Source organism: Ammodytes marinus (genome assembly GCF_949987685.1).
Source record: "Ammodytes marinus genome assembly, chromosome: 13".
Lineage (NCBI taxonomy): Eukaryota > Metazoa > Chordata > Actinopteri > Uranoscopiformes > Ammodytidae > Ammodytes > Ammodytes marinus.
Window position 1 is genome coordinate 22,633,825 of NC_137217.1, and position 70,806 is coordinate 22,704,630.

The 70,806-nt window shown below is 43.4% G+C and overlaps 2 protein-coding genes across 4 annotated transcripts in view; both read left to right on the forward strand.

Annotated features, from left to right (window-relative positions):
• Positions 1-4,057: 4,057 nt before the first annotated feature.
• On the forward strand, positions 4,058-46,806 carry erfl3 (Ets2 repressor factor like 3). The gene is made up of 5 exons (XM_080038954.1): positions 4,058-4,651; positions 34,686-34,920; positions 43,803-43,918; positions 44,113-45,251; positions 45,503-46,806. Exons 1-5 carry the CDS (start codon positions 4,630-4,632, stop codon positions 46,226-46,228), a joined length of 2,238 nt encoding a protein of 745 aa, XP_079895080.1. The 5' UTR covers positions 4,058-4,629; the 3' UTR covers positions 46,229-46,806.
• Positions 46,807-61,968: 15,162 nt separating this feature from the next.
• Positions 61,969-70,806, forward strand: part of cicb (capicua transcriptional repressor b) — a 38,885-nt gene continuing 30,047 nt past the window's right edge. For 2 of the 3 annotated variants that reach the window (XM_080039370.1, XM_080039372.1), the window contains exons 1-2: positions 61,969-62,124; positions 68,573-70,806. The exon at positions 68,573-70,806 is cut by the window's right edge and continues 1,618 nt beyond it. In XM_080039370.1, the coding sequence (XP_079895496.1) occupies positions 68,695-70,806 (2,112 nt within the window). In that variant the 5' untranslated portion in view covers positions 61,969-62,124; positions 68,573-68,694. Of the gene's footprint in view, positions 62,125-64,017; positions 64,060-68,572 lie in introns of those variants that run through there. The other variant, XM_080039371.1, reaches the window with a different exon arrangement.

The window sequence follows — 70,806 nt, forward strand, 5'->3', positions numbered from 1 at the left end:
TTTAAGAAAGTATTTTGACCTTCTTGGGCCTACACTAACTTATGTATCAGTTGTGAATGTTTGGCACAGATCTCAGTCGTATCATCCCTCCTTACGTGGTATGACACATCCCTTAGCATGCTTTAGATAAAGAGTGGAAGAATATTGGGGGTGGGTAAGGCTTTTCATCTATAGGGAAGATATACCCGCACCCACCCAACTGCGAGCATTCACGTACGAACAAACACTGCAATGACAAAATCTCCGCTCTCCCTTTCATTCTCTCCGTCTTTCTCTGCGGAGCGTCTGTCTGTCACTCCGATTAGGAACGGACAGAGTCACATAAAGCTCAGAGGGGATGAAAAAGGGCGGGATGGGAGATAGAGGGAGTTACAGATGATGTGGAACCAATAGGACAAGGCCCTTCTGTGATACACTCTGTGTCAAACGCATCATCACTTTCACTCGCCAAGTTCCATTCCGGATCGAAAGAAAACATGAAATGTGAAAAGTCTACTGCAGATATGAGACATTTACCTTTACCTTACATCAAATACCATCAGAACATTCTAATTATGTGTTTCTAAATGTTTCAATTGATTCTGTTTAAAGAAATATATATAAATTGGGGGGCATTTTACACCTGTATTATAATTTATATAAGGAGTATGACATGGCATGTCAGGGGAATTGGGGAAATGGAAAAATAACATTCTATATGATTTTTATATATCTATATACAATTAGCACACAAAGATATTCAGAAATGTAAAGTAAAAACAACTGATTGTTCTCATTGGGTTTGAAAGAAATATCATTATATGCCAAGCAACCAGTAGCTACCGATAAATAACATGAAATATTTCCACATATTCAATTAAGGAGTCTCAATCAACCTTGAGTTTGTAGCACAAAATACCCAAGGAGAGAAAGTGAGCCATGAGTGTGAAGGAGGCATGGAGAGGTGGCAGAGGATGGAGCGTGCAGAGGAACAGAGGAGGTGTGAGAGAGAGGGAGGGAGGGTGGACGGACGTATGGATGGATGCGTGGAAAAAGACGACAGGACTGCAAAGGGCGGCAAAGTATAGAATGAATGGGGGAGAGAAAACATTGGAGGTGGACAAACATTAGGAGTGTGTGAGGAGGAGGGAAGAGGAGGACATGGGTGGGAGAGAGGGAGGGTGTTGAGAGAAGCACTGTGTGTTTATCAGTGTTCAGAATGTTCTGTGCTGTAGATTTGTCTGTAAATGTCATCTCCTGCGCTTGAGTAACAATAGAGAGTGCTCAGTCACGCACAAGTCACAGACTGCCGCTCGCAAACACACACTCTCTCTCACAAACGCACACACACATGTAAATACACACAGACATATCAAAGCGGAGAAGCTATTTGTCCACCCCTGCACTTGATCGCCAAATCACTTCTCTCGTCTTCCTTTTGATTTCCTCTCTCATCTTTCCCTCTGCGTGAAGAGCCCGTGGGACGCTGAAGGGCTCTTCACCTCCACCAGAAACACAGACCGTCAGAGAATGGGAAAATGATAGATGATGTGTGGAGGATACATGCTGAAACAGAGGGCAACACCATCAGCGACAGCAGCAAACCGAGAAACAGGGGGAATAATGCGACCCTTTTGTTCCTTTCTTATTGCCCCATTGTCAGCCTGTGTGAGAAAATGCCACGCAACTACGTCCAGTGTTTTTTTCCACTCTGAAGAAGAGGACACAGGATAACAGTTTCCTGAATGTAAAGGTTTAGCATCCAATTTAGCTGCCCTTTTTTTTCCTCCCCATTTTGGTCCAGTTTCTTATCAGGCGAAACAGAGTGGGTTTCCTGAGCCCGTGAAAGAATGGCCAGTAAAAGGGAGGAGAAATCCTGTTTGTAAAGTACACCACAGGGACGTTGCTGCTGTCAGGGGGACTTTGTTTACTTTTTCTTTTCTTTTTTTTTTTACTACTGCTGTCTTATCGTGTTGACAAGGCATGGCAGTGGTGGTGTGTATCGCTGATGTGACAACAACACATGAGTGCACCAATTCTGAAAAATTGCATAAAAACAAAGTCTCCATCCTGTTCACCAGGTGCCAAGGCAAAAAGAGGAGATGCACTTCACCTCCCGTGTATGACGCCTCACCCATGTCCTGTGCTCTTATCGATAACACATGACGGCTTTGTATCAGTGGCACGTGAGAAAGCAGTAGGTCAGCGTGTTCGGGGAGGGGGGGTTACAGGAAACAAATCTGGGCATGACACCATGTCCTAACAGTCAAACAAAGCATGCTGAACATCCGATCAAGTGAGAGCCTTTCGTATGACGTGTGTCTGTGCTCTGAAGCAGTAATTGGACATAAATGCATACATATGCTAGAATACATGCTAATGCACACTCTGGCTCATTGGACTTGTGTGTGTGTGTGTGTGTGTGTGTGTGTGTGTTTGTGTGTTTGATTGTGAGTAAAGGGACGGATACGGTTGGCTGCACCATGAAAAAAAGAGGAAAAGGGTGTTTGTGTTACATTAGAGACTGGCAACAGAACAGGATGCAGGTTCACATTCAAATTAACCACAAGGTTGTGTTTTTTACATTTTATGAGAAATAATATTTTTTTCAACATTGCTTTGATAATATGTATAAGGACTATGTATTTCAGTAGAAATTAAAATAATGGTTAAATGGTTGTGGGTGCAGTTATGCTACTTCACATTAAAATGTAGCTTTTTGCACTTTTACAGAGGTCATGCTTTAGATTACAGCCAGCAAATATTTCTGAATATGGAGGTACCATGTATTACACAATGTTGCAATGGCACACTTACCTATAACTTGCTGACAAGGAATGAAATAACGGGAATAAGGGGGTATTTGTGTTTCTAGACGATCTAGAAATAATGATAGTTGATGAGATATCTCATCAGATACTGTATAGCCTAATCAATTGCTGTGAAATTTGGTAGCCTATAATAATGGTGACTATAGGATGAAACCTAATGATTTTGTTTCCCCCCTGACTTTTGCTCTATAGCACAAGCAGTAGGCTAAGTCAAGTTTTTATCTTGTCCAGTGAAATGACCCAACACATAGGCCTACTGGATGGAGTGTGACAAAATTTGATAGGCTACAGGTATGTATGGTCCCCAGAGGAAAAATTGCAACACATCTGTTATTCGTCTGACTCCATCACTCACTCCCATGAGGTAAACTTTTCAATTTGAAATACTTTGGTTTTTTGGCCTAGGCAAGCCTACCTGAAAAGTCACCCACTTCACTTGTTTCATTTGGGACGATTGAGTTGTAGCCTACACAACGAGGCTTGTTCATTTACAGGTAGGGCCTACATGGAGACACTTTTCTCTTGTGAGCAGATAGATGTGAAAACAGCTTTCTAGTGTCATTTTACAAGGAACATTTTTTTTTTAGTGGAGCTGAATTCAAAATAGGTTACATATAGGCTATGCAGAACTTCTGTGTTCAATAGCTAGCAGTAGGCTATACGTTTTCTTATCTGTAAATGAACTGAGCATGCTCTCTATCACATGGCGACAGAAACATTTAGCACAATGTTATAGGGCTTACCTGACAGGCGGCTGAATTGATGACGTAATAGGCTACTAACAACAATAATAATAATAGCCTAATAATATATTTAATTTATATATAGGCCTACTGCCTTTGAATGTCCTGTTTTCATTGTTAATCAATCACTGACGCTTTCATGTTCAATAGGACAATTACATAAGTGTAATTATCCTCCTATGTAAGAGCCTGTTAGAGTAGTAACCCCTGATTTACGTAAATGGTCACGGCGAGCTTGCCCTCTCGAATCGTAGGACTCGGATATGATGTAAGCACGGCAGCAGCGCGCTTTGTCGGTCTCCAAGACAACGCCGCGTGCTGCAGTGACGCCAGCCCAAGCCCCATGCCCCCGGCTCGTGGTGAGAGGGCGTGACTCGCCACTTTAGCCCCCCCCTCTCCCGTCAGTGTGGGCGGGCCCCGCGCGGAAGAGAGCGAGCGAAACACGACACCCCGAGGAATGAGAGAGGCACGGGGGGAGGAGAGACTAGTGCTGAATGGTGTGAGAGTGAGTGGAGGACTTGAAAAAAGTCTGTAAAGAAAGAGAGGTCCTTCTCTGTCGTTAATTTCTGTCAAAGAAGTAACAAAGCTTTGCGGCGAAGAGATGTCAAACAGCTACGAAGATGCGGTTGAGCCGGAGTAAACAGCTACCGGACAGTTAGCGAGAGAACTTGTGAAAAGAGAGAGAAAAGCCAGAGTCGGGACGGTTGTCCGTTTTCCGACACATTTTAAAGCTTCTAGTCTTGGCACGAGAGGCGAGGAGCAGCAGCAGCGAGGTTTTGGCCGCTCGTCTTTGAGGAAACTGAGTCCTTCGCTTGGTGTGCTCGGTGGACGGGGAAACGGACCGAGAGACGGAGGCGGCTCGAGAAGCACAAGCTGCTGAAGCAACAAAAGTTTGCTGTGTATCTTCACCTAGTTTTCCAGATTGGGAACTAGAGGGGGGAGGAAGAGAGCGAGAGAGAGGCCGAGAGACTTGACTTTTTCCTTTCCACGAGCAACTTTGTGGAATTCATCCTGTACGGCAAACTTTAGCCGATTGCTGTCTTTGCCAAGTTTGCTTTGTCTGTAAAGCAGGGAAAATGAAAACACCTGGAGATTCCGGTAAGTTTGCGTAACTCCTGCTTTGATTTTTTTTATCCACCATTGTCTTTCTTGTTTACTTGCCGCGGTTGTTGTCGGCAAGGCACTACTGATTAATGAAACAACAGACCGATAGTTAGGCTATCTACATCCGTTTCCATTCGGAACACACGATGAAAACCTGTTGATTGTTGGTTGATCGGCAGTACTGCACTAGCCCGTGGTTTAGCGAGATACCGGTGTAAAATCTACTGCAGGTTTAGTAGCCTACTGTACTCCGGATCAAGAGGAAGTGGTTGAACTAAGCTACTGTACAGTTGTTACAGCGACATCCTCTTTGTCACCGTGACAACCTAATTTCACTATCCAGCACATTTCAGAGAACAGTCTGAAAATCCTAGAAGCACAGTGTGAGCGTGTTGTTTTACTGACTGGGTGAGAAAGAGAGATGTGGACCTGTTGGTAAGTTACTTTGGGTCCCTTCTCCTCCTGCTGCTGGTGGTGGTGGTGTTGAGGTGATTGGATCTAACTAGATATGCACACGAGGCAAGCTGATATTAACTCCGTAACTGTGCATACATTTGTCAGGTACTTGGCCTGTCAGCGTATTGGAGTGAGAGAGCAGGGGGGATTTCCAGTTGTCAGCTGAGGCTTGTATGTGTGTCATTTTGTGTAATTCCTGAAATGCTTGCATAAGTTTGTTCTTGCTCCCTTCACTGGAAGCCAAGGCAACATAAAGGAGGAAGTGGAAGTACTTTTTGTGCCAACTATTCAGTTTATTTTTTCATAGTTTCATAGCACATACCAAGTTGATAGCATCTGAAAGTATACAACTATAGTTTATTGTCTATGGCCCTAAATGTAAAAACTAAAACTACACATATTTTATTAGTTGTTTTCCTGCTGCAACAATGTGATGACTTCCTAAGCAGTTACTGGTAAGCATATTTGGCATAGTGCCGGCCGGTAGTGTGTGTTTGTGTCTGTGTGTGACTGACAAACTATGTGGGACCCCTTTTCCACTTGGGACGGTCCCCTCCCCTCCCCCACCACCCGTCCTCTCCTGACTCCCACTGCTGCACCCGGCCTCAGCCACTCAACCCTCCACATTCCTACACACACACACACACACACACACACACACACACTCCCTGCCTCAGCCCCAAGGAGGCTGCTACCATGACATCACACCACATCCCACCACAAGTAGCCCTTTTATTACAAGGAAACCTGTGTTTGTGTGGCAGCTAGCAGATAGCTTAAGCCCTTCTGGGAAGGTAGTAAAGATTGATTGTGCTCCGGGTTATGGGTTTGATGTATGCCGTTGGCGTGTGTGTTTGTGTAGAAGGTTGGCTGTGTTTGTCATCTGTTTAAAAAGGGTAAAGAACATTAGCTGGTCCTGCTATTGTGTGGTTGGTGTGAAGTGCGTGCCACTATGCAACCAGTCCTTTTGACTTTGTTGATTGAGCCTCTAAGTATTATTTTGAATCGTGATTCCTGTTTTTCTATTAAATTATTTTGTGTTTACATGAAAGTTGATTTGAACCACAAAGTTTTTGCATTTGATAATGATTAGGGCGTTACCAAAACATTTCTGGTTACTCTCTAGGTTAATAGTTTGATCCTCAAGAAGTCAGAAAATAGTGAGACATGCCCCTCACAAGTTATTTGACCCCAGGGTGACAGTCTAGAGATATTCAGTCTAAAATTAAATTAAACAATAACATTTAATCAGAAGTTAGAAGGACAACATGCAACACACATTTTATGCCTCGAAAATAACTTTAATTCTTAATCATTCATAAACATTTAAAATGTTGATTATTTATTGATCAGCTAATACATTCATTCATTTCAGCTCGACTTATTTCAAATGTACAGAGGCTGAGCAAGTACCTTCTTGTAAGTTTCACGCACTTGTCAGTTATCAAAATTGAATTTGATTAACTAACTGACCAATCATTTAAGCACTAAACATAGCAACTGTGTCTCATTATCTTAACAACAAATCTGATCATATAACTTTACACTTTAAAATAGTTGAATAATGGAACTGGTTAATCTGTGTTGTTATCTGTCTGATCTCCTGCTGCTGTCGCTGTGTAGCAATCAGGAGCCTCCTCTTAGATCAAATAACATTGAATGATCACATTTAGCGAATGCAGGAGGATATGCCTGGGTATGTGTGGGATAAAAAATGTAATCATCCCCAACCTAATATGTTTGGTGATGTAGGATTACGTCCCATACGGCAAGCTGCTGCCTCTGTGGAGCTTACCTCCTTCCTTTCTCTCCAACACCGGACACTTCCCTTTGCACTCCTGTTTTCCACACAGTCACTTCATTAGCCTGAATAGATGATACGATTTCCGCGGAGATAGGAGAATTGACATGATGACGCAGGAAATGGCGAGGCCCATAGCTGCATCTGCTATTGCTTGCAGATCGGTGTTGGGAGAGAGTAGTCAATTTTATTTTATTTTTCTTCATTTTAATTTTTTTCATCACACCTGATTTACTGGTCTTTGTGTGTGTTTTGATTTAGTCTGTGGAGGTATTCTACAGGTTGCATGATTCGTTATCATCAGTCAACGTGTCCCCTGTATGAAGTATCTTGTCTGCACTTACGCTGTCACACATCCACTTTCTGTGCACCTCAAAGGCTGTGCTAATGATTGATTAGGCTCTGGTCATAAGGACCTACTCACAGTCACGCACAATAATAACTTGCCCACTGCATTATTTGTTCCTCCTCAAGGGTACAGTGTGTAGACATTTTTGGCATCTTTCAGAGCAAACATGGTAGAAATCATGGAACACAATATTTATATAATGGCTTAAGTATAAAAGTGTTTTTTTATTACCTTTTTAGAATGAGCCTTATATATCTGTAAAGAGCGGGCCGCGCCACTATGTTGCACAGAACGGACAAACTTAACGGCCTTAGCGTTTCTGAAGTGGGTGTACGCCGGATATGCACCTGTTGGAAGGTGAAGAAGAAGTAATATGGGATAAATTCCTAAATACATCTTCATCTCATCACTTGATATTGTGGTAAGTCTTGAGGCAGTGGTGGATGGTGCCATCTTAAGTAACTAGCTTCTTGTCCTTGAAGGCCTTTGTAGCTTCTGGAGCATTGTAATCTTGAATCTCACACCATAGCCAATAAATACTCTTATATTGCACAATGATACCTTTTTAATATGTTAAAAGGTACACACACACACACACACACACTTTGCCCTTTGTTTTTCAGGCATTTCCCTCCATCCTTCCCCAATGCTTACAATTTTTCTTCTGCCACCTCTGTCATTCTTTTTATTCCTCTCTAACGGGATAAGGACTGGTGTGTGTCTTTGTGTGAAGGAATGGCATAGTAGGACCCCTGGCCCTGGAGTGGCCATTGTGTGTGTGTGTGGAGTAAGGGACAATGGTGGGAGTGGGGCAATCACCGGGGCTGATTGTGTGTGGACTTGTGGGGCCAGAGACCTCTCATTGTACTCATAATGGTGCGGAGTAGCTCATAGTTTGATGGTGCTTTTGGCAACTGAAGAGACTGCACTTCTGCATGTGTGTTAAACGTGTGTGTGTGTGTGTGTGTGTAACTGCAGATGTCACAACGTTCTACTTTTTATCAGTCATTTAACTATGTAGTTTAATTATGATTGTTTTGTGATGCTTGCTACTTGCCCACAATGACTGACATACGGGAACCTTTTTACCATTTACATGTATTCTAGACACACACACACACACACACACACACACACACACACACACACACACTCACACACACACACACACACAGTCATGCCTTATGATGTGGCAGGGTAGGAGACAAAAGGGTAGCTTTTGAGCAAGGATTTGAGAAGAATATTTCATCTTTTCCATGTGTGTGTATGTGCTCGCAATTGCAAGCATATGCTTTTCAATCTCAACACACAACCACTGTGATGATAAGCACAGTGATTAGCCTTATCAGTGAAAACTCCCTCGCAGTGCTGACCACAGCAAAACCACTAGCTCCCATTATCCCACTACAGTTTTACAGCCTGCTTTATGGGACAGAGCCCCGCTGTGATCGGGCTCAGCCAACATCAAGGCCTGAAACAGATGATGCCCCTTAAAAAAACTGGTTATCTTCCAACTGAAAAATAATCCACTGTTCACACCAGCATTAAAGCTGGTCTGGGTGGGCGCCCTTAGCTCAGTTGGTAGGGCGTCCCCCCCATGGGCCTCGGCCAGCAGCGGACCCGGGTTCGATTCCAGCCCCCTCTCTGCCACATTTTAACTCTGTCTCTACTCACTATCAATAAAGCATAAAAATGCCAATTTTACAGATTGATTTTATAACAGACAGATTGAGAATGATCAGTGCAGAGGCAGCGTGGCGTGGCCCACTTTTCCTTGTCACAACAGTCCTTCAAAACAGTTGAGTGATGGATGCCTGTTTTGCTAAGTTGACAAATGACTTCTGGTAGAGGGGGTGCCTTCAGTTGTGGAAATGTCTGTATTTAGCCAGGAATGTGACCAAAGGGAACAATGCGCTCAGCCAGTCGACACTAATGGACCTCCACCAGTCCCGTGTGCCGCCCTTGACTAGGGACACCACAACCAACAAGGCAGCGTTACCCTTGACGGCCCGGATGCTTCTGACCGTTGTCCAGCTCTCCTGGCGGCCTGTACACCCACTCCCCCCCTCTCATCCTGCCCCCTGAGAAAAACACATTAACCTAAGTTCCATAGATTATCAGCCTCCCGCAACCTGTTTGATCTGCTGCATGATTGCGATGATTCGGCCCCTAAAGAGCGCCATTTAAAATTCACTTTTTACCCAGATAACACAGCTGTGGAACTAAATGTGTCCTCGGGCCATTGTTGTGTGTCTGCGATGTGAGTTGAGCCTAGTTTTACCGCTTTGCCATTGGATGTAGCCCACAGCATGACCCCACATCAACAGTATTGGTTATTGGTCAGGGATGGTAATGAGTCTGGATGGGATGGACTGTTGTTGACTGATTACTCTAACACTTTCAGGAACACATGTGTGAGTGTCACATATATAAACACACACACACACTGCTGCTGCTTTTTATTGGAATTCTTGGACCTCCCACATTCCTGCTTAGAAGGTTAATAGTTGCCGGCTGTGTTGCATTACACATGAGGGGGAAACACAACAGCTACTATCTCTGCAAGCCTTTTCTGAACACGCTCACTCAGTGACTTGCAAAGGCATGCATGCATTCATATGCGGGCATATTATTTTTTATAACCTCCTCAGGACGATGTGAATAAACTGACTGGAGAATGTAAACAAAATAATACCCAATTACCAATTATTCTAGGAGTCTGATATGAAAAGTTACAGCACACATACCCCATCATGCACACACATACTGAAGGTCTTTTTTTTTCAAACGGGTATCAAAATTCATGTTGAGAATGCGGGTAGGGTGTGTTGGTGTGCATGGATTGACCTGCGCTGTTCTGCAGCTGTTTGTGTTTGCGCATGCATGTGCATTGTAATGTAATACGGGGAGTTTACAGAGTCACATTGTTGTAGAGGTCACTACTAGAGAGTGAGGTGCAGAATGGCATGTTATTGTTAAAGAATATCAAGTGTGTTTAATACGAAGGAGACACTTTCTTTGGATGGGCTGCAGCAGATTACTTTTTACTACAAAAAAAAATTGTGTACGTCACTGCTGGTGGGTGTATTTGTAACAGCTACTTGGTGGAAGATGGCGCCATTGAAACTGATCTGAGTCTGACTGAAAACACACACACACACACACACACACACACACGATCAGTTAAATCTGTTCCTCTTATCCTTCAGATATGAGGTTTTGTTTTGGATCCTCACGACACAATGACCTGTCCTTTAAGGTTAGAGCCCGGAGTGTCTGTGCTGATGCCGATGCATCCAACGGTGGCTGTTTAGGCCTTTTAGCCCGAGTGGTTTTGTAATGTATACTCCTAATCTTTTTTAGATTAACCCCAATAGCACTGGCCATGCTGAGTGAATCTTTACTGGAGGGATCAGCACACAGAGTGATTGCTAATTGCTAATTCCAGGCTGGATGAGAACTACAGATCTTCTATGTTGTGCACTGTGAATCAAAATTAGCTGACAACTTCTTGAACTTTCAAATGGCCTATCGCATCCTGCCAACCTTACAGTATGTGTAAGGTTATTGTCTTTAGCGAGTCACTGTATTCAATTGTTAGTCAGAGCTTGGGTTGAATGGTTAATTGTCTTTAGTAATCCATGTGTTATTCATGTAAAGTTCATATAGCTTGTCGGCGGCTCGGTGCATTTGGGCATGTGGACGTGGATGGGACGGCTTATTGGTGTTTGTAAAGGATAAAACAAAAGCCATAAATAAAAATTACTTCAGATTTTAAGAAGTAATAGACAACTCTTCATTTAATAAACGCAATAAACGTTTGTCAGATGATTTTCTTTGTGTTCTTTGCAGATACACACTTTAACAGCAGTCCTGAAGGGGAGCGTGCAACTATGTCATATTCTCTCTTTTTTTTTCATTGTAAAAAATAAACGTCTATGCAGTAATTTGAGCTTCATTACGTTGTGCTTGTGTTTGTCTGTTAAGTGTGATTGTGCTGTCGGTCTGCTGTGCCAGGCCTCTTGATTCATGGGGGCTGCAAGTGGAGCTCCTAACCCCTCTCTAACCCCTTAAGTCCAGTGCCGTCAGCAGACACTCCCAGCAGAAAGGCAGCAGTGTTTGAATAGTTCCTCTGGCTATTTTTATCTGGGAATCTGCCTCTGTGCTGGACCCAGGGAACAGGGGGGGTGGAGGGCAAATATCTAATCTAATTTCGGATGATGGGAAGTCACCAAACGGACTTCTGTGCCACACTTGTGCGTATCGTGTCGATATTTTGTTGCGAGTGTGTGACTGGCTGTCGGGGTATTGAAAGGCTGTCTGGCGCCGAGTTAAACTTTCTCTCTTCTCTTGTCACCCTCCTCCTTTTTCTCCCCCTCTCTCTCTCTTTCTCTCTCTCTCCCTTCCCCCATTCCTCCCTTTCCTTCCCTGCACCCCATGTAAGGAATGCAAGATCACGTTTGGGGCTTTTTCTTTTCAACCCGTCTTTCGCCTGCCTGCCTGCCTGTCTGCCTGTCTGTCTTTCTTTATCTTGTTTCCCTTTCTCCCTCCGTGTTCAGACCTGTTCTCTTATAAGTACGTCAGCAATGCTCATTTTGAACTTTGAGCCAAACTCACCGCAACCTTTTGTAGTACGTGCGCCAGAAAAGTTATGTGCTTTTGAAAAAGGCGGGGCTTTAGGTGGGAATGCCATGTCAGAGGTGTTCAGAACGTGTTTATGTGGAAACAAAGTGTTCCAAACTTGAGAGAGATTGATCCAGTTTGTCTTTTATAGGCTTTTTGTTAACGTACACACTTCAATGTTAAGTTAACACTTCATTAATTAAGCCAGCTGTCTCCTTCAACTGAGCACTCGTATTGTGCAAAATAGGCAGCTGGAATGTTTGCAAGTGTGTGTACATTTGGCACACGATTGCTTGCCAAATGGCCGTTCTTGTCCGGTAGGGTAAGCAGTAGCAAGCTTGTCTGTGTGTATGTGTGTGCGTGTTGGGAGGGATGGCGATAAGTGGAAAGAGGACATCCTCTGCCTTCTGTCAGCTGTGGTAGCTGCTTGATCTAATTTCATCTTCCTGGACAACCCCAACATGTAAGCATCACGTGTGAGCTTTTTATACTCCAGATTTAGGAACACCACCTCGCGGCCTCTTCCTAAATTAGTCCAAAGGGTTTTGCTAATCCGCCTCTTGCTGGAAAACAAAGGGCTCTTCGCTGAACTCGTGACTTTTAAACCGTCTTGTGTTGTGTTTATATAGGCGAGAGAGGTAATAGTGTTCTCCTTTGGACTGTTGTGTGTTTGTGTGCGCACAAAGATGATGCGCATGTCCCTGTTGGGGGAGTGAAACCTTTTTAAGCATCGATTGACCCTCCCATCCCTCCATCCTCTCCTCCCCTCTCACCATCATTTATGTGTCACCAATCCATGGGCGTATACCCCAGTGGCAGCTCCTCTTCCATTAGCCTCCTCCTCTCCCCCCCTCTCTCCTGCTCCATGTCACCCTACACTGTCCCTCGTTCTTTCACTGGACACCCTGATTTACCAGCCACCATGACTCGACGTTCGGATACAGTGTGGTCTTCTGCTAACACGGCTCAAATAGCATAGAGACACGTCAGTCACTGTCAAAATGTATAAGCAGCAGAATAGATGGTGTGTGTTATGTTAGCCTTCCTGAGTTGACCTGAAAACTTAAAATATCAGATCGATAGACCGACTTCTAAGACAATTAAGCGCAGTATCAAGTGCAAGTCGTAGCAGTTTGAACATATGTCCACACACACACACACACACACACACACACACACACATACATACACATACACGGCCCAAAGGCTCCTTCCAAGTTGTGTGGTAATGGGCAGAATAAAGTGCCGGGTGGATTGCACTCACGGCAGGACAAACATCTGACTCTATTTTGGTCCACTGGCCATCGTCCTCTTAAATGTTCACAAGGCTTCCTTCCTCCGGGCACTGGCTTTTTTTTTCTTGGCTCTCCAGGTGTGTGTGTCTCTGTGTGTGTTCCTCTGCTTGTGTATCTCTGTGTGTATGCCGGACTGAGAGAAAGTGAATAATGCATTGGATCATTGGAATGGTATTTATAGGAAAGCAGAGTGATTAAAGTTTAATGACAAAGCCGGCCATCAGTGCTGCACATCATATAGCATATCCTCCCTTTCCAAGCATTGCACATGCACGCACAGAAAACACTCTTAACTCGTCACGGTTCGTCTGCAGTTTGTTAATAAGTGAGTGTGTCAGCCAGTTTTATGACCCGTACCACTCTCCACACTTTTAGTGCCGTGACCCAAACATATCCACATATCCTACTTTTTATTTTATTTTTTTGTCATCTCACTCAGGGGCGCTCTGAAATGGACTGTTTTGACTCAGACCCATCAATGCAGGAGATACATATTACTCTTCACTTTGTTTACATTTATTTGATATAGTTGTTGTGTGCACCTCTTCATCTAAAGGGTTCACAGCTGCTTTTTTCTTTTTCCTTTACAACACTATCCCCTGCAAAAACTGATCCACCACATTCTTTTACAACAAAACGTTACACACCGCACTGTGCAAAAAACCTTCAATTATATATTACTTTACGCTGACATGACTGACGACGAATTAAGAGAAAAGCTTTAAATGTGCACATCCCTGGTTCATGAGTGCAGGGTTTAGCAGCTTGCCCAGCCCCCGCTGTCTGTGTACATGTGTCCTGTGTGTGTGTGTGTGTGTGCGCCAGTGCCTCCGTACAGTAGCGCTGCCCTCGGTCACAATCATTTTATCCGTGTCCATTTTTAGCATCAGATGTGGCCCAGTGAAATTACGTAACCAGGCAGTTGCATGTGGGTGGGCGAACACACACGCACACATATAGGCCTACTGTACACACACGCACACACATTATTGTTTTAGGGGATTACATCTTTGATAAAGAGAACAGTGAGCTACATCCCCTGACCAGTCACAGGGTGAGAGGGATTTACAATGTATAAAGGAAAGGGGGGAAATATAACATACTAAAAAGGAACAAGCAGAAGTATGCTGGCGGAAGAGAAAACGGACCTAAACTGTCATAGGGATTGGTAATGGACAGCGAGGATCTTTTAGTCATGGCAAATGAAATTCAAGCAAGGTCTTCCTCATACCACTGATTTAAAGCTAATCTAGATGAGGGTGTTGTGACTTCAAAGGTTACAGTGCACATCCTAAATAAATAGTACCATCTGGCATCTATACACATTTGATTATAGAGATGGCTACATCTCTGCAATAGAGGAATTGTTCATTTTTTTTAAAGATATTTTTAGGCATTTTTCATGCTTTATTTGACAGTATGAAGAGACAGAGGTGGAATTGGGCAGAGTGGGGTCTAGTGACATGCAGAGAACGACCGTGGGCAGGAATCGAACCCGGGTCTGATGCTGGGCCCGGCCCGGGGGGGGGGGGGGGACGCCCTACCAACTGAGCTAAGGGCGCCCCCAGGAATTGTTCATTTAATCTAAAATATTTCACTTATATATATTTTTTCTCCAACATTTTCTGCTTTTTAACTGTCAGCATGTGATAAATTAAACATGTTACCTGGGAAACAGGGTAAAATATAAGTGCGTTTTTTCCTGCTAAGAGATGTCAATCACACACACGCACACAGACACACCCACCATCACATACACACACATAATATCATACACAGCTTTCTCTCCAGCTCAGTGGCCCCAAGCTAGTATCCTCACCGTTTGAGTGTGGGTGTTGTGTTAGTAGGGTTATTGTGTTCGTCTGGCCCAAGTATTAGCTGGGATCTCTGCTCTCTCCCTTAGGTTAGTTGTGAGAGAAGGCAGAGTGTAGAGGTGTGTGTGTGGGAATGTGGGAATGTGGGAACCGTGTGTGTGACTCATTGATGTGTAAACTTCTTTCTGTGTAAGACAGGGGTGGGCAACACGTTTTTGTCACCATCGTACATTGAATCTGCGATGGTCCACTTTTAATTATTACAATTAGTTATTAAAGATTTTAGTCAGAGCAGCAAGAAATTGCACTATTTCCAGTGTGCCTAGAGGTAACTTAGAATTGCCTAAATTAAATATATCAACAGGTCAGTCAATTGCCAAATAATGCACACTGCCAGGTTTTGGTGGATGTTTAAAAAAAAACTGCTGGAAGTGTTGTTTACTTTACAACTATGTCTTGCTACAGTTTCTGCCTGAATTTGACTATGATAACTCAGGTAAGCTTTTAAAAAGTGTGTCTAGCTGGTTGTGTATGTGTGTGTCATCAAACTGGTATTGTGGAGGTGAACTGTAAGCCAGTGCAGCTGTCACGTCATGGGGAACCCCCGTGCTACCTTACACCCTGGACCATGGATGATCTGAGCCCTTTTTGAATCAGCGCTCAGGACAATACCTTGCAAGTACTCTGTGTGTATGATAGGTGTGTTTGTGTCTTTGTGCGTGAAATGTAACTGAGAGGTCTCGCCATTGTATGTTCATTACACATGTACCCACGTACCAACCCACACTCACACAAAGCACACACACACACACCACACATTGTGTGAGTTAGCTCCTCCTGTTATGAGTTCCACCAAGCGGAGGTAATCGTGTGTGTGTACACTCAGCCCTTACATAACACCATCCAAGCAGTGTACTGACGGAGGGGAGAAAGTTCATTTCTCCCTTTGTCTTTTATCTCTGTGAACTCACTTCCTTCCCCATTGCTCATTCATTTCTTTTCTTTCACTTGTTTCCCTCTTTTTTCTGTTTGTCTCTCTTAACACCTGTTATTTTTTGTGTTTTCTTGCATGATTTGCCACCGGCGATATTTAAAAACCAGCTAACTATTTGGTGAGGAAAGTCCCAATCAACAGCGTATTATATTTAGAGCTGCAACGATTAATCGATGAATCGATTATTAAAATAATCGCCAACTATTTTGATAATCGATTAATCGTCTTGAGTAATTTTTGAATAAAAAATTTCCAAATTCTCTGATTTCATCTTCTCAAATGTGAATATTTTCTGGTTTCTTTAATCCCGTTATGACAGTAAACTGAAATATCCGTGTGGCTATAACAATACATTTGAGGACATCAACATGGGCTTTGGAAAATTGATCAACATTTTTCACCATTTTCTGACATTTTACGGACCAAAACACTAATCGATTAATAATCGATTAATCGAGAAAATAATCGACAGATTAATCGATTATCAGAATAATCGTTAGTTGCAGCCCTAATTATATTATAAATTATATATAAAGTGTTGTAACATACAAACCTAAGTAAAGTTGATGTCCTTGTCAACGCCAGTAGAGTAAAGGAAAATTGTGCTGTTTAATTATGAAAATGGTCATATCACATCTTGTAAAGGAGTAGGGCATTTTGTCGCACGTGAATTAGTGATTTAAGGTGAACTTGTTAGCTTTTATCTTCCTGTCTTCTTGTCCAAGCCCCTGTCCTTTGTCTTTTACTGTCTCTCAGCCCCCCTTGTTATCGTCTACCTTTTGACTTATCGATAAAGGTGAAAAGATTGCCCATTATTGGACACTGTATACCATGGAGCTTTGAGGTTCATTACAAACAGCAGAGCCTTAACCCATCATTGTACGCTGTACTCAAGAGTAAACTGGCCTTCTCTTTTTATGAGACGACTTAGTCATTGGTATGTTTTTATTTACAAGGCGATCTTATGTAAACTCCCTTGTTATTTGTCATCGTATATGTCCAGAAAATGTGTCCCCCATGCGTTAAGGTCTCAGGACATCGTGCTCATGTCTGTCCCTCAAGCTCGTACAGAGCTGGGTAAAACAGCTTTTCAGTGTTTTGCGCCGTCGGCATGGAATAACCTGCAGAAGCAGCTTAAGTTTCAGCACCTAGTAACTCTGAACGAATTTAAGGCTGTTGTTCAGAGTTTGAAGTTGGACTCCATCGGAAATTGTGAATGTTTTTAGTTTAGAATCTTATTTTTTTTTATGTTTTACAACTGCTCTTAATATCGAACTTGTATTTTGTAATGTGTTTTATGTGTAACTGTGTTCTGCTGTACATCTTGGCCAGGTCTCTCTTGTAAAAGAGATTTTAATCTCAATGAGACTAACCTGGTTAAATAAAGGATAAATAAAAAATAAATAAATAATTATTAAAGTTATACAACTTGTTTAATTAGCACTAGCTAGAAACCCACTATCTTGCATACATTGACAGAGTATTTTACAAACACCCCCACTTGGCACAGCCTGTTGCACGTAAATGCACTCATCACTTCAGTGAACATATACAGTTAAGCAATTCAAGCATATTGCAGACTATTGCAGGCCAGTAACACATAACACAGAGATTGACCTTAAATCGCTAAAGTCTGGTTTCATGTGTGGCTGGACCAAGGATGTGAGAGAGTGAAGACGAAACTGGTCTTTAGCTGTGTGTGTGTGTGTGTGTGTGTGTGTGTGTGTGTGTGTGTGTGTGTGTGTGTGTGTGTGTGTGTGTGTGTGTGTGTGTGTGTGTGTGTGTGTGTGTGTGTGTGTGTGTGTGTGTGTGTGTGTGTGTGTGTGTGTGTGTGTGTGTGTGTGTGTGTGTGTGTGTGTGTGTAGGTGGCTGACAGTACTAGTGTTTACAGAAGGCTGCAATGGAGCTTGGGTCATTTTGCTGCAAGGCCTCCTGTCACACACTCCTTCTCTCCCCTTGCCCTTCATCTCTGCATGTTGCTCTTCTCTCAAGTTACATCACCATCAGCCTTTCTCTCTCTCTTCCTCCATCTCTCTCTCTCTCTCTCTCTCTGGCTCTTGCATAACGTCCAGCTTTATTTGCTCCAGCTGAGGATTCTAATCTTTCCCACGAGGCAAGAGCAAAGCAGAAGAGGAGCAAAGAGGAGCCGGGCCGACCTTTCTAACCTGTCCGCGTGTGCATTGCCTAGTTAACTCAATCACTTCACCAATTAATGAGATCTGGAGCAGGGCTTTGTTTACAAGCACCACCAATGCAGCGTGTGTGTGTGTGTGTGTGTGTGTGTGTGTGTGTGTGGTTGTAAAGATGGTTTTCATCATTTATGCAGTCAGTCAGTCAGTCAGTCATGTCAAGTGTGAGTTTGTTCTGGTGTGTGTCCCACTCCCTGCTGCAGTGTTGTAGGTGCATGCTATCGTCTCTCTGTGTGTCTGTCTCTCTGTCTCTGTCTCTCTCTCTCTTGGAAGCCCAATGCTAACTGGGGGATAAGCAGTGATTATCTACCTAGCCTGCAGTGGGACACACATTAGGCATTACACACACATATTTATGCACACTTGGGAAGACCATCATGATGTGCACATTCCTCCTTGCACTGACTTGGCTGGCACCAGTCCAAAAAGAAATGGTGTTACCGTAATACATGCAAATTGGCTTGTGGTGTGTGTGTGTGATGCCACCGCAAGTGTTAATTGAAGCAGATTTCCCATCTCTGATTTCCCCCAATCTCTCACATAGACAGAGGCACAAATACAGTATGCTGCTAGCTGTCTGGTGGCGACGTCTGTGCGAGGTGCGCGTTATGTAAGGCTGGTCAGCAGTACTTAATCAGCTTAAGAAGACATGCTTAACAAGCTGACCAAGTGGGGTAAGGGCTGGAGGAGGAGATGGGGGCAGTGATGAGGCCAAGGGCTGCAGGACCAAGGGCACAGGAACAGAACAGTAGGGGAAGAAGAGAAAGTGGTGACAGGCGGTGACACGGCATGTGTCTCTTGTCCCTGTTTACGACGGGATAAACACACAAACACATAAACACGCTGTGTTCTGCCCTCTGTGTCCCCCCTCACAGCCCATTGTGACGCACAGTAATGATTGCCAGGATCCTGTGTGTGTGTGTGTGTGTGTGTGTGTGTGTGTGTGTGTGTGTGTGTGTGTGTGTGTGTGTGTGTGTGTGTGTGTGTGTGTGTGTGTGTGTGTGTGTGTGTGTGTGTGTGTGTGTGTGTGTGTGTGTGTGTGTGTGTGTGTGTGTGTGTGTGTGTGTGTGTGTGTGTGTGTGTGTGTTTCTGGACACGTCACCCCACGCCAGTGAACACAATATGGGTCTTTGTTTGGGACTCTTTTTACAGCGGTCACATGTAGCCTTCCGCAGAAGTATACCGGCATACACCTGATTCTTTTCTCTTTTTCTTCTCCTTTTCTTTTACACAATCTGTGTTCAAAATGACAATATGGCGAATGTGAAATGTACTGACTCAGCCAGCATGTGTAATCACTGTACCGCCTTTCTTGCCGGTCTTATGTACTGGGGGAAAAAAACGATCCAGTTACATAGGCTAATAACCATGCTTTCACAGCAAGCATCACACAAATTTCATCCGCATTTTTGTAACTCTTATTATAAGATTTGGTTTCATGTTTTCTCCCTCTTTCTCGCGTTTCAGAGCACAACTGATTCCCATTTTGTGGACTTGTGTTAATAAAGGAGAGCATTGTTTCTAAGCATTTTGTGTGTGCTTTTCAGGGGAAAATTGAGCTTAATTATAATGTTTAGTTTGTTTCGAATTTATCTTTACTTTTGATGGCAGTTTGTTGCTTTAGTGGTTCACCACTGTCAAGTAAATTCACTTTTAATCTAAACAATTGTATTTTATTTTATTCTAGTTTTGACAGTGACCTTGTCTTGATTGTATTTCCTTTTCAGCACTCCACTACCACTCATTTTCTTTTTCTTCTTCTTCTTCTTCTTCTTCTTCTTCTTCTTCTTCTTCTTCTTCTGTCTCCCGTTGACCTTTTCCCTCCTTCCTTTCTCTGTCCTCTAAGTCCCAAACGTGCATACACAAACCTCTTAAAGAATGACTAACACATGTGGACAGAGCTTTTTCCTTCATCTAAAATTAGCTGAGATAGAAGAATGGCAGGAAAGCACACACAGGGTTGGACGCACAAAGTGGAGGGTGGAGGGGGGGGGTTTGATAGAGAAATAGACTAGAAGTGGAGGAAGGAATAGGTTGATGGGAATAAGCAAAGAAGTGTGTATTTTTGGTGCTGTTCACACACATGTTGCTGACGCACAGGAACCACTGAGGGCACACAGTCTGACGCCGGAGACTTTAAGTGTATTTCTTTGAGATACATAAAGTGTGTGAGTATTGTCGCTGTTGTGTGTGGGCCAGTGTGAGATAAACTTAACATGTTAAAGAACAGCAGAGGTGATCAAAGATGTTACTTGTTTGTCAGTGCTGTCCTTTGTTGGAACTTGGACCGATTGTTTCACCATTATAATTGACTGAACACAGTTTTGTAGAGTTTAATTATGTCAGTTGAGTGCCATAACTGTTGCAACACCAGCAGTTATCCTTTAGTTTTTTTTAATCCTTTATTACCAAGTGGAATATTGAATAAGTATCTGATGAAAAATTCTCATTTAAAGCAGTCCCAATTTTGATAGATTCTGCTTGGCCAAAGACCTGCTTTCTCAGTAAACAGCCAATCAAATCTACAAGCTTCAGTTTCTCTCACCGTAACCATGATGCAATGCTGCTGTGAAATTTTCAATCCCTAATATTTGTAATGGCCCTATATGGTCTATTAGTACCTTTTAAAGCAAGCTGTTGTACACAGCTCCAACGCTGCTCTCCCCTAAGCACCAGAAAGGTGTTAAGGACAACAGTGCTGGTTGGCAAGCTGCCGATGTCCCCAGTTCACTCACCATCACCCAAGGGTCCGTTCAGAATACCAGTCCACCAGCCCTCTGCCTCACCCTCAAGAAAGCTTTACCTCTCCCCTGGTGATCACATACTGTACAACAAGGTAGTGCATGTGTATGTGTTGGATGGGAGCATGTTAACTTGGTCAACAACAAAACTGATACTTTGATGTTGTTTTTTAAGCGTATACACGCACTGTTAATGTGTGTGTTTGTACTGTACTACTACTCATTGTAAATGCCTTGTCAATGCAAGCCTTCACCAGCACAGAAGCAGAGAAAAACATGATTCCCCAGGGCCAGTCCCCTATTCCACTCTCACCTCTGCACTGAACAACAGCACACAGCGCTCATAACAAGAGGTGCACACACCCACAGTACATCCAGAGGTGTCCCAATTTAGCTTTTGAGTGTCTTCGGTGTCTTTGTCAAAGCTCCAACAACAACAGTAACAATAAAATGCATGCAAAGGCAGGATGAGTTGCCAGGAAATCATTTGGACTAATTATAGCTTTTGGTAGCCATTTATCATACAGTCGTGAAAGGAAGCTAGATAGGTATTGACAGCTCAAATGTTCATTAACAGTTTGGACTCAAGCTACAAATGGCTCTTTTTATCTATTTGTTAATACAATTGAAAACAAAGGAAGCACAGTATGCAGGGCTGTGGTACTCATCATTAATGTGCAATTGCCATGTAATACAGGCAGGTAGTACAATAATGATGTGAGACTCTACGCTAGGGACCTGCCTTTAGATTGACCTGATTCCTGATTGACAGTAGCATTGAGCATGTAGCAAGCCATCTCAGGGTTTAACAATAATCTGACTGGGATTTCAGGGTACTAATATGTCCATAATTACATCCTCCTGCAGGAATTGCGTTTCAGTTGGATACTTTGCTAGCAGTTAGTAAACAGAGAACAAAATGACTCGTTCACACATAATCATCCTGATGTCTGATGATAACAGTTTTACCTCAAGGAATGACTTAAAGCAGAAACATCTTTAGTTTAGAAAAATATTGTGGTATGATATTTCTGCCATGTAGCACAGCTCTGATCAGAAGAACTCCTTTCTAAACTAAGATGTCTGGTGTAAAGATCAGGTGTCTGGCTGCTTTAGTTTGCCATCACGCATCCTGAATGTTAATCCTCTGTGGAATGCGTCGGCTGCAGACGATACACAGCCGACCTCCGTGTGTGTGTGTGTGTGTGTGCGCTTATGACTCAGTTCGTCCTTCGCTTTGTTTCATAACATTGTTTATTTCATAATGTTGTTGTTGTTGTTGGAAGAGAGGGATGGAGGAAACAGGCACAATAGAAGTGCTTGCCCCTGAAAGACAGCAAGGCCTTTGCTGGGTCTTTTGACTAGCAGCGTCTTATCCCCTTCAAACTGCATTTAACACAGGCCTTTGCTGCCAGCTTGTTGCAGGGCCGGCAGGCTGGTTTACACTGGAGCCTTGTTTGCTTTGAGCAGCCCCTGCTTTTCGAGAGGGTGGAAAAGTTCTGTCTTGTTCCCAGCCAAGGCTAGTGGGCACACACACACACACACACACACACACACACACACACACACACACTGTGAACCTCTGTCTCCTGACGACTACCTGTTGCTGGCAGATTCAGCCTCCCACTCCTTTCTCTCTGTGTCTCCCCATCGCTCGCTCTCTTGCTCCTGCCCCACTCTTTCCCTTTCCTAATACTTTGTCTGTTTGAGTCCGTGTTCCAAACATGAAAGGATTAATTGCCATTTATGCTTTATTTTTTTTGTTCTGTTCTTTTCTGCGGGGTTATTTTTAGGCATTAAGTGTCTGGTTGCTAGGAGACAGTGTAAGAGAGGTAGCGACAGAGAGAGAGAAAAGGCAGGAGAATGGAGGAGAGTTTACGTTGTGAAGGCTGAATTAAAAACACATTCATGCACTGAGTCAGCACTGACACACACTGACACCCAGGGTGTTTTAGTCTGTAGCTGTTATTATGGACTTGTTTTTCTGGTTCGCTGTATCTTTTCTGCAGGTTGGAGCTCAGTGTGTGTCATTTTATTTGTGGAAATTCTGGCTCCTCTTCAATAACTACCAGTACTGTCACATGCACTGCACACCTGTCTGTATGTGTGAAAAAAGAATCAACACACACAAAAACACGCCGATAGTTGTGCACATGGTCTGAGTATGCTGATTTGTTTGAAAGACAGTCTATGTAGTAGTGCAACAGGTGTGCGTCACTTTTTTTCTGTTGTCATTCTGAATTTGTTTTTACAATCAAAGCAACATCTGAGTAAAAATTATTATTATTTCTTGGAGTCCTAGAGTTGTCTGAGCAATATATGTTTATGTTTTTTATTGTGTTGGTTTTGATTCAAGACAGATTTTAAGTTTATAAGAAATGACACACACACACACACACACACACACACACACACACACACACACACACACACACACACACACACACACACACACACACACACACACACACGCACACACACACACACACACACACACACACACACACACAGACAGACACACAGGAAGCAGATCTGTTGTTGTGGTGCATAACAGTTGCTAACATCCTGTCCCGCTCTAGTGGCACATTCCAGGAAACCACCTCCCAAAAGTGCCACCTATCTCTGAGACACACACACACACCTACAGATATACGAATCGATCATGCCTCATCTAATTTACTCCTATGCAAAGTCCCCCTTTGACCCATTGCCCTTACAAACACACAGTATGTCCAGCTGCATATTATGTGTCAGTCACAGCCACTGCTTCATGATCACACACTCTGTGCTCGCTTCCTGCTCACAAGCAACGTGGGCCAAAATTCTCATGTTGAGATATTATGGGTTCATAGTTAACAAGTCCAAATTAATCATATGTTTCTAAAAGTTACGTTAAAAACATTGACTCACCAAATTCTGGGCCCCTATACAAAAAGTCCTGATCGGCCCCCTGAAAAGCGGTCTTACAATACACATGGCTCTCTGAGCCAGACAACCCCACAATATTTCATCTGATGAATGACCAAATCATTACTTTTACCGGTGTTTCCCCCATAATATGTCTTAGTCAAGGTGGTCACTGGCCAGGGTCACAGGAGGCGCGGCGCTCGGCGAAAATTTTGGGGGTATTTTGCTCAAAGATGCCAATGCGCACTATAGAAATAAACAACTGTTTATTTGAATACAGTTGTGCAATTTTGTTTGCTATGTGCAGGTATAATTTTACAGACAGTACAAAACACAAATAAAGAAAGTATTGTTTTGGTGCAATAATATGCAGACACACTAAATACAAATAATAGACCATACACTTGTGTAGGCACATCAAGTGCAAATTCAACTTTTTAAAGTTCCTTTATGGATGGGGGGCTGTGATTATTGTGGACAATAGGCCTACTGTGATGCGATAGCCTATAATTCATTAATGGTTATTATTAGCCTACTTACTTGATTTCTTTTTAAATACAGGTCGTTTTGGAACATGTCTTTCCCAATTTAAAACATAAAAATAAAGCAGCATTGAAAATTCAGAAAATAAATCTTGTTGGCCTACACTAGCATGCTGTTCTACAAATAACTCAATAGTTGAAATAATAAATACAATGTGTTTTCCCCTTAAAATGTCTAAATGCATTTCAAAGACAGTAACAGTGTGGCACTTCTTTAAACTTACTGAAACTTGCAGGGGCCATCACTCTCATGTATTCATCAGACTTTTCTTTGCGCTGTCTGAGCTGATAGATAGGTTGTGTTGCCACAGTGATGTGGAGTCTTAAACTGTCCTAGCTTTGCCAGCACTTATTTCTGTACTGCTAAATATCCCCATAGAAACATCGCTGCGTTTATTTTCGCCACCAGTTCAATTCAATGTTGGCTTGCTCCTGCTTACTCTCCCGCACACATGCCTTAGTCATGCGCAGGCCCCTGATCTCCTTGCAAGGGTCAGGGGCCTATCACGAGCCAGTCAATTATTTATTTTTTTGGAATGGCATTGTTCAGGGCCTTCGAAGATCGGGGACCCACATTTAGCTTGTTAAAAAAAAATAATAATAAATAAATTATGGGCCCCCCTCTACCTTGGGCCCCCCCACGACTGTATCACTTTTCCCCCCAGTCCGTCGGCCCTGCTCAGTGGGACAAAGATAATGGGGCTTCAGCTAACAGTTATTCTTGATCGGATCACTACGATTTTTTCATTTCATCAATCTCATGTTTGTCTAACTCACGTCAGAAAATAGTAAAATATGGCCATTACAATTTACAATATTATTTAACTGTATTCAGATCCTGAAATTGTCAAAGGTGGAACATAGCATATATTTGGCATTTTTAGTTGACATTATTCTAAACTGCGTGAATAACTAACCTTTTCATCTCTAAAAGGTGAACTTGACCTGTGCTTGTTTTGAGAGTCATTTTATGTTTTATGAAGATCATGTCTATATCGCTATCCCTTTTTGCGCTCCTACACAGAGGTGAGCTAACAGTTAAATACACTCTTACAGGCAGTAGTGAGTGTGTAGGCAGTACGTTGTTGAACCAGAGGTTAAGTGTCATCTGGCAGCTCTCTGCCAAGCTGTTGGCTGGAGAAGTACATTAACACCAGCCTGCGAGGTGGGGCGACAGGGTGAAAGAGAAGAGAGGCGCCTGTGGCCTCTAACATGACTGTGTTAGGCTTTAACAGCTTTTCCCTAAAAACTGACTTTGAAGGAAATGATTAGCCTATCATGGGAATATTACACAAGAGAGACACTTGTCTAACCATAACCATTTAAAGCCATGTTATTTTTTACTGAAGAGTTTTTTTTTAAGAACCACAGAGAGATCCCTGATGCGTAACGTTATCTTTTCTATCCTAATGACTCCAAAGCAGTGAGGGGGCTGTAACACAGATTAATATTTTGGCAAAAGAGTTAACAATGGTATCAGACCAGCACTCAATAGTTTAGGTGTCAGAAACATTATTGGCGCTGAGTAAAGTCAGGTCTTTACTCAGTGTGCATATGAGGCATGCATGCTGGCGTGCGTGCATGTGTGTAGCTGTTTGCATGTGTGTCTAAGGAGAGAAAGGCTAATGTCCTGGGAGCAGCGCATCACTTTGGTGAGAGTAAATATATCAAACAGCGCCCTGAGAGCAAAAAGGCTCTTCTCTCTCTGGCTGACACAATATTATTCTGCTGTTCTTAACACACTCTGGGGAATGGGTACACACACAAACATGTACAATGTCCCACCAGGATTGTTTAGGAGTCGGATTACACAGCAGGGAAGTCCAGTTGTCCAGCCCACCTGAGAGCGCATCAGGTGCAGTGCCTCTGGGCTTTACGTGGTGTGTTTGTTCGTTTGACAGTGCGGCGTGTTATTGTTCACATGGTGCTCGTCCGGCATGCACTTGTGACTTGCCACTGAATACCCTTTTAGTCCTACAGTTCCCTTGTGAAAATACTGTGTGCGCCTGCGTGCCTTCTTAGAGCTCCCAGATGAAGAACCGCTGTTGTGTGTGTCTATGTTGCTAGTTAGTTACATGGGCTCTACAGTGTATCAAATTGTCCAACGTGGTAACACCATAGATAGTACTATATATAAAATGGATGTAGCATCCGGGCTGACCTCAGTTATTTCAACTGCATCCAATCGTCCTGGCCTATGCGCATCGGTATCTTGTCAGATTATTATTTTTATTTTTTAAGATATTTTTTGGGCATTTTTATGCTTTATTGATAGTGTAGAGACAGAGTTGAAATGGGAGAGAGAGGGGAGTGACATGCAGAGAACGACCGCGGGCTGGAATCGAACCCGGGTCCGCTGCTGGCCGAGGCCCATGGGGGGGACGCCCTACCAACTGAGCTAAGGGCGCCCCATCTTGTCAGATTTTTACTCTGCCTCATTTCCTCTTACCAAAAAAGGGCATTTATATGACGTCGGGGGGAGGGAGATACGCTCATCTTCTAGCTGACGTATAACTCTGAGGTGAAGTGAGGGCCAGCGGGCAGCTAGCTGTCACTCAAGAGGCTGCAACCCTAATTATTCATACATTTTAACCTCCAATAGAAAAAAACTAGCGTAATCCAAAACAATTCACCCCCCTCAGTGTTGTAATGTAGATATGACCTAAACATATAGACTAGAATGGTGTTTTGGACCAGGCGACCCCTCACAGGTCATCAAATATGTATTAAGTTAGCTCTGCCTTGGGAACTTCTTAAATATTTTTTTGAATACTTTCTTTCGTTCTGCATGTTTTAGGAATATTTTACATTAAATTCTGTAAACCTTATTGCAAGTTGATCTTCGAAATGTACTGCAATAAATGCTTGTGCAGTTTTTCTATGAACAATATTTTAATCCCAGTAGGATTATAAAGTCACCTGTAATGTATTTGCTTAAATATGCAAATCAACTTGGGCGGCCCTAAAAAGGATAACGTTATCAGTTTGTCTTCTTGACAAAATGCTTGGTCAGTTAATGAACCACGTGGGGGCTTAAGAGTTTCTGCTTCCAAAGTCATCCCCCAAAACACACTTCAAAGCCTTCCCTCTCGACTAATGGACAATTGAAGCATACTGCGACTCAACAAGACGCTTACAGTCTAGCGGTCCAGCATCTCAACTAGATGTGGAGGGCTTCAGGATAGGAGCTTGTTCTGGAAGAGAGGATCCCTATGGATGTGACCCCCCTTCCCCTTCTTCCCCCCTCTTCCCGCTCCTCCACTACAATTTCCTGGAAAAGACATCTCGTTCGTCACTGCAAAGAAGACGAGCTGTTGTACAATGCCGAGCCGAGGGAGGGAGAGACTAAATCGTTGGCCTGACGTCATGTCCTTTGCGTTCTCTGTCCCACTTGTTCCCTCTTTGCCGCCTCCTCTTCCTCCTTGAGCACTTCTGTACTTTCCTTCTTCTCCTCATCCATGTTGTGTGTTCTCTCGCTCTCTCGCTCTCTCACTGTTGAACAATAACCACTGTGTGCGCAAGTGTGTTTGTGTGTGTGTGGCGCTATTTTTGGCCCCTCCAAGGCCACAAAGCACTCTCCTCTCTCTCGCTCGTTCTCTCTTGTTTCTCTCTCTCTCTTTCTCCGCTTCTCCCTTCTACAGCTATATGGCAGGCAAAGAGTAAGAGCTTATAGAAAATGTAAACAGTGGTGACCTCTAAGAATAGCTGAGTGGCCTGCGAGGCTGACAAGTTTTTTCGTGTTATGTGTGTTTAACCCCCCTGGCACTCAGGTGAGGCAGGGGGCAAGAACGCTCTCCTCTCATCGAAGACCTCGCAACAAACATAACCATTCCTCCATCTGGATTACTCACAACAACCCCACATGTTTTCCAAGCCATTAAGATGTTACAATAAAAAATACAATAATCAAAAACACGTGTAATTCAGTTTAACAACTTTATATTTATCATCATCTAGCATCATCATCAAGCTCTGCAGAATTTTAAAGGGGGCAGGTGTGAACTAAAATGGAACCACAGTCAACGGTTATTCTTCTTATTAAAACCGGATTCCACTGTTTCTTCTTGAGTAGACATGAGCTGTGGGGAAAAAGGAACAGGCAGTCACACGCAGATCATTTTTTTTTCTCTGGCATTTTAGTTAGAAAATAGAGTTTTTAGTCAACAAGCTTGCTACACAAATTGCAAAAACGAAGACAGGTGCTGGTAGTTAGAGCTAAATAGATAAGTGGATCAACAGAAGATATAATCTAAATAAAAATAAATAAAAATCATCCAATTGAGAAAATTATCAGCACTTTCTCAATAATAAAAAAAAAATATTTTTAGTTGCAGCATTTCTTGAACTTCTTGAATGCAACAACTATTAGACTTTAGCTGATTGATAAGGCCATTCACGGAGCTTATAATATTATTAAAATACCTCAAAGGGTCAAAAATCAACGTTAAAGATACATATTTGTGGTAAAAGCTCCCCCTTTTTTCCCCTTCTCTTATCACCAAATTTCTAACTATCTGTTTCACTCTACCATGTCCCTTTCTTTCTCTTTCTGTCTCTCTCTCTCTCTCTTTTCTAGTCTTCCTCAAGTATTGGCCTAATGAATTTTTAATGGACTTGGTGGGAACAGTCCAGACACTTTGGGACTCAGGCGTATGGGCTCTGATTACCCTCCTCCTCATCCTGCGGAGCCCACCCTCCTCTTTTTCTCTGCCTCCTTTCACTCCAACTTTTCTGTCTCACCCTCCAATTCTTTTATTATCACTCCATCCCTCCCCTCCACCTCCTGGTCTTGTGTTTCTGTGAGCTTGGGGCAGTTTCACTTATCCGAGCAGCTGTGACAAAGACATGGCCGTGTATCCCGTATGCGCTATGGGCAAATGACTGACTGTCTCTCAATTGTTGTGCTTTTACAGACTGTCTTTAGTCGACAGTGACCTCACCCACACACAACATAAAGCTGAGGTGGTTTTAAGTTGTGCGGTGCTAGCCAACTGCCGCTAATGGCCGTTTAGAGGCACTGGCCCCGTATAAAAAAAAAATAAAAAAAAAAAACCTGACTCTGCATCTTCAATGTTAGTTTGGCGCAGGCCTGTCAGTTGATTTGCTGCTGAGTATACGACTCGCTGCTCTGGGAATCTCTCCTCCTCATCTCTTTTCTCACTCTACTACTTTGTCTGACCGCCCCGTCTGTCTCTGCCTCCTTCCCATCAGCTCTCGCCCTCTTTGGCACTTCAGCACAGCGCTAGGTGATCCAAGTCAAGTCAGGCCTTTGAGTGCTGTGAAGTTAACAAATGTTCAGATTTGACCTTGTCTTATGGTTGGGGGCCCACCCGGGTAATGTCTGATGTCGGCGGTTAGTCCGGGTCAAAGTAACCCAGACAACTGTGTTTTCGTATCATTTCTCAGTCACATGCTTAAAAGGAGCTATACACAATCTAAGTGGCGATATTATCTTTTGAAGTTGACCCATAAATTGACCTTTACCAATCCAAACCACCAAGTCTTTAGTCATTTTGTCTCTCTTTTCTTTCTTTCCCTCCCCATTTTTACCAAGATGCATTTTCATAGCCTCAGTCCCTCTCTCTGGTCTCGGTGTTTGTGTGTTTGTGCGTGTGCGGGATAGAGTAGCGGTCATCCTCGGGCTAGGGGCAATGTTAGAAGTTTGCGAGTGGCCTGCTGCAACTAAGATCACACAGAGGAAAAGCGGCATCCGCACTCCTAGAGACTATAGGAGGAGGAGGAGGGGTTGGACGGGGAGGGAGGGAAAAGCAATCTGATCTGGATGACAACAGACTACCAGACGAGCTATGATCTCATCCCACCCTAGCCCCCTCTCTTCTCCTCCTCCTCCTTCCTCCCCTCCATCCACCCCCTCTCTCTCCCACTCTTCGCCATTGTCTCTCTTTCTCTCTTTTCCCACTTTTGTTTCCCCGACCTCCCTCCCCCGTCTCTTTTTTCTCCTACTTTCTTTTCTCTGTTCTCCGCTTGTCACCCCATCTCGTCTTGCCTTCTTCTCTTTCACTCTAACTCCCCCCTCTCTCCCTCCTCTTGCACTTACTCCCTCCCTCCCATCATCTTCCTCTTCGTCCCCTTTGCATCACTTTCTACCACCTGCCCCTCACATGTGCCACACACACACACACACACACACACACACACACACACACACACACACACACACACACACACACACACACACACACACACACTCTCTCTCACCTCTTGACGCACTTGCACTCTCTAGTGTCCCAGGGCAGAGATTAGGCGCACCCCTATCGTCAACCATCCACACCGGTCTCTACATTATTGATGTAGAGTCTGTCTACGTGTGTGTGTGTGTGTGTGTGTGTGTGTGTGCGTGCGCGTGTGTGTGTGTGTGTGTGTGTGTGTGTGTGAGAGAGAGTGTGAGGCCTGCGCATGCATGCTGTAATGGCTATCTTGTGTCTCCCGTGGGATGGAGTGGGGGGGTGAGGGTGGAAAGGAGCCAAAGAGAGGGAGAGTTGAGGTCAGAGAGGTTAAGTGTGGTGGAGGGGTTTAGGTCGTTGTCTGCCGTCTCCTTCCCTGCTGCTTGCTGCTCCTCTCTTCTTTATCCTGCGTCCAGAATCGCACGCTCTCACACGCACAGATTCCAAAAATTCCCTGCTGAAATTCTCCTGTCGAGTGTACAAGGCCGATGAAGTGTGTGTGTGTGTGTGTGTGTGTGTGTGTGTGTGTGTGTGTGTGTGTGTGTGTGTGTGTGTGTGTGTGTGTGTGTGTGTGTGTGTGTGTGTGTGTGTGTGTGTGTGTGTGTGTGTGTGTGTGTGTGTGTGTGTGTGTGTGTGTGTGTGTGTGTGTGTGTGTGTGTGTGTGTGTGTGTGTGTGTGTGTGTGTGTGTGTGTGTGTGTGATAGCGTATCCAGTGTTCAGTTCAGCCTAGAAGGACAAAGACACCTGTTCTTGCTCTCAGCATTCCTCTAAACATAATCCCTACACACACACACACGCACGCACACACACACACACACACACCACAATGCGATATATAACATGTGGCCTCTTTGATGTAAAGGGTTTGACAGGTAAACTGATTATACAAAGTACCCGACACCCCTGACATGTACAGTAGACACACCTGTGTTCTGCACTCATACCTATATCTGTCTAATTGGTTGGCTTTGATACACTGCTGCCAGTCGATGGCAGTCGAATCGTGCGTCATTTCATGTAAAGCATGTCCTCTTGCCTCTTATTCACACACATAGCCCGACTGCTAGTCCTCCCAAGTATTTACATGGGATCCATTTCACTCGAGGGCCCGACATATGATGCCATGTATCATCGTGACCTCTGCGGTCCACGCCAAAGTCGGAAGGATCATTGAACATTCACCTCCTAGACAGAAAAAACACGTGCACGCAAAAGTCACTGCCCCACTCTCACAAACAATCTGGCGCGGTAGCTTACAAAAGCTGCAATGTTTTCTTTTCTTCTTAATATTTATCTTGTCTCTGTTTGATGAGCTTTGCTTGCTACATTTTCCCTACATGCAGACACCTTTGCACACACCCTGTTAAAACCCCCCACACTTTTTCCTTTGTGATTGTAGTTCAGTCAGGTTTTGATCGTGCCACAAGTGTTTGTTTGAATGTTCCAAAGTGAAAGAGGAGGAGTAGAAGGGTAGGAAGAGAAAAAGGAAATAAAGTGACGGGTGACTTTCATATAATTAACGCCTACCTACATCTTGAAAGTCTGAGAATTTAAGGCACAGAAGGCACAGTTTTGACACCCACGGTTATTTTTCACACATTGTGATATTTGTTATAAAGAACAATAATCTATAGTTTGAGTAAAGTTGCCAAGCTGCCCACACGGTTTGTTTGCTGATCATCTCATTGGTCACCTAACTATCTGTATCATATTCTACAGTGATTCAACCCTGCCTGCCTGCCTGCCTGCCTGCCTTGAATGCAGAAAATGGAAGATGCATTGGCATCATGTACATTTCGACTTGTATTTCATAAAATCTTTATTTTGAATGGCGAAATGAGTATTGAGTAGGTGGGACAAGTGAGTGATTCACTGACCACGTCATGCAAATACCTCATACCTCACCCTTCATTTGTTGAGTAAGCAGGAAGATAACTTTCCTTTCAGCCTATGGGTATGTAAAAAAAAAGAAGTGCCTCCTTTTAGTTGTTCTCTAACGTAGGATAAAAAGATGAATTATAGTTAAGCATCTTACTCTTGTCGATGAAAGGCTCCAGTAGGCAACACTTATACACCGATTCATAGATGTCTGCCCAGATGTGCTATCAGTGTTATTTAGTGTTATGCAACAGTTACTAAATGGTCCCAACAGAGATAGTACAGCAGAGATTATCTGGGCTATCTATCTCATCCGCCTCAGGCTGTCATCCAGCAAATCCACAGACAGGCCTGCACAGCTGTAATCTGATGATTTTGTTCTGTTTGTTTCTCAATCCCCAGCCCAGTCCGTCTCATTTCTTCTGTTGCTGTTTGCATGTGCTGCACTTAAACACGTTACAACACAGTGTCTTCATGCTATAGCCTTATATGGTATGATGATATAAGATAAGCTTTGTGTGATCTCCAGAAGGGTTTAAGTGTTGCAGAAGCACAAGAACAGAATTAGGTACAGATAAATAGGGACAATGAAAGAACAAATAATTAGAAGTAAATAAAGTAGGAAATATATCAGATTTTGAACTCTAAACTATACGAGAGAGATTCAAATCAAAGTTACAAGGAAACGAATAGTGCAGTGCTGTCTTAAACAAAGTCACAGAGTTATTTTAAGTAGTTAGTCAGCAAAGTAAAGTAAGAGATGTCTTAGAATGCCCCCCCCCCCCCGCACCCAAAAAGAAAGTTGGTAGAAAGAACGAAACAAAACCATGTGCACCATAAACATTGTGAAATGACATCAGCAGGACTGATGGCACTGAATGTCCTTACATTCTGTTCTGTTCCTACATTATCTTAATATAATGCTATTTCTTTGCTATCTCCACTTCCTCACTTGTGCGTTTATAAGTGCTGGGAGAATGATTGTTGATCAAAAAAAAAATCCAGTCCGTGATCGTGATGCTATATCTGGCTGAATATAACACTCTCATTTAGTTTGCTTGTGTCAAATGTTCTTGACTGCCCGGGTAAACAGAATGTCAGTGGGAGACTTTCACAAATCTTTTTTTAAACACAAGCACATAAGCTCTTTGAAAACGTGTAGCTTTGGATCACACACATTCTGATACAAACAGACCCACAGTCTGGTTGTGTCTCTTACCCTGCATTTCCTTGGTGTCGCAGGTGGAGGGACAGACATTAGAGATGACTGGCCATGTTGTTTTCCCCCTGGTCGTAGGAAAGAGTGACTGCATGAGAGGAAAAAAGGTGGAGGAGAGGCGGAAAGGTTTTTCATGTGCCTCACTGTTCCATGAAGCCCACTTACAAACAGTTACACTTTCAGTATTGTAGTTTCTGTTTCCTGTGAACAGCTCCTGTGATGAGGTGGTGACCTGATGACAGCGGAGGAGTGTGGTTTAAACATTTCTAAGTCATTTCAGTAGAGACCTGTCCACAGGGGAAACAGCTGAATTATATAGAAAATATATTTTAATCTCCCTCTGCTGCAGAAAAAAACTGTTTTTGGACGTTTTGGGCTGAAACGGAGAGGAAAAATATGCATTTGAAATGTTATCAGATTATTTTAGATTTATTCTGAGACTGACAGTTGAATTTATAGACGCATCCTAGGATTCAGCAAGGAAAGGCATGTGACTGTGCTTCCAGTGCCATTGTTTGTTGCCTCTTTCCCTCTTTTTTTTTCAAAGAAAAAAACACAGACCTTGTTAAAAAAAATTGACTGGAGAGTGAGAGAAAACGCTGTGTTCTATATGAAACATGAATGAGGACACTGTGGTTGGTTGCTAAGCTGCACTGTTTTTTTTTTTTGCAATCTATACTTGGCCAGACAGACACTTATAATCCTTTTTTTTGTTCATAGAACAGGCCCCACTCACCTGAAACAGCTTCAACTGCTGACTCTTCATTGTAATTACGTCTTTTAGTCTTTTTCATTTGCCTGGCCTTTATAAGCAGCTGTCAATTAGCCTGAATACCTCTGCAGAACCATCCCAGATGTATCAGGGTTCATTTGAGTAAATACATCACTCTGTTCTGTTGTTAATTGCAGTCTTCTGTATCTTCTGTAAAATCTGTATTTTTCTGTTTTAATTTATACGACAAGTGCTCTCCACCTCTATTATTCGTTCCAGTGACCCACATTAACCCCCCGACTCTCTTTACCTCTGTATCCCAGGGTACGCCTTCCCAGACTGGGCCTACAAGCCCGAGTCCAGCCCCGGCTCCAGGCAGATCCAGCTGTGGCACTTCATCCTGGAGCTGCTGAGGAAAGAAGAGTACCATGACGTCATCGCCTGGCAGGGGGACTACGGAGAGTTTGTCATCAAGGACCCAGATGAAGTGGCCCGGCTGTGGGGAGCCAGGAAGTGTAAACCCCAAATGAACTACGACAAGCTGAGCAGGGCACTCAGGTGTGTGTGTGTGTGTGTGTGTGTGTGTGTGTGTGTGTGTGTGTGTGTGTGTGTGTGTGTGTGTGTGTGTGTGTGTGTGTGTGTGTGTGTGTGTGTGTGTGTGTGTGTGTGTGTGTGTGTGTGTGTGTGTGTGTGTTGTATCGTTGTGTATATCTGTATGTGGGAGCCCTTTTGTATCACTCCGCCAATCAGCAGCTCATCTCAGAGCTACTGCATATTATTCAATAGACACGAGAAAAAACTAAAATAAAGGTTAGTATTTATGTATGGGGAGGATAAACGTTTTTCTGGCTGACTCCTGCTTCAGTGACGTCTCCCCCAAACTCCAGAAAGTGACTGCTGGCCGCCATCTCCATTAGGTGACACACTTACTACGCCTAAGAACCCCATACAACCCCACTTAACAATTCTGAACACTGAACTATCCCTTTAACCTCTCTTGAAAAAAAAAAAAAACCTAAGGATCTGTGAAACTTACATGGCGGCATATTCCATGTAAACGTTTACCACTGGCTACAACACTTTCCCATTCGCAATTTCACACGCTCCATTTGAAATACTTATAAACTGAACACAAATGAAACAACATACTGATTCCTTCTTGGAATAGCCAAGGCGCTTATATAAATCCACACTGTATTTTGAATAGAGGCATTTCTAGGAGGGAGAAGATTAACTATGATGAAAGAACAAATACGGGTTAAAGGCCAGACTAAGAGGGATTCAAAGACCTTTTCCGAATAAGTGTTGTGAGGAAGCTCACATTAGGTTAGGAAATCAAGTCAGGCCCCCGTCTTAAACCAGCCCTGATCATGAGTTAACCTGCAATAGACTGTTGCTAATCCACATCGCCCGACACAATTAACATAAGCCACAATCTTGTACGCACTTGGCCCCAAAGGGAAGTGTAGGGTTGTAGTGGGATCTTATCTTATCTTATTTCTCCCTAGTAAGTTTCTGGGGAATTCTATGCCTTTCATTATATAAATCCCTCTAAAGCATGTTGCAGACACCAGTGGTTTCCTTTAACGGGTTTTATTGCAGACTTTTCCTCCAACTTCACCGTGAAAACTATAGATAAACACACACAGTACAACAGAAATCACGAAATTATCCCTACATAAAATCACAAATCACAGAGAACATAAATAGCCAAATAAGCAAAATAAAATACAGGGAAACAACAAAAAAAACATACCTCATTGGCTGCGCGCTATTAACAGGGACTTAATTATTCTTGTTTGCGATGCATGTCAGAAGCCGTGATTTCCTCTTCTGCTGCTTCTCTTACTGACAAAGAGTAATTTTCTCGCACAAGAGAACAATCCGCCTTTTAAGTGACGTCATTAACAAACTATTTAAATAAAGTTTTAAACTTAGATAACAAACACAATTATGAAATTATTAATATAAACACAAATGAATTCCCTTAAGGCTTAACTTGTAATATGAAAATACTAATTCAATTACAGAATATTTTTAATGATGACAGTTACACATCAGATGGTCAACAATATACAGATGACGAGAGTAAATGATTGGAGACACATAAGTAGCGACAGGCAGCAAAGGTCTCCAGTCGGACGTGATCCAGGGTTTGTGAAGCAGCAGGAATCTTTTTACTGGAATGCTGTGGTGTAGACGCAGTCTAAGCATTAAACACAATTTATCCAACCCTCACCTGTGGTCATGAACTCCTCAAGTGCCACTCTTTAAAAATTATTCATAATGAAAAAGTGACCTACAATCTCTGTCCTCATGGCAATGTGGGAGAAAAAAACATATGTGTGCACATGTTGAGTGATCAGAGAGGTCGTTTTACACAAGCACTGGTGCAAATGTTTAGTAAATGAGGTTATGACTCATAAACACACACAGACACCCCTAAGGCTACATTTATTGTAAAGACACATTTTTTAACCCAAATTGAGAACACCATCTGTGATCCTGGCAGTAGATATCGGTTACAAGTCATTCCCGCCCTGGCACTAATAGCACTCAAAAGTCTATAATACTGTTGCGAGACTTACCCTGGCCACATGCCTTCACAGTCAAGGAGAGATACGCCACGGACTGATATAACCGGCCACACCGTTGCACTTTTTTGGTTAAAGTTTTATATATCCATGTTGGGTTGGTTGAGTATTTCTGTGGCTAGTTTAGCTGGCTCAGTTTACAAAGTATTAAGGTAAATCAAATTGGACTAATTGTTTAATTAAAGCAAATTGCTTCAAGACCAACTAACCAGTTGGGGTATTGCAAGGGGCAAATGTTCCATAGAACAGATTAGATCTGATCTACTTTTGCTTTTATAATGAGTTATTAGGTCACAATTATTAATTACAAAACAATATATAATCAATTGTGTTATATGCTCTAACACAATGGCCTGTCAGCACATCACAATTTACTATTATATACATCGCATATACCTTGGGAAGTCTTCTCAGCTGATACCAGTTGTAGTAAACATCTCATTCATCGTTTTGTGTGTGTCCGGCTTGTTGTTTGCAGCCAAACAGGGCCAAGATAAGGTAAAGCCCTGAATAAAAAGCCACATAGGCCATAAAAGGAGGGACATGCATTAAATTGCTTAATTTATGGTGGTAGGGCTTATGCGCGCTCATTTAAACTGTTAAGATTAAGATAACATCTGGTACAGATGGGATCATATGGCGACGGAAGAAATTAACGTGGACCTTTAATGCATGCATGTGATACAAAAACACACACACACACAGAGGCTCACACATTAAGAACACGAGTCTTGATTTAGAATTCCTGAATTAGAGTTAAAAAGACTATTGATGGAGATGCTTGTTGTGGTCAGGGAGTGTATGTATTTATAGCGTGTCCATCCTCTAGAGCTGTAACAGATTTGGAGCTTAGCCTGCAGGAAGTGCTTATATTTAGCGGGTCTTAGTGTCCTCTGATGGAGCGGCCTTATAGGTTGATTACCAGCAGGTTTTCTACAAGGGAGTTTCCCCCTGTGTCCTCATCCACCCCCTTATACGGACAGTTTGTCTCCCTCTGGGCCTATAAATTTAGCCGAGTCACCTAAGGCTTAAGGGCGAGAAGGAGAGTAAACAAAACAACACACACATTGCACACACCGGCGTCCACGCTGTCACCTGATTGTCACCTAGACAGCTTTGGTGTCACAGCCGTCTCCAGCGCTTTGACCTCAAAACACACTGGAAATGAAACCTCTTGGGACAACTAATCAATATTAATGTGGCAGAAGGATTAAGGGCACTAAAGATTAATGAAGTTATAAAGGAGGTGCACATGTGGATGCAAACATTCTTCATATGGAGCAAACTGTTTGAGAGCATCCCCCCTCCCCAATGCCTCTCATGTGGACAAAACCTGGAGTCTGCTAATAACGCCGACCGCAGCCATCATGTGGCAATTAGCATACACACATGCTTACACACTTCAAAAGGCACGCCTGTTTTGAAGTGTTCTTTTATCACTTAGCCTTTGTAATTATTATTTTTACCTCCATGAGCTTATGCTTTCCTGTCTGCCATGCACATGGTGGAAATTCCCCCCATCAGGTCTGCTGTATTGTTGTGTGTGTGTGTGTGTGTGTGTGTGTGTGTGTGTGTGTGTGTGTGTGTGTGTGTGTGTGTGTGTGTGTGTGTGTGTGTGTGTGTGTGTGTGTGTGTGTGTGTGTGTGTGTGTGTGTGTGTGTGTGTGTGTGTGTGTGTGTGTGTGTGTGTGTGTGTGTGTGTGTGTGTGTGTGTGTGTGTGTGCGTGCGCGTGCATGTAGACGTGCTTGACATTGATTCACCTTTTTTCAAGTCATACTAGTCTTGTGCTTGGAAATTCCTCAAACTTTTTTTTAAGGTCAGTGTTATCTCACATCTTTGGCTAGCTCTGAATGAAACGATGGACAGTCTTTAAACCCCAGTTGCATATTCATCTCTTGAGATATCCTTAGGATGGGCACATTATCCTGTCCATTATTAAAAAATGCCATGATTCCATGCACCACCGTCTTATTCTAGTTTCCTAAATGAGACTTGTACTGATCTACAAAGAAAGTAGAGTAGGGGGAAATGAAGCCTGTTGCCAATCAGTCATTGGCGATAGCTGGCTTGATGAGTGTAATCACGCTAAGAGGTCCCAGCTCCTAGAGACCTCCAGGCACCTCTGTCCTCCAGTCAGCAGCCCGCTGCTCCCTGCACAGTGGTCAGAGGTCAGGGGGACTGCCAGGCGCAGCTGGCAAAGATTAACAACACAGCACATGTGCACATTCACATACACAAATGCTCCATTGTACACATATTCTTGCCCATGCATGCATGCTTGCACACACACGTTTGTAGTGTTTGGTTCATTTCCAACATTCGTTTAACTGTGATGGGCCACCACAGCTGGAAAATTGCCCACTGAATAAGCACACATATAGAATTCATGTGATTTGATTTTGTAGATCTTTGTACCAATTTTTTTTTTTTTTTTATCAAATGCTAAAACTCTTTGAGAGCATGGATCTAATACCCTAAGTGAATGGATGGTAGTGTTGTAGTGTATGATCGTGTAATTATGCCATTGTTTTACTGTTCCATTCTTTCAAAGAAAGCCCCGAAATATGGAAACCTTATTTGATCTGGTGCACTAAAACTTGTTCGGACAGCCTCTTAGATCCCGTCACTCAACTACAAAACATGCTGCAGGAAATCCTGCTGCATATGCAGGAAAGGGTTACTCACCTAGCTGGCTGGGCCTGTTTGTGGGTCAGAAGGCATCTCTCTACAGCAGCACTTTGTGTGGAAACACCCAGGGCCAGGGAGAACGTGCAAAGGGAGCACCCAGGGACAGTACCACTGTTTGACTTTGTGTTCAACATATCCTCATGTGCATTGTCCTTCCATTGTCTTTATCTGGCAGTATGTATGTGTACAGGCAGCGTACATGAGCCTTGTGTGTGTCTATGTCATTGTCCCTTACTGAATGAGGCCTTTATTTTCTATGAGGGCGAAATGCACACACTCTGGAGTGTGCTCGAGTACATATTTACACCCACAGAGCATGAGACCGGCCTAATCGGACCCTGACCAGATCCTTCTCTTCACACACAAACACGCATATACATCCCCCCCCCCACCCGCATACACACACATACAGCACACACACATATACAGAGCATGTGATACTTTGCCTTATCCCACACCCGCCAACCAAAGCCCACATCCCTGCACAAATACATTAATTTCCTTTTTGAGACAGTGGACTCATTCTAGACAAAGCATTCTCACGTGTGCAACACAAACATCTCCGTGTGAGCAGCTGGTGTGTGTGCATGTGTATAGAGAAGGGTCTAGCTGGGATGTGTGTGTCAATGCTGGCGAAAGAGGCAGAAAATAAACCCGGGGCTCATGGGGAGTATTGTAATCCCAACTTCCTGTCACAGTCAGCACCTATTTACAGCTCAACAATGGGCAAGGCACAGCCTGTCCACGAACACAGAAGCGGGTTAGGTCACTTCATTTTAAGTGTCGACATTAATGTGTGTGTGCATGTGCGTGTCTGTGTGTACAGTGTTACTGAAATAAATCGGTTAGCCTATAAAAAAGTTCTTGTACTCCAACAAGTCTCTCTCCCTCTGTTTGATCATATTGTTTCGGGCCACAGCAGGTCTGTGTAATCGCAGCCTTAATCCCTGGCCTAGAATCACACACAGTAACAAGTTAGTTGATAGAAAGCCTCCCCTCTGTTTCCCTGAAGGCTTTGCCTAAATCCATACTTGCATTGATTGTTCAATCTACTCTCTTGGTTAAAGAGGGAGCAAGATAAAGCTGCATCTCCTGGATGATACGCTGTGTGGTGGCACACGTGTTCCGCACCCATGTGTTAAATAATGCCTGAATGAGATGGCAGTTATAGAGTCAGGATATGGCAGAGGTGTGTGTGTGTGTGTGTGTGTGTGTGTGTGTGTGTGTGTGTGTGTGTGTGTGTGTGTGTGTGTGTGTGTGTGTGTGTGTGTGTGTGTGTGTGTGTGTGTGTGTGTGTGTGTGTGTGTGTGTGTGTGTGTGTGTGTGTGTGTGTGTGTGTGTGTGTGTGTGTGTGTGTGTGTGTGTGTGTGTGTGTGTGTGTGTGTGTGTGTGTGTAAGGTGAGTGTGCGGTGGGCAGCTAAACACAGGCACTCAAAGAATCTCTTTCTTCTCTTTTGAAGTGAGTTCAAATGCTCTTCAAAGAGCGTCTGCCCGTATGACGGCTCAGGAGGAGGGGGCATCCAGGAAGAATGGATGCTGACCATGTGCTCTAGAAAACCCAGCTTCAGTTGCCGCCGCTAGGATTACGCAAAGTTGTTGCACGCTTCCAACTATGCATTTCACTCTATGAGCTACATGTGTGAGGGCAGCCAACCACTCACAAAATGTTAGTTGGCCACCCTCTCTACTATCCCCCTTCTATGAGCAAGGGTCAGACGGATGTGTCAGTCCAGTGATTATTGGCTTTTGGGAATGTGTCCACATTAATGCCAAATATACACTCAGTTGCCAGTTCATTAGATCCATTCTGGCTAAAACTAATGCTCTCTAATACAAACGTCCTCAATGAATCCTATCACCATGAAGTACATAATGTTTAGTTTTTTGTTGAAATTGTTTTGATTCAACTTTATTGTTCTTTCAGAGGTTTCCTCATTTACAATTAGGTGCAGGTAAACATTGCAGGTTGCTTATGTACACAGTGTTTTCTCACTAGCATAATACCGATGGGCGAGAAGTGGCGGAGACGATGTCGTGCAATGTATTCCCTCCCCGTGGGTCTGAACCATAAGAATGCTTCTAGTTTTGTTTGGGTTTACGTAATAAACCCACACATCATTCATAATGTATTTTGTGACGTGTTTCAGAAGTCGATAAAAGTGCCGCGTGTCGTGAAATTTTGCTCTAATTAGGGGGGTCTGTGTGACACACAAAATAAATTACTCTCAGATACTTTTGTCTGTTTTTATTTCTCCCCTTGCAATCAGTTTATATTGGAGACGATATGGGGGGGTGGGAGGGGGCCCTACCACAGCCTGTTGACTTTCCTATCATCCGCTAATTTGATCACAGTCCTGTAGTGGTTTTTAATTCTGCTGGGCTTCCTGCCTGTCTCTATCTGTCCCCCTCGCTTCTGACTGATTCCCAGCACCTCCTTCCCGGCCCTTGTGAGTGTCTCCCCTAGAGCAGAAATTACATGCTTTGTGCCTGGCGTAAACAATGTTTTTCAACAGTGCAGGCCTGTCCTGTGTGTGTGTGTGTGTCTCTCTCTCTCTCTCTCTCTCTCTCTCTCTCTCTCTCTCTCTCTCTCTCTCTCTCTCTCTCTCCTTCCTTGCCTCAGGGGGATGAGTGAAATAAGGGGAGGTAGATTGATGAGAGAAAAGACGGATAAAGGGAGAAGAGGAGGAGGGATGAAGAGAACAAGTGAAAAAGTGTGACAGTCTGTTCCCAGAGCAACATTTTATTTATTTTTAAACGGCCCAACCAGTCTGTGTAATAAGCATAATAAGAGGGGGTTGACACCTCCCTACCACCGAACACACACACACACACACACCCCACCCCACCGTCTGGATAACTACCATTCAGTGTAATGATAGTCAATGGGCTCAGATTAACTCAGCATTACCTACATACCCTGAAGCCCCAATCTTTGTCAGCCCACTTCACTTAACTTGTGCCAGCAGCAGACACATGCTGGAAGGAAGGAAGAGCAGAGCCCAGTAGTGCTATAAAAGCAGACAGGCATGCAGACATAATGATGAGCAAATGTGCAGTCTGGTTAAATCTTGTGTTCAGAAAATCCAGAGGTAAAGTTCGAGGGGATTGGATAATGGATAGGTGATCGTTTTGTAAAGCGTGGCACACAAAACTTGTTATCTGCCCCCAGTGAACCGACACACAGTCTTTTTATTTCTTACCCTATTCTAGATCTTTATCTCTGCTTTCCTTTTGCGCCGTGTCCCTTAGTCGGCGAGCCACGGCAGGCAGACAGACAGGGATGCAGAGGTTACATAAAGTGGATGTGCATCTGAGGAAAAAAGCAGAGAGATGTTACATAAAGAGCTGTAGCTGTGGACAAAGGTTAATAAAACTGGAGCCTTGTACTGTAGGCAGGAGCCATGTGAGAGAGAGAGAAAAAAACACGAGAGAATGGCCATTACATAAACAGATAAAGATGGGCCGAATTATTGGTGGCTTTGCTTTGGCGTTACATAAAGAGATGGGTCCATCTAGCAAAATGAATAGCAGAATGTAATGCTGTGTGTGCGACACATAATCTGAACTTTAAAGGCACTTTTTTCAGTCAAACAGGCATGCAACTACACACACACACACATATTGGTATTACAATCCAATTACAATCCGCATTTGTCCGCAGTGTTAAAGCTGTATAAATTGACCTCTAATCTCTTAACTGTTTGTTTATCCCTCCGTGCAGTATCACTGCTGCTCCACAGCTCAGTCCATCCACTGCTTCTCATCTATCTGTTCTCTCTCTTTTTCATCCCCCACCCCCCCTCCTCCTCATCCTGCCTTTACTGGGTCTGCTTTGTGCAAATGTCATACAACACTCTGTAATATCTATCATTAGTGGTGTGGGGTGGGGGGGGGGGACATGAAAGGCTCATGCTTATTAAAGTGTGTGCTTGAGTGTGCAGGCTTATCTGTCATAGTCTCATTGACTTCTGGAAAACAAGTGTTCCTTTTTTAATTGAACGTTTCAGTGTTGATAGTATTTATTTTCCTTGGCGTTATCCGTTAAATTGTTGCATAAGATATTAACCCAGATCTATTTTTCCTTACATTCAGTATGCGTTTATGAACACGTTATTTCCTCATATTCATCTATCATGTCTTCTTTATTCTCTGTCCTAGATACTACTACAACAAGAGGATCCTCCATAAGACCAAAGGCAAGAGGTTCACCTACAAGTTCAACTTCAACAAACTGGTTTTGGTCAACTATCCGTTTATCGACATGGGCTCCACTGGTAAGTCTGGACAGTCTGGCGCTCTGTGTGTTTGTATGTGCGTGCCTGTGCATGTCGAAATATCTCCTAATCCCACAATAGGATAGCATGATTACATAGGATTACGCCGGAGAACACTATATTATTTCTCAGTATTCTCCCTAACCCTCTATTTTTTTCTCTCCTCCTCCCTCCCTTCCCCTTGACGTCTCCAGGAAGCAACGTTCCTCAGAGCGCCCCTCCCGTGCCCACCGGCGCCGGCACTCACTTCCGTTTCCCTCCCTCCACACCGTCCGATGTCCTGTCCCCCAACGAGGACCTGCGCAGCCCCGGGGGCATGTTCAGCTCCGTGGCCCGGAGGATGGCGCGCGGCTCGGTCAGCGACTGCAGCGACGGCACCTCGGTCAACTCTGAGATCGAGGAGGGCAACGTGGGAGCAGGAGAGGAGAGGGGAGAGAGGGGGGTGAGTGGAGGAGGGGGCCCTGGTGGTGGTAGTGGAGGAGGAGGAGGATACCGAAGCATGATCCATCCCCGTCTGTCTCATGAAACCCTATTCCGCATGTATGGAGGAGCAGGTAATCCCGCCGGACACCCAGGCTCCCGCGGGCACCGGCTCCACCAGGAGCAGCTGTCTCCCTTCCCCGTATCCCCTCTGCCCGGGCCGGGGGGCTCCAGCCTGCTGGCCCCCCCTCTGTCCCCGGCGCTCTCCATGACCCCGACGTCTCACCTGCCGTACACTCCCTCCCCAACCCTCTCGCCCATGCTGGGCTCCCACTTCTCCTTCAACCCGGAGGACATGAAGCGCTACCTGCAGGCCCACACCCAGTCGGTGTACAACTACGGCCTCAGCCCCAGGGCCTTCCTCCACTACCCCAACATCATCATCCCCCAGCCGCACCGACCCGCCGCAGACAAGGCCGGTCTGAGCGGAGAGAGGGGCGAGAGAGCCCCGGAGAGAACAGCGACGGCAGGGGGAGGGGAGAGGCATCACCACGCACCTCTGGCTCACTCCGCCCACCACCATCACCCACACCCGCCTCACTCGGCACATCCTCACCCTCACCCACACTCTCACCCCATGCATCACCCGCTGCACCTGGGCGACGAGCCTCCGCACATGTCTCCCTTCAAGTTCAAGCTGCAGCCGCCGCCACTGGGCCGGAAGCAGAGGGACAGTCAGAGTCAGGGTAAACTCAGGCAGAGCTCCATGTCTTCAGGCTCTGGGTCATCTACCTCCGGCCTGGGCTCCTCGCTCTCATTTGGCAGCGACCTGAGCTCAGCCAGCGGCTCCGGCCTCATCTCTGCCTCCTCTTCAACACAGTCCTTAAACAGCGCAGGACTTCCTAAGATAAAGGTAAGATACATGGACCCAAATCTCCCCGATTACGATCTGTGCAGCAATCTTCTAAAGTTTCACACACGATATGATACATCTACACTATTAACAGAAGGCATTGTCCACATTTTGAATAATTGTTTTATTAAAACATTGCACGACTAAAATGTTATACTTATTCATTGTCAGTGACTTCCTCCATTTATTTATTTGGTTACTGCTGTGTTCATCCTTTTTGTTTCTGTTCTCATTTCTATCCGACTGTCCAGGTGGAGCCCATCTCTGATATCGAGTCAGAGGAAGAGGTGGAGGTGACCGACATCAGTGACGAGGATGAGAGGGATGAAGAGTTTGAGCACTTCTCCTCTCGCTACTCCAGAGGCCACAGCCAGCACCTCCACAACCACCACCACCAACACCACCACCTCCTCCACCAGCGCCTGGCTAACGGCTCGGCCAGCGCCTCCCACCATCCCCCCCACCCTGACCTGGAGGACCTGGACGAAGACGTCTTCAAAGCCCCCGCTCCTCCTCCGCCCGGCCTCATGCCCTTCTTCACCTCGCAGCAGACTCACTCCAATGCGCATCGAGGGCTCGCCACCCCCAAGACTGAACCCGTGGAAGCCAATGACGGCCACACGCCCCCACCCCAGAGCGGCTCGGCGGGACAGAGCCACCAGACCAAGTGCATCCCCCTCAAGCTGCGCTTCAAGAGACGCTGGAGCGAAGACCAGCGCATGGAGGCCTCGCAGGAGGAGTCGGACGACAAGAAAGTTCGACCGGAGGCGGAGAGGGAGAGAGAGAGGGAAAGAGAGAGGCAAAGGAACGGACGGATGGAGACTGAGGAGGACGGGACAGGCAGCGGAGAAGGGGACAGTCCTCCCCCGCTGGCATACGAGGGCTCTCTGGCCACGCCGCTGGCCACACAGCGGAGGGTGAGCGCCGAGCTGCATCGCGCCACCGCACAGCTGTCTCTGGAGAACAAAGACTGCTGATGATGAGAGATTTACAGCAACAAACAAACACTACTGTTCCAGCAAGCAGCTCTGGAGGTGGTACAGGATGTATGTAAATGGTTCCTCTGTAATCCCCTGTCCCCACAACTTCATTTGTGAAAACCTCCAGTGACCTGAGAGCGCAGTCCTTCACACACACACACACACACACACACACACACACACACACACACACACACACACACACACATATATATATATAAGAAATATTTAAACACCTCAGAGACAGCCTGACTCCCCCACCACAAGTCCTCTTGTCTGGATCGGGGCTCTCTTCTGGGACACATCCTTTGGGAGGCGGGACTCCCACACCACTCACAGTGACTGTGAAGGGGGCTGTAATCAGGGGTTCACCTCCCAGCTGGCCAGTGACGCTCCAGACGCCCTGGCCCAGTAGCACAGCTCCCGCTCTATCAGTAGAATCAGCAGCCAGTCAGCCCTTTCCTCAGGGGACACACTCTCCCTTACAAGTCCCCCCCCCCCCCCCCCCATGCAGCAACACACCTAGGATGAATATGTGCTCACTCTCCTCCCCTTTGCTACTTTTCTAAAAAGTGCCTGTATCTAAAAAATCCCACAGCCCTGGAGTGACATGGCAAAGATGGCAAAAGAAGGGACTGGACTACTATGACTAATCATTCTTTTAACTCATCAAACCCTTGTGAAGTTGGGGCATACGCTGAAAAATCATCAAGAGTGGGGCTGTTGGGTGTTGTCTGACTGACTCTTAAACCTGGCCCACTCCACTCAGGGAAGCCTATTGCTGTATGTTTTATTGGAATCATGCACACAAACACACACAAGCCCATCAGTGAAGACTCACAATGAAAGCGTTGCTTATGAGCACTTGACAACGTTCACTGCAAGGCTACACACACACACACACACACACACACACACACACACACACACACACACACATCAACACAGACACAAGCCTCTGACTCTGGCACACTGTTCCTCTCCCAGCTTTTGACTTTTGCATAACCTTTCCCGCTGTATCTTTCCTGTCCTCCCCCTCTCTTTCTCTTTTGCGGACCACCTGTGGAAAAGATCATGACTCCACTCACAGAAATCATTTTTTTAACCCCAGGGAGATATGCCGGGAGGAAAAAAAGGAAGAATGAAGGAGCACGTCATCTCAGCTAAAGGACTGCTGTGGGGACCACAAGGGGAAGGCTTTGGGGTGGGGTTTCTGGGGTCCCATTAACTGTTAACTAGCCTTCTCACCTCAACCTAACATGCCATGTAAACTGAAAATAGTTTTGTCTCCAAAGTCCCAGCAGCACAGAATCCTAGTTCACCAGCTAAAGCTCCTCTAACAACCATAGACAGTGTTAAACTAAACCAGCAAACACACACATTCACACACACATGTACAACACTGCCTTTAGCTCTTAAACATGCTCCTCTCTGTCTGGATCCATTGCTCAGGTCCTGAGAGTGTGTGAGACTGTCGGCCTGTTAAGTTAACCACACGAGAGAGCATGGAACATCTTAGACCTCTCAGACACACACACACACACACACACACTGCCTCTCTATGCCTTGTTTTTATAGCATGTATAAAGGTGCAAACTGAGCTCTAATAACACACACAAACACACAGACTATATCTTTATATATTTTAAGTGAAATTACAAAAAGAAAATGAAAAAGTGAGATTTTAAAAGAGCCACAGGATTTTAACAATATCATTGATTCAGGATTTTTTTAGGGATTATTTTGGGTAGTAAGAAGTGTCAGGCCACTCACTCAGGTACAGAGAGTGGGTGGGCAGAATGAAGAGAGGTGTGCGGGTCCGGGGTTTTTCTTGTACATTTGTTTCATAGACCAACAAGCCAGAGGGAAAAATGGCAGAGGCCAGTCTTTACCAGAACAAGACCAGCAAGATATATAAATATATATATAAAGATATAACAAGACTCGAAGGATTCTGCTAAGGATTCAGATGTGTGGTACACTCTGCTGTTCACTTCATTTGCAGTAGCTTGCCCTTTCAGCACAGCATTCTGCTCTTTTCCTGTCTGTACAGTCCAGCTCGGCTCAATGGGGTTCTCCCCAGCCTGCGCTGTCCTGGCCCCAGGCCACCTCTCCAGGCCGGCTCTCCAGGCCGGCCGCGTGTGTGTGCGTGTGTGTGTGCGCGTGTGTGTGTGTGTGTTCCAAAGTTCACTGCAGCTCTGGACTGGGTCAAAAGACAGACAGACAGACAGAGAGAGAGAGAGAGAGACACGGGTTTAAGGGGGTTAATCATTACTGTAAGATATCCTGGAAAAGTCGGGACATCTTGTCCTTTCTAAATTCCCTCTACTCAAACTATGCACATGCACACACACAACACGAAGGATTTGCGATTGATGTTTTAATATCCTTAAGCTCTAGTTGTAGTTGGTTGACTGGGGTTGTGTTGACCAGTGGCCTGTCCCTGCACGGCACAGCCACAAGACGGATCTATAGCAGCCAACTGTGAGATAGATGGCCTCCAGGTGGTCTGTGTAGCTGAAGCTGATTGAATTTCCTCATCAGACCCCTGTGGTCTGGACTGGAGCGTGTCGCAACATGTACACACTCACACACACACACCCCACCACGTCCTGTGTCTGTATTTGAACTGACAGCTGCCTTATTACTACTTGTCATATCTCAGCAACAGATGAGGCATCAGTCTTACCTGCTCTGCACTTGTCTTTCTCTCTCTGTCTCATTTTTTCCTCACTCTGTTCCAGCCGTTGTCTGACTTCCTGCTAACTGCGGGGGGATCTGACCAAGTCATGATATTGCAGGGTAAAAAGGATTGATCGGACTCTGACTTCAGGCCTCTACAGTCAAAGAGCAGTAGATAAACAGCACAAAGATTACATTTCTCGAATAAAGGTTCCTCAGTTATTTTTCTGATGTTGATATTGCTATGGATTATTGTTGATATTATTGTTCTCATTGGGTTATTTACCTCTCCACCTGGCATTATTATTATTATTATTATTATTCCAATTCCATGGATGTTAGCTGTTGCTTTTTACGTTGTGTGCATCACTGTGGGTGATGTGGAAGCCCCTCCCCCAAACTCCATTCCCTGTTTCAAACCTTCGAGCCCCTTCTTGTCTCTTAGTTTTTACAAATGTAATATAACTAAAAATGTGTAATATTAATTTTGATGCTGACAAAGAAATAACATTGGGGGGGACTGAGAGCGGAGGGCAGCGGCAGAGGATTTTATTTAGGGGCAGAAGGGGGAGTGATTTTATCTTTTTTCGTCATGTATTGTAATTTTTATTTTGTAATGTTACTTTTTTTCTCTCTCTGGCTCTTTGTATATTTTGTGTCTTTTTTTCAGGAGGGGCGGGGGGGTTGTATCATTTTAAAAGAAGAAAAAAGATGTGTACTGTTTTGACTCTGTAAAAGTCTATCTTCTCTCTCTTTCAGCCTCTCTTCTTTCGTGTCATCTCCCCAGAGCGGTTACATAACATTCAAATGGAGAGATGATAGTTAATACCATGATGTAACATTGAATTGCTCCACTTCTTTCCTGATGTTTTTTTGTTTTCTTTTCTTTTCTTTTCTTTTCTTTTTCAAACTTGTAATTACGCTGTAATCAGGGTTAATTAAAACCGGATAAAACCCATTAAGACTATCACTTTGTTTGTTTATGTCGGCTTTTATTTTTTATTATTCATCAATATTTATTATTATTATTATTATTTATTTCAAACAACACTGTACCTTACTTTAAGCTTTTTGGAAACTTTAGCTAGCCTGGCTCTTTGAAATAAAAAGACAATCCACCTACAGGAAATGATAAAACTATCTTATTAACGTTAGTCATAGGTTTGATCCATAGACAAACCCAAGTGTTAAATTTGAAATGTTTGTACAGATTGAATACGTAAAAAATAATAACTTTCCTCTCTGTATGCTATGCTAAGCTAACCAGCCGCTAGTTCTTGCTTTACAAACGGTTAAGAGAGAAATTCTCTTCAGATTCTTCAATGAAGTGGGCAAAGATAAGAAACGTGAAATGCATTCATACAAAAAACTATTTGAAGGTTATCAGAGAAAAGCAACGTTTCAATGCATTGATAGTGTCAAATCAGCCTTGTAAGAAACCGTTCCCTGCTTCAATCACTTATATTTTTATATTTCACAATGTTTAAAGGTCACATATTATGTTAAATGCACTTTTTAAATGTGTTCTAACATATCCATGGGTCCACGGTGTGCCTAGAGACTGCCAAAATATTTAAAAAAAATAACAATCTCTCCTTTTCTCACTCTCCCCCTTTCTGAAACCCCCACCCCTCCCCCCCAATATACTCCAGTCAGAATTCTCCTCGTTTCTGACCTCAAAAACTGGAAAGCCAGAAGCTTCCACTGTGCAGCCCACACCCCTATTTCTTATTGGTCCACGGCCCTGACAGACAGAGGGCGAGGCGTATCTGGCTTCGCTTCCTTACAAGGGGCGGGGGGAGCTCAAAGATTGTATATTTACGAGGGGAGCTGCAGCTCTTTTTTTAAAATAGGCCATTGCGAGATTAGCTGAACATCAGCATAGTACAATAAATTATCTGAAAGTTTTTTTCAGCAAACAATTAAAGAAAAACGTATTAGGGACCACTAAGACCATATAATATGGTGTATAATAGAACCGAAAAGTGTATAATATGGGAGCTTTAATTGAAAACGAACGAAGAGCGTGCATCCGATCATGACCTTCATGGCCCTGATGTTCGGTGGATGGAATAAACCAACACTCGTGATGCAGTGGCCTCCAAGGTTGAGCGTTTAGTGGTTATACAGAAAAGCACTTTGTCTGCGGCTCTGCTGCCCACTCACCCACATAATGCTCACATGAGGCTCTCCCATTTACCTTTTAGCATGGCGTCAGTACTGGCTCCCTAGTCTTCAGCACATTGACAGGCATACTTTGAATGTAAGAAGAGGAGGAGGACAATGAGCTGCATGGGGCAAAGAGATACTGCCCTTCGACAATTTTAAGGTCATTTTGGGACATTAAATGTAAAAATAATAAATAGCACTCAAAAACAACAAAGACACAAGGTGCAGCCTCAACATAGACTATATGAATTAAAATATTCAGAGATATAAATAGAAGCAATATTTGTTTAATCATAGGATGGCATTTTTTGTTTTTTAGGATATTAAAGGTTCAGTAAGCGGAATGGTCAGTTTAACTAACTTCCTGTCACTGACTGCAGTTAGCAGTCCCTTCACGTCACCACAGTAATGCACTGCGGTCTTCAAGCAGCGAGTTATCTAGCATCATCTCAGATAAGTCAGGGTGATAAAACATGATAAAAACCATCAAAACAGACATTGGGAAGGATTTTTACCTGCTCCGCCATTGTTGGCTCACAAACATTCACCAATCTGTCGCTCTGCGCGTGCACCGGCAGTGATACGGGTGCCGGTTTGTAGCGTTCTCTCTTCTGATTGGATATCAGAAAAGGGTTCATAGAAAAGTTTATTTTGCTGATTACACGCAGAGCGGGTGACTGAGAGATCGGCTTTATGAAACGCGCACACTATGTAAGTGATCACTGTATGAATAAAGAGCGATTGAACACTTATATTAACATAAGTAAATCGAATCGCTTACTTCACCTTTAAGACATTTAGGGTCATTTTCATCCACTGTCCAAATATATATATATCACTTCCAAAACTTCAGGTGTTACATAAGTCTATAGCAGGGGTGCCCGCTGCCGATTTTAAAAATATAATGTAATATGGCCCTTTGAAAAAAAGCATTTCTTAGTTAACCCACTAGGGCAGGGGTGTCAAACACTGATTGATTGGCCCATGGCACATTTTAAAAATATAATGTAATATGGCGCTTTTAATTTTTAAATAATTTAAATGCACTCATTATATTACTGAGAAATATGTCCCATAAAATAAAAAGAGCAACAAGCCCATCCCAGAGGACCCTGAATAATATTTTATTTTAAATTAATATTATTATGGAAAATCTATGTGTCCTTCTCCAATAGCTTCTAATTCATCTGACACAGTGTCTCCATTTTTTTTTTCATACAAAATTCTTCAGATTTAGCCTCTTAATTTCCCTCTCAAAGTGCACCAGATTCATGCATTTCACTTTAAAAACATTAAAAAATCTCCCGGGGGGGCATACCCCCGGACCCCCCTAGGAGGGTAGGGACCTCGGCTGGATACTATTTTCACCCTGCTGGACATTGGACGCAAAGGCAGAAAACACTGGGTGTATCATTGGCATATAAACAAGAGGGGGAATGTGTCTGTTTATAGTGCAAGGAAAGTGTGAAGAAGGATTACAATTTACGAAGACACTATGAAACTAAACATCAGAGCAGCTACATGTCCTGATAAATGTGTTATTTTTGCAAAGTGGCCCGGCCCTTCGTAGATTTTTCTGTATGTGGCCCTCAGTGAAAAAAGTTTGGACACCCCTGGTCTATAGGAAACTTCTTTAGCCTCAACAATTCATCTCGAGCTTAATAAACACTTTTTCTGATAGTGTATCAATTCATACACATACCAAAATGTTTTCAATTCCTTGTATTTTACAGCAAAGAAATCTACTCGAAAGTTGATCCACCCTTTGAAAGGATAGGTTTTATTTTCTAAAGACTATCTTTATGATTCACAAATGTATGCTGAAATAGTTATTGGTGGGTGAGATAATCATTCCTCCTCTCAAAACTGTCTGAGAAGAGATTCCTTTCTATCATTACCACACTAAGAAATCAGCGACATCAGCGTGTTTATGCAAAAATACATTCAACAAGCACACCTCAAAGTAATATGAGGCCTGCTGCCTGCAAAATCTGAGTAGTACATAAACAAATAATGTCCATGCCTAGAAATAGTTTTTAGTTCTGTTATCCAGACATTTAATTAATTTCATTCACGAGAAACAATTTGATTTTTTAGAGGGGGAAAATAATTACCCTGTAGTTGAACTGCTAACAAATTCGAGGAATCATTTAAAGAGCTGCTTCACAACAACACAGAAGCTTTGTTGCTCCTAATACAGTATGGCAATATGGTGTGACATATGCCTCATATAGGCCTAACCTGGTTTTACCTCTTGACCTTGGTAACATTCACTGTATGTGCATGTGTGTGGAGATTTCTGGACCCCACTGTTGACACACCATTCATCCAGGTGCTCCATTCACAGCGAAAGGAGAGAGAGAGAGAGAAAGAAAGAAAAAGAGACCACAGGAACCACTGTACTCTCTCACCTGGGCCACATCCCCTTTCCCTTTGCTTCATCCGAGCGCTTGCTTTCGCAGAAACGTGCTCACAGCTGGCTCTATACTCCATATATAACCACACAGCCTATGCACTATGCAAAGGCTGCACAACTACGTGGGAGCCTTGGTGAATGCACACACACACACACACACACACACACACACACACACACACACACACACACACACAGACTACTGTTGCATCCTCTAAGAGAGTTACGGTACACTACGGTGATATACGGAGGCATGCTAGTAAGTTCACCACATCCTCCACCATACAGAGAAAAAGCTGCACCGCACAGGAGTGAGGCACTTTCACAGCGACGGCACTTTGTCACACTGAGCGCAGACGTGTGTGTGTGTGTGTGTGTGTGTGTGTGTGTGTGTGTGTGTGTGTGTGTGTGTGTGTGTGTGTGTGTGTGTGTGCACACACACATTGATGTGGTTTGTTTGAAGCTCTGGTGCTTGTATTTCCTTTTCCTCCTTCCTTCCCGCCTTTCTTTCTGTTCGACCTATGTGACCCCAGAAGAAATAGCCTATCATATTCTGTTTTCCTCTCACTTAGGACACGGAAACAGTGACTGGCCAGGTGTGTAAAAGTTGAATGCGCGACATGAAATATAGGCCTAAACTGGTACATTATTGTTTTACACAATCAAAAAACAAGAATGGATTACTTTACTCCCTTTGGCTGCTCATTTTATATTGCGTGTCTCCCCCTGTTGTTGGAACAGTGTATTGCATATTATGCAGCTTTTAAATTCAATTGACTGGCTGCTTTTCTTGGTGCTGTTAACTGTGTGGTGTTTTTTTCATTTTAATCCATGTGATGATAATATTAAACAGGTATTAGAATGTTGGGGGATTTGGATTAGTTTGCTTCTGCTGCTTTAAAACCAGCCTGCTCTGGCTTCATCCAATTGAAACACAATAATCATACAGAAAACACATCTTCCATCTCAAACATTGAACTTATCCTTTCTGTTCAGTTAGTTCAGCAGTTCCCTCATCGGGTGCTTTAAGGATGGGCTATAAGAAGACCACTAGATTTCGTAGTTCATATCCATTCTGCATTTGTACACTGAGGACAATTTCACATGGAAAAAGGCAACAATTGCATCGACTAAAATTGTATACTTTCATTTCATAACACATCAAAACAGAAGGAATATCTATAAGCTTTCAAATAATATTAAAAGCCCTATTAAAACACTTGGACATTTTTGATCCTATCTGTTATACAGTCTGTGTGTCCAAGGACGTACCCAGCCATGGGGGTCCTGTCTTAAGCTCCGGGATGTGGCGTGGACCCTCAGGAACAGCTGAGTGGTGTAAAGTTACTGTGAACAAGAATGCGGCAGGGCACAAGAGCCTACTGTTCTCCATACTGCAGCCTGTATGGATGATGGCCTTCTGTTTCACTACTGTAAGACGCCACAATGTATTCTATGTGCTCCTCTTCGCCAATCAGCAGCCAGTCATGGAGCTGATATGCACTACATGTTCAGGCCTAAGCACAAGTCTATAACAGATAGACCCATTTATACATATTCTTTTGTGGTGACATCACTTTATTCAAACTGCATTTGTGTCCAGGTTTATCTGCAGTGTGTATGCTGCCTTGACCTTCCCTAAATCCCTAGCGATGCACGGTCCGGGTGCTGCGTTTATCAGACATTATCCAAAAATCTTGACTCCTAACTGCCTCCTCCTGTACACAAGCAGGTTTGTCCTCTGCTGACACTTGATACATGAAGAGCCTTTCCCGCCCCTCAATAACACACTCAGGTCCTAAAAGCCCAAAGAGTGCACGAGTTCATGGAAAAAAATACTAAATGTACGAGTCTATTCCCAGAAACCTAGCCCCTTATGTAAAAAATAAAATAAAAAATAAAATGCTTTGGTAGAATTTGCCTTGGCCCTTTGTAGCCTAGAAGCAAAATCAGTCATTAAAATGCAAGACATATTTTATTATAGGTTTATAATTACTAATGCATTTATGTATAAGCGGTAGCCTTTTACTATAAGGGTACATTAATTAACAGTTAGTTGATTCCTAGTTAATGCCTAAAAAGCATTAGCTAAGCATTAACTAACCATAAATAACGATTATTTACGGCTTAATAAGCATTAACTAATGATTTGGTTATGCTTTGTAAATACTTAACTAAGCATTAACTACCCGTTAATGACTAAACATTAACAGTTATAAAATGCTTAATACGTATTAACTATGCATTAACTGTAAATAGCATTAACTAACTGTAAATAGCAATAACTACGTTTTAACTAACAGTTAGTAAATGTAGCCTTATTGTAAAATGTTACTGTATAAGCTAATGTTGCAGCTGGTGAATGTGGGCTAATTTCAACTACTTAATGTTCTGCCTGCTGTCCATAAAATAAGTTGTATTATATAGTATTAATTGATTACATTTAACATTATAAAACATAAACGTGCAAAGAAGTCAGTCACTAAAGCTTTCAGACAAATGCAGAATAGTAAAAAGTACAATAGTTGCCTCTGAGAATGTAGTTGAGTACAAGTAAAAGTAAATTGAAATTTGAATTTGAAACAGTACTTAAAATAATCTGGTCTAATGTTCACCATACTAGGTTTGCATGTAAGTATGTTAACATTGGCTAATTAGCACTGTAACAAAAGTGCAAATGATGTTGGTGGAAATGTCATCAGTCAGGGGGGGGGGAGGGTCGCCAATGTTTTTACAATTCCTCCCAAAACAGGACGTGAATGCCTGTACCAAATTTCACTAACACAGATCGCAATCCATCCAGTAGTTATTAAGTATTTAGCTTGAATAATAAAAAACAAACTTCAACCTCATGGAGAAGGTAAAGGAATGTCCTGCTACAAGGAAGAAGCCACAATGATTCATAGTACAACCATGGATTACAAAATGACATGATTTCTTTACACAGTTCAGTCCTGACCAAAGAAGAGGATTGACTAATATGACTATCCACACAGCCGTGCTTCTGGTGGGGCTTATAAGAATTAGTCAGTTGAATTGGGGTTTGGTGACCAGGAATCCATGGCTGCAGGGAATGTTAGAGGGCTGCTTTCAGACCAAACAAGGTGCATGACGTCAAGGTTAGTGCATATGAAATCTGCACTGAATCCCCCAGGATCTGAGTTTTGTTGATCGGTTTGATTTTTTTTTTTTTTTTGGAGCACACCATCTCCAAGACTGCAAAGCTGTTGTTTCTATTATCACCACTTGTCCAGGGTTTGATAGGACAGACATGGTCTGACTGGGCTGGGTGAGAGGTCAAGGTGAGGATCATAGGTTATGCTACTGTGAGCGTCCATGCTTTCAGAAACCCTGAGGGGAGTGACATTCCTTATGTGGTTCTGGTTTTGTGTGTGGAGTTAGGGTGTAAGTTTACAGAATTTGGACAGTGGAAATAAGGCAAGGCTATAGTTAAAGGTGCACTAAGCAGTTCCAGGGAGGAGGATTTATTTACATTTGCAGAACATGCAGTTTACAAATCATGTTGTCATTCTTATTATTGAATAATTCTATCATCATAAATGCAGTTATTTTTAGGCACCAGGGGCCTGTTGCATAAAAGTGGAACTGAGATATCCAGGATGATGTATTGATTAATGATGAAATAGTTGACAGTGAGCAGTCTGCAGGTGCATCTAAAAAATAGAATATCATGGAAAGTCTATTCAAAAAGATTCATTACACAAAGAGAAATATGTCGATATCGATTTCAGATCGGAGTGACAGCAGACTGAGCCAATCAGGCAACAGAATAAGTTTATAATAATAATAAATAAATCTCCATGGTAACTTATGTCCCTCTGCTTTTATGCAACCGGATCATGGCTAACGCAAGCCAGGATAACCGAAATATCCTAGGTTAATCCCTTATCTTAGTTTTATGCAACAGGCCTCTGGAACCGAACGTAAGACTAAATTGTGTTTGTAAACAAAACTATGGGCCCTGCTGCTGTAAACAATGACCACGAAACAGCAACTTTTAAAGTAGCTTTCTGACTTCATACAGTATTCCAGGGATCCAATTTTCCTGTGAGGAAGTACATTTATTTAGTTAAAGGCCTACTTCACCGGTTTGAATATATAAATAAAAAACTTACTTTGTAAATATTACTGTGATGTCTTTTACTGTGACATCACAGTAATATTTACAAAGTACGTTTTTTTTAACCCTATATTTCTCTTTCTGTGATGTCACGAGAAAGAGAAATATAGGGTTAAAAAAACCCTCTTTCTGCCTTTTCTCAGGCTAGGATGAACCGATTTGAATTTTATTTGCACATTTATACTACATAGGATCTCAGAATTCAATACACCTTCCTATTCAAACCGGTGAAGTAGGCCTTTAAAGATGAAGTAAGCAATTTATGTATGTTAATATAAGTGTGAAATCGCTCATTATTCGTACAGTGATCACTTATATAGTGTGCGTGTTTCATAAAGCTGATCTCTCAGTCACTCACTCTGCATGTAATCTGCAAATAAACTTTCCGGGGATCCCGAAACTGGTATCCAATCAGAAGAGAGAACGCTTCAAACCGACACCCGTCTCAGTGCCGGTGCACGTGCATAGCGACAGATGGGTGAATGTGTATGCGCCAACAATGGCTGAGCAGGTAAAAATCCTTCCCAATGTCTGTTTTGATGGTTTTTATCATGTTTTATCACACTTATGGATCTGAGATGATGCTAGATAACTCGCTGCTTGAAGACCGCAGTGCATTAATGTGGTGACGTAGGGACGAGGGAGGGGACCGCTAACTGCAGTAACTGACAGGAAGTTAGCTAAACTGACCATTCCGCTTACTAAACCTTTAAGAGAATATACCTCAGAAAAGGTTCACTTCTCTGACAAGTCCAAAGTTGCATAGTGCACCATTAAGTGAAAATCATCTGTTTAGTATGTAAGTATTTCATAAGCATAACCTAGTTATTGTTTATTTATTTATCTATTTTTTGGAGCCGGACTACTCTTTAGTGGCCCGTGGTTTCACATTCACAAGGTCTCACCACTTTTCCGTCTCTCTCTGTTTTCCTCTGCTGCTGTCTGTACCTGAGGCCGCTGTGACAGCAGAGCCCAGCGGGAGACGAGGGTCTCTGGTGTTTGACTGACAGGCCAGTGATGAGCGCACAGAGAGAGGGTGAAGGGTGAAGGTCAGGGGTCAGGCTCCCATGGAGAGGGCTGGGAGCCGAGATGGGAAAGCAGAGGGGTAGAGGACTCGCTAAGTAGGACCGTGTGGTGGTCTGTGGGCTTTTGCATGTGAGAAACAGAGATGAACAAACACATTGCATATTATCTGATGAGACTTTATTGAAATCCGTTGTGGGGCAATGGAGCCACAATAATACTAAGTAGAAAATAATACCAGTAGAAATAACGCATATACCACAGCGGAGGATGTTATGATAATTGATGATTAAGAAATATACGTCTGTGTGTGTGTGTGTGTGTGTGTGTGTGTGTGTGTGTGTGTGTGTGTGTGTGTGTTTGTGTGTTTGTGTGTATTTAGGTGTGTGTGTGTGTGTGTTAGGACTATATTCAGTCAGTGTTTCTAAGAAGAAATGGGCTATGAAAAGGGAAATTGCACTGTATATTATCCCGCATACATATACGTACATCTGCATGTGTGAAGGCACACTGTAAAAGCTTAAAACCTTATCATATAGCCTATAAATTCAAATCTCTGATGATGGCACATGATTAAATAATGTTAAGGGATCGCCCAAGGTTTTACGTTTCATCCTGGAAGAGATATACACATCTGTACTCAAATTTCTTTGTAATCCATCCAGTAGTTCAAAAGGCAGTGCAAGCAAGCAATGATTATGTGCCTTGTTATGTACACTGAGTAGGCCTATCATTTTTACAAGTCTAGGAATGCAACATTAGTCCAGGTCCGCCACTGTTCACACATGTAGTGCACATACCTGGCATCCTTGCGTAGTCGACTCAAACAGCTGTTTGCACGGTGCAGTGGGTTTAAAAGGAGTTTCCAAAGTATCTAGGCCTGGCCATTTTAATTCCTCCCTCCACATTGATTCATGTATTATATAAAATAGTCATCCAAACCGCCTTCTTCGATGAAAACAATCTCTTGTACAGCACCTTGATGTGAACTTGTACTTATAGCAGGTTGGACTGTGTCTCTTCCATCCTGAATGGTGATTTCTGAACATATCTTTACTAGACCTCGATACTGGCTGGTAGGATATTTGTTTGTAAAAGATATTCTGGTATCAGCACTCAGTACGTCTCTCAAGAAGTGACAATACATTGCGGTAAGAACTGCCAAAGATTTGTTTGAGGTAGTTTAGAAACAGAGTCTCAATTACATACTTTGTCCACCAGAGAGCACTGGTACTTGTTTTTAAAACTGTGAAATGTCCTGCTCAGTACACACCTTGTTCACCATTTTTTAATAACCAAATTTATGCTAAATAAATTGTGTTGTGTGTTTATAGACTGATAGGAACATGTGTGGTAAACAATAATTATATACCGAAAGCTTGCAAAGGTGACTTAGAACAAAGATACATCTTCTGATAAAAGTGATTTAGGGAAGTGGTTCCCAACCTTTAAAGAGAAGAAACTCATGACTCATAATAACAAAGAGTGATGCTTGATTTGCGATTTTTAAATATTATGTTAATTGTTCTCTAGTGAATAGCCTCACAACTTCAGTGAAAAGGGTTGAAATCCAGTTTTTCACAATAAAAGGAAAATATTTGAGAAAGTTGAGATATTTCCATTCCGCCTTTGGTGAGACTCCCAGGTTGGAAACTGATGTTTCAGTGGGACCTTGAATTAAACCACATAATCCTTTGAGATGTTTTAACTTTTTGTGGACAAATTGTTCTCCATTAAACGTTGCAGTGTTGATCAATTACAACTAGATGTCACTCTACATCAACATTTATTCAACATCCAGCCTTTCTGTGTCCCTCAACACATGCAAAACCACTGGCAAGCACATGCATGTCAAACATACTCAGATTATACAGATCTTTTTAGCTGAATAGGAACTTCTTCTGTTTTAGGTCTACACATGTCTTTCTCCCCATCACTGAATTTGAGAAAAAAGATCAGCATCCCTGCATGCATCAGATCACACCGACAGGGAGCGCTGCTCCTGTGAGATCACCCATTGCTGTCTGTTTCAGCATGAGTATGGTCTTCTACTACACACAGGGCAGGGGATTATGTAATGTTTATTATAATGGCACTATATTTTTCAGCGGTTGTTTGCTTTCCCATTTTCCATGCAGAGGTGAAAGGGTCCTAATGAAGATGTCACATTTCAAAGATATCACGCGTGCAGGATGCCTGTCTCACGTAGCCTATGTGGTATCATCTCAATCACACACACATTTTTCAGTCACTAGGCTACCCAGCACACCGGTTAAGTCTCCACCATAGGTCTCCACCACTGCCTGCAAGTTACAAATATGGGGTTAGCCGAGTTTAAGACAGACCACGCCCCCTCGGTCCAGCTGGTGGCAACACTCTTGATGACATCACCGCCGCGCACACCCATTGGCCCCGAGACGTTGCACACCTGCCCAATCGCCTGTCGGTGAAGTGACGTCATCCGACAGCGGTCCCGTTCACTTTCGCTGGAGGGGGCGGGGCGGAGAGAATACCAACGTCAGAGCCAGCGGGATGCTGCGTCGTGATTGGCTGAAAGCTCTGAAAGTGAGCGTCTGTTGCTGAGAGAAAAGGGAGAGTGAGAGCTTGCAATGGGCACCGATGCGTCGGCTGCACCACAAAAGAGTTTTCCACCTTCAAAACAAACTTTCGAAACTTGCAACCATAGTAATTTAACTCCTGTGTAAATGCTGTCACGCTCTTTGCCTAAATATAACACAATATAAACAATTGCTATTAAAATGTACTTTGCAACAGTTTGGAAGCTGTGACACAGAGTAGAAACGACTGCATTATGGTGCTTTAATACTGCTGCACCAACCTCTACCTGGACGAGCAGAAGGGTTGATGCATTACCACTGTCTGCTTAGGGATGGCACTTGTGCTGTCAATTATGGTAAACATAGGCCTACTCCTTCTCTGAAGGGGAGGGGGCATGTGTGCCTTTCTATTGGCTCTCTGTTGTTTGCTCCCTCCTCTTGGCCCTCCCTCGTGCTGTTCCTATGGTTCCCAACGCTCTTATTGGATACTGTAAAGTTTGGGACAGGACACCGGTCTGGCTCAGCATCCCCGCCGCCATTGGCAGGTTCCCCCCGTCTGTCAACTAGACTTTGACAGGCTGCCACGCCCTCTGGTCTGTGGCGCCGACGCTGATTGGCTACTGTACCTGTCAGCGACCTCCGATTGGTCGGCTCTCCCAGCTGTTACTGGTTCATTCACCATTTTGTGACTGTAGTGGAAAAGAAGAGCGATAGTTTTGTATATCTCTGTTTGAGTTTCTGTGAGGGAAAGACATGTTTTGCAGAGGAAAAGTAAAGTGTGAGTCCGGACCGCACAGTCGTCAAAACCGACAGCCAAGGGATGTTACCAGGAGTTGCGCGAGCCTCCTCATCAGCAAAATAAAACCATAAATCATTCTCCTGCGAGGGGGAAAGCTCTGTTTGGGTGAGTTTTAACTAAGTTAGCAGGAGGCGGTGAAGCAACTGACATGAATTTTCCATTATCATGGGCAGCGAGTAAGCACGAGACGAGAGTCAACGGCCAACGGTTGCTCGTTTGTTCCGATACCGTCCGGAGAAACGGAGTGACACCCCTCGCGAGCCGTGAAAGAGGGGAGGGGTGGGGGTGTAACAGCCTAAAAACTTTCTCAAATGTTTTACCGCAGTCCCTCGGACGACAGAGAAATACGCTACCTTTCCTCGGGTGATAGCCTACTACTACAATATTGTGCATATTGTTGAACACTATTTCTTGTGCCCATTTTCCGAGTTTTGCATGGAGCAGCGATAGCGTATAGGGGAAAAAAACAACCTATTTGCAGCATTGCAGCTCATATGTTTACTAATAGAAACGCGAGTTCACTTGGGTGTTTATAAAATGGACTCGGGAGAAAATGAATTAAAAAAACAAGAGCGTATAAAATCCCGTCTCCTTGTGGTCTGGCTGACGGTGTCATTATGTGGATAGCCTAGTAGTCCGCCACCGTAAATGCGTACTACGACTACTACAACCACCACGACTACTACTAACGTTACTGAGCTGCCTACTAGAGCGAAGCACCAACACGGAAAGATTCTTGCTTTTTCCAACTTTTTCTAAAAACCTATGGGCACAGTGTCACCTTACTGGCTCCATTGAGGAAGCTTCTCTGGAGTGGTGGCGCGTAGGCTACATACCGGGCGTTGTGGAGGATATTTGCATGCCAAACATCATTGTATGAGGAAGCATTAGGCCCGTGTAGTTGGGTTAATTAAACGTCACCTGAAACCGAATGTTTGTGTTTGATACCGAACACCGTACAGCAGAGCAGACGGGCTGGCTGCCTCGAGTCATAATACTCCTTTGACATTGTGTAGCGCCTCTCGTAGTACTCGCAGAGTGAGATCAGCGTAAAGAAGCCGGGGATGCAGTCGGTGTTTTCTCGGCTTTTCCCTCGTCGACACTCCACTTTCCTGCACTGCAATCTGTGTCGATGCAGCTTTCACATATATTTAACAGTACATTTTTTTAAACAGTTTTGTCAAAATATATTTTTACATTTCAGTATCAGGAATGCTTGTTTTTTTTTTTTTAACATTTGGACTCAAAAGTGTCCTCATCCTTCCTGCACAGTTACACTGTGCCATGCATTCCTTCATACCCTCATTGTTGCACTTGTTTACGCAGAAGACAAAAATCTCTGATTGTGTAGACATCTTTGCATGGCTTGTACAGCAGTTGACCATTGATGTGGCATTGGTAGATCTGCCATTTGGTCCCAAACAGGAACAGTCACCTCTGATCTATGCTACAGCTCTATGATCAATATTGGCCAGAATGCACAAATTCTAGGCCTCATGTGTCTGTTTAAAAAAAATATAATATCTAATGTCAGATATGCCACCCACTAAAGAGCTGCCAGTATTCATACTACGTCACAATGGATGTTCTCTATAACAAGTGCAGTCACACACACACTTGCATGCTCACACACACACACACACACACACACACACACACACACATACACACACACACACCTCAATGATCGCCCTCTTGCTACACCTAAAATACTCTTAACGAAATGTTTCCTTATGTTGCCTGTACGATCTCATCCCACGCACTCATGAGTGTATACACCAAAGTGCACATGTGTAACAGAAAGCATCTTGTTTTTCTGCTGTTTCATGTGTGAGCGTGTTCCCCGGTGACCCAGTTAAGGGCAATGCCGCCTTGCCATGCTGTGTACAAGGGCCACAGTTGGCTTCACTAGCACGACTGTGCCACCGTCTTCCATCGCACATTCTTCTCTCGCCATCCTTGTCCCCGTCACTGCAGCCCTGCACCCATACAGACACCCATAAAATGCTTTTAGGAGAGGGATGAGCTGCAGTGTGCCTGGTAACTACGTATACACACACACACACACACACACACACACTTACATATAGTGCAAATGCAGAGTTGTACAAGGAAACCACAACTTGAAGACGGACGTAGACAGTCAAATACGCTGTGTAATAAGAGCAGCTCAAATGCCAGACGGTGCCAACACACACACACACACACACTTATGCTGTGCTATGCTGTCGTGGGGCATAGGGTACATTTCTCACGAATGACCGCATAAACTGGCATCAAGGTGTAGGTTTATTGGGGTTGTATAGTCCAGTAGTAATAAATACTGTACAACTTCTTCTTTTTGCTGTGTTAACATTGAGATGAGGTTTCCTTACGAAGAACATACCGCTCTGTGTGTATAGCTTTTGGCGCATACAAGTATTCTCCCTTGTATAACCTGCTTGGAAATCACCAGTTAGATGCTCTTTGCGTGAACTTTTATATTTTCAATTACAAAAAACACAAAACATAAAAGTGATTTAAATTTATTTTTTAAGTGTTTTTTTTTCAAATAAGTGTGTGTGTGTGTGTGTGTGTGTGTGTGTGTGTGTGTGTGTGTGTGTGTGTGTGTGTGTGTGTGTGTGTGTGTGTGTGTGTGTGTGTGTGTGTGTGTGTGTGTGTGTGTGTGTGTGTGTGTGTGTGTGTGTGTGTGTGTGTGTGTGTGTGTGTGTGTGTGTGTGTGTGTGTGTGTGTGTGTGTCTGTGTCTATGTCTATGTGTCTGTGTGACTGAGACAACATACACGTCCGAGGGAAATTTTAACAGTGTATGCATGACTGCACTGTAAATTCCGAGAAGAGTGTTTAGTGTGTGTGTAAAGTTTGATGTTGCTATGCGGTGGAGTAGGGTTCCATTGTGTGCTCCTGCATGTGTATTGGGTGAAACAGCATCTGTTTGCTGTTTAAGGAGTCCAGTCCAACACCATGGAGACGATGGCTGGCCGTCGATAAACTGTCTATTCAGGATTTACAGTAGCTTAAGAGCAGACCAGCAGATATCTCACTCTTAACCCGCTCTGATGCTACGAGGTGTAGACGTCTTGAATTACCTTAATTAAAACTGAGTTTGTCTCTGCTGTGTCTGGGCAAACAGAATTTTATTTATTTTATTTTATTTTTTCATCAATTAACAAACATTCAACTCCAGCACAAAAGCAACACACTGACACAAGCCATTTTGATTTTGACTTGCTCTTTGCGTCGTATTAACTATTTTATGGTTAAAGCTATGCAGTTATTTTCAATTGAGTGGATGTTTGTCGAGTGCCCACTGTGTATGTAATGCTTTTGGGAATCTTTCATGCCTTTAACGCTGGAGCTCTTTGAGGGAAGAATTGGGACGATGTGAAATGTTAAAATCCTATGCCGATTATTATATGGGCACACTGTAATTATAGGTGCTTCATGCATAAATTCATATTATTTTCTCTGTAATTTAGTGTAACTTTTCTGGTGGCAGCGTTGGACTATTTGCCTGGAAGTTCCATTGAAATTCTGGGGATAAGATGAGTGCTTGCCTACATGTTTTTTAGGGATACACATATTGTCTGTTGTTTTTCCACTGTTAAATTCTGAGAGACAAAGATTTTGATAAATAAATAGTTTTAGACTGGTTACAAAAGTGTACCAAATACTCAGAAGCAGTGAAGATAAAGGTCAATGTCTAATTAATGTTGTGCACATATTTGGAGTCTGGTACCTTTTAAAGTTACAGAAAAATAAATACACACTAAAGCCTGCCATTGGCTTATCAGCGTAGAGCATTTTTTTTTTGAGTCCATGAGCATGAACAAACACATTTTTCTATGCTATGATCATATCCTCCTGAGTCATTCAGTCAACCAGTCGGTCAGCCAAGTGGTCCTGACTCCTTCCTGTCGTTTCCATTGCACTACAGTTGCTCTACGGGAGCAGGACTCCCAGTCCAGGCCTCAGCGTTTACTCTAATGAAGGGGAACTTGGTTTAATACTGGTTGGAGGTCCTGCAGTCAGATTTTCTTTCTTCTGGACTGGTTATAGATTAAACTTTATGTGCCATTTAACTTTTTTGTTCCGCTATTTATTTTTTTGTTAATGGTGCATACAATACAGTATGGCCTACTAATATCAGAAAATATGCCCAATATGTTGGATTGATATGATGCATTTATTATGTGACTCTTTAAAATTCAAACTAGGCTACCTACCAGGGATATCTTTAAAAAATGTTTCCATCTTTATTTGTATCACCATGTACCATGTACAAAATACATTCAAGTCAAACAATGAGAAGAGATGCTTAGTACCAGATTAAACTTGGATCTCATTTCCATCCACAATCCCCGGGCATTTATATCGAGTAAATGCTGCTCTTCTTCTTAAGTTTCAAAGTAGTAAGAAATAAGAAAGCACGGATCACAGTAGATCATTGTTCTTCAAATCTCTGCATTTTCAGGAGACATAACATTTGCATTACAGTAGGTCAACTCTAGATGTGAAGCTGCACAATTGCTATTAAAACTGAAACACTAAACATTATAATCCTCTTTAAAGTATTACCATGGCAGTGATGGATATGTTTATATTTTACTATTGTGCATTGACAATCTTTAACAAAAATAATCAAGTCTGATTAAATTGTGACTCGGTAATGAAAATAAAAGCCCCTTTTCCTGTTTAAACAGCAAATACTGTATTCTGTGAGGGCAGAGGTCAAAATGGGGAGTCAATAATGATGTTGGTGTGATGACTAGTGGTTTATTAGTCATTTGGGGCCAGGAAGAGATGCTTTTCTGTAGTGCAGGAAGTTGAAGTGGTGTGTTTCTGGTTTATGTTGTGTATTGTTTGTTACAGCAATCAAACTGTTAACAGCAAGGTCAACGTATGTGTGTGTGACAAACTTTTCCAATGTCTTGGACAGAAAGATTAAGTGAAGTGTACCATACACATGTTGTCAGTTTGTTCTTGTCTGTATTTGTAGGAATGCACGAATTTGCGCATGTTAAATCGAGGGGAGCTGATATGCACACGTCTGTACGAGTGTGTGTGTGAGTGTTTGTGTGTGACTGTATTTAGCCTGTAATCCTGCATCAGAGAGTTTCCCTGATCCTGTTCCAATCTTTTTTTAATTTCTCTCATTTTGGGCGTATTTTACAATTTTTAGATTATTCCACGTATGCCTTTTGTAGAAGTGCGTTTGTGTGTGTGTGTGTGGGTGCGTTTGTGTGTGTCAGTGAGACAATGACAAAAGACGACAGGGAAAGACCGAGACATCAAGAACGAGTGAGAGAGGGCCAGCGAGCGCTAGAATGACTGTGGAAATTCCCAATGACTACACAAGAACAGCCTATTTGAACAAACAGCCAAACAGCCGCATACTCTTACCACTCTCTCCCTCTCCCTCTTTCTCTTTCTCTCTCTCATGTTGCAGGGTGACCTCACCCAGGCCACTGCCAGCCGTTTTCCTACTGATGGAAGACAAAATATATGCTGTGTTGTTGTTGCGATCTCACGTTGAACGCGCAGCATCAAGTCTATAAAGCATAGTGTGAGAAAGTGTGTGTGTGTGTGTGTGTGTGTGTGTGTGTGTGTGTGTGTGTGTGTGTGTGTGTGTGTGTGTGTGTGTGTGTGTGTGTGTGTGTGTGTGTGTGTGTGTGTGTGTGTGTGTGTGTGTGTGTGTGCGTGTGTGTGTGTGGTGTGTTAGATAGAGAAAGCGTGTATGTCTCTGCATACCATTGAAATTAAAGAGACTTTGATATTAAAGGCAAAACCGAAGAACCATAGGAGATGATTTTTTTGTGAGTGACCTTGGATTTCTTTTCTTTCTTTCTTTCTTTCTTTCTTTCTTTCTTTCTTTCTTTCTTTCTTTCTTTCTTTCTTTCTTTCTTTCTTTCTTTCTTTCTTTCTTTCTTTCTTTCTTTCTTTCTTTCTTTCTTTCTTTCTTTCTTTCTTTCTTTCTTTCTTTCTTTCTTTCTTTCTTTCTTTCTTTCGTTTATTATTTCTTTCATCCCTTTGGGCTCTTTTTAGCTGGCCTTTTATTGTTAAGGAAACTAAAGTAATTATAATCACACAAGGTTTACCAAATTAAATCTCAATCCCAGACATGCTTGTCCAGGATTATGTGGGAAATAAATCAATAATTCATCATAACTTTCAAAACATCAATATAATCATTATTATTTAAAAAATGCACTTTGTATTAATTATTTAGTATAAAGTTAGATTTGCTTAGTGTACTGATTATGGATTACGGATAACTGAAAACTACTATTATGGATAACTAATGTTGGAATAAGGATTTTATATTTCAAGTATACCAACACTATCAGACTGACAAACACTCATGTTTGAATGCACACTCGAGTGGATCAGGCAGAGAGGAGGGTGAATGAGAGCATACGTCAGATATCGAGCTAATGTGATAGCAGTGCAGTGTAGCACACTTCCAGGTATGACGTAATTTTTATTCTCAGCAATTTTTGATTATGAAGATAATAAATGACCACCTGTTTTTTGTGTTTCCCTCTTCCTTTCCAGACTGCGATACAGAGGACAGAAGGGAGGACGAAAAAGCAGAGAAAGACCAAAAAGGAGTGCCTTAGAAGTGAATAAAGAGGAGCGCTACAAAATAAGCAGCATCTGCGAACAGTGAAGAAAGGATGAGACCATTAAAAAAGCACAGGGGGCGTTCTCCTCTGTTAACGACAGGCAGAGGGGGGAGAAGGAAAGCGGGCACTCAGCCCCTCCAAGAGATTGACCCCAAAAGAGTCAAGAGGGAAACATTAGCCAAAACCACACAACATACTCCAAACACTCCCTCCACACGCAAACAAACCCCGCCCACCGCTGCCAACTCTAACGAAGAACCACTCACACACAGCAATACCCCCCGGAGCGAGGAGTCTACAGAGCTTAGGAAACCTGTGGAGTCCGTTGAGAAGGATGGAAAGAAGGCAGAAGAGAAGACGGAAAAGGAGAAATTAGTGGGGACCAATGGAAACAGTGCTATGTCCAGTGATTCTGTAGCATTCCTTACCTCTGCCCCAGCGCCACTCTCCACAGCCACGCCCCCTCTGGCCACTAATCACAGCCCCAGCCTAGGCTCAGTCTCTAGTAGGAAAACAGCCACATTTAAGGCTCGCATACCCAAGAAAAAATACACATATGAGCACTTTGCTAACAATGCAAGTGCCCTGACTTGCATGACTACCTCCAGCCCTGCACTCATTAGTAACAGTTACTGCAGTATTACAAGCAGGATCAGTGATTGTGTGAATACGCCCAATAATAATTTCAAGAGTGGAAACAATATTAGTAATAGCATTAATAAAGACATTCATGTTAGCATCAATGGTAGTAATAACAGTAACACTACATGTAGTATTAGCACACTGTCTAACAGTAGTGGGGGGAGCCATAGTACTTTTATCAATAGAAGTAAAAGTAGAAGTAATAGTTGCTCAGGTAATCAGCCATCAGTGCTAACCGTGGATAGTAAAGCCACAGCAGCCAACCATTTTCTTCACACAGAGGATACGGCCCTCGGGACAGCAGATTCCCAGGAAAAAGATTCCAACGCTGGAGAAAATGAGTCAGAGGGGGCCCCTAACTCAGTACGCTCCTCGTCCACCGATACAGCTAGTGAGCACTCAGCTGACCTGGACGTGATCGAGGCAACAGGACCAAGCCTGCAACAAAAGAGTTCCCACACCCCTGCACCCCTGCATAACTCACACCCTAAAGAGGCCAGTCTTACAGAGGGGCTAGCTGAAGCTCTGGCCAAAGGCATGAAAAACCAGAGAGTTCTGGCTCGCCAAATAAAAAGGACCATGGAAAGAGGGGTTGGGGCATCAGCGGATTCATGTCTTTTATCGCCTGTGTTCAGACCAGGGGTGGTGCGTAAGGTGAGTGGAGGTACTGTTGAAGTCCAGCTCCAAGGAGAGGAGACCCTTCTTCATTTCCCCTTCCATAGTGAAACCGTTATGACTTCGTCATCAGGGGAGGAAAGTACTGTGGAGTTCATTTTGGATGCCCCCCCACCCGGCATGGCACCTGTGTCTGTTGGAACCCGAGTGTGTGTGCCCTTTGCTGGAGAGGACGGGGGTCCTCTTCTGTACAGAGAGGGGATTATCACCCAGGTGGACCCCCACCCCGGTGTCTCATTTCCTTACCAGGTGCTTCTAGATGAATACGGAGAGACTCTGAACAATGGAGGGATGGTGGCAGAGAAAGACAAAAGGAAAGCTAACTCTCAGGCCGTGTGGGTGTCCCGTCTAAGTCTGAGACTGCTCACACGTCCTTGGGAGGTCCCACAATTGGATGGTGGAAGGGCCAAGGAGAGAGAGCGGGACAGGGAAAGGGAAGAGAGAGAGCGGAGGGAGGAGATGGAGGTAGAGAGGGAAGTGTGCCAGTTGAGTATTGGAATGGGAGTGCTAGGAGGGGGAGCAAGGTTGGGCCATGGAGGGCGTCCCTACGGAAATGCACACCCACCACCCCATTCTGGTGCAGCTGGCAGCACAGTTCATGGCTGTGGAGATAATTACTCAGTCGGAGAGAGACAGAAACAGCCAAACACTCTGGAAGAAGATGTTGAGGTATCTCGATTTAACCTGGGCCTTACTGTGGGCAGCAAGCCAAATGATGTGACCACTCAGCACAGAAACATCATCTCCAAATCCAGTGGCTACCCTCCCTCCTCCCCCAACCTCTCTCTAGTGCGAGGTGGTCTGGGACCCCCACACCCATCCACCCTAGCTAGTCCCCAGCCGCCA

Bases quoted from the DNA above. Each gene is read 5' to 3' on its own strand.
- erfl3 (XM_080038954.1), top strand. From the start codon at position 4,630: ATGAAAACACCTGGAGATTCCG. The intron at 43,919-44,112 runs GTAAGTCTGGAC...TGACGTCTCCAG, and splicing joins TATCGACATGGGCTCCACTG to GAAGCAACGTTCCTCAGAGC. The intron at 45,252-45,502 runs GTAAGATACATG...CCGACTGTCCAG, and splicing joins CAGGACTTCCTAAGATAAAG to GTGGAGCCCATCTCTGATAT.